The following is a 62,330-nucleotide window of genomic DNA, read 5'->3' on the forward strand; positions in this document are numbered from 1 at the left end:
ATTAAAGGGGTTTCAAAAGTTGTGAAATTATTCATTCTGACTGAGTATCTAATCCAATAATGCAACATTGTTTTCTACGATATCTTTTAGAATCTCAGATTTTTTTTTAATTTATAAAAAAGCAAAATCTTAGCGTAACATATTTCGCGATTATTGATAATAGAATTCAATTACAAGTGTTATCGATTCTCGGCAAGAGATTCCTATTGATAAGAAAGGTCTTTCCATTTAATAATTTCATTAAATAAAAAGTATGTTTTATATATATATATATAGACCTATAACAGCATCCAGTAGAAATGAGAATGTGTGTATCGGCTTATCTCGAAACTCCAATCGACGTTGTCTATAGCCTATATCGAGGTCACGCTTAAGGAACTATTTTAAACAAAGATCTCGAAGATAGTTTTTTGATCCCGTCAAAAAATTTTTTAGAAACGTCTTTTTGATTTATAATTCTTTTTATTCTTTCTTTATAGAAATTTATAAGGAAATATTGTTAGGCAAGCGCCAATAGAAAAATATAAACAAATGACAATAAGACGGTAGAACCCATAGGATTTATTGGTAATTGTATTGCCTGCACTTTTATGATCTTTCCTATCTTTCAATGTTGTTGTGATAACGAATACTTTATTTTCTTATCAGATATTCACTGATAGACGTTGTTGGTCTCTAAATCATTTAAACTGGCGATTGATTTTGAACGTGTATTATCGATTTGTTTAAGAATAACCGATAATCGAAAGCGATAATGCGAACATTTGTTACTTTTTAAGTAAAGAATAAAATGCATTTTTTTTTTCTTAGAATATTTTAAATCGAAATCAATCTAAATCCAACTAACGTCGGTGTTATAATTTTATCCCGAATATTCAATTTACAATGCATGTACAGTACTGTACGTCCAATTCCGAAAAGAATTTTAGTTTAGTACTTGAGGAGTAAAACAAGTAAAATTGTAAAGATAAAACGTGATAAAATATAGAAAACATTGGCAAATAAAAAGAAGTAAAACATAAAAAAAAACTTTAAAATAATTGATTGTTTTATTTTAAAGTTTAGATACCAACCGTAAAAGATCAGCCTTAGAAAATCAGTTTATTTTTCCAAAAGGCTGATCTTGTGCCCAGTGTAATATAAGTCTAGGAGTAAAGAGGCCAACATAGTGCTCACAAGTATATACCAAGGCTAGACAAGAAGCGTATTATGAGATTAAATGGTTTGGAATTTCTTTCTGTTGAAAATTCAGAAACTAGGAAAGAGAAATATTCTTTTGCAATGGATGTATTCGCTACAATTAGGCTCGAAATAAGATTTATGTGGCCTTTTTTTTTAAATGAACGAATTACTTATCACTTTATAACTTTATGTGTATTAAGCCGTGTGGCGAAAAATTATAGAAAGCCAGTTGTCCACTTTTATGTAGTTACGCCACTGTTTACGAAAACCGTATCTATGTAATGCTGTGTCTGCTAGTTCTTTATATTGTACATCTAGTATATTCTTTATGTTAAATTTAAAAATTGGGAAACCGATTTTTCCTCGCCGTCCTTAATCTATGATCATTCGCTTAATTGTTTTTTTTTTTTTTGGACGGTATAAAAAAAAAAACAGGTAAACATTGTAGGCTTATTTGAAGTAATATTTCGCGACAGTGAACGAAAGGAATTGCATTTCTTTCAATGAGAAGCTTTACAGTGATTAAACTGTATTACATTCGCGTACTGTACATCTCGAATTTCCAGTTATCTACGGATAATGTTCGAAAATTTTCGCTCCACTGCGTAAGTATTTCTGTTTAGTTTTCACACGAAAATAAAAACACGGTGACACGCTTCTAACGTTCTGTCTAAAGCAGTTTAAAACACGCAAGTATGCGGCCGCAGACCGTGAGTGTTAAAAGCCCGTCGTAAAGATAAAAATAAACGATTGTCGTAGAGATCAATATAAATTTTCAGTAATCGGACACTCGATTGACATAGGGCCTATAGCGGGCGACCAGCATACAACTATTAATCGACCCGTAGACTTTACGTGCCGAATTTTAATCTCGAATATCTCAGCTCGTAGATAGATCGAACATCAAAAAATTTCGACTTCGTCACGACATCGGCCTTGTCAAGTGTACATATTTTCAAAAAAATCACGTTCAATGGTCGAGCGGTAGCTTTAAACTTCGATCACAGACAAAGCACTTTCTGACTTATGAAGAGCTTCTCTCAATAAAATCCATAAATTATTAATTAATGCTTTTAGTCTTTTATCAATATTAGTCTATTATGACTATTGTCTGATTTAACTTTCGGATAAAATCAGATAGATTGAATCACTCTCTTGATTAAAAGAATAAACTTTTATTTGCGCCTGTATTTTCTTGTGTTTCGGACCTTCTCGTCCCTCGTCGCAGGTGTTTTATCTGTTATATTTCTAAAATACAAAGATATAAAAAACATAAATGATAAAACACCTATCAATGAGTGACGAAGAGGTCCGAAACATAAGAAAATATATACAGGTGCAAATAAAAGTTTATTCTTTAATTCGTTCTGAATGATTTCATCCACGAGTTAAATCAGTATAAGTCCTTTTAATTGATTTTGGTCACAATACATTAATATTGATAAAATATCTATAATATTTATTTACACGACAGGTGTGAGAGAAAAGTCTTATTAACTACCAATTAGTATTATTTACGTTTTTTTTTCGGAAAATTCCGTTTCGTCTGTCTTTGCTAGGAATTTTGCCTTGTTATTTCTACGTAATTCGTAAAAAAAGGTTACATTTCTGTTTAAAAAAATACGAAAATTTTTGGTATTTTTCTAGGAGTTATAAAGAATTATTTGCAATTCGAATTTTCGTATTAGTTACATTTTATGTCGTTTCGAGTTTTAGTTTAGTCTTTGTGTAGTGCGATTGAGGTGTTACTCGATTCTGATTATAAGTTCGGAGGAAAGAAAAACATAGAGTTAAGTGTTCGAATTGTCGCTGAGATAAAACTGCCCATTACATCCACGGGATGAGGTCTGTGTCTTTTTATTATTATTACTTTACAACTTAACGTAGTGCGCGTAGACGTGTATTTTGATAAATTTAGAAAAATGTGATAAAATTGTATTTGACTTTTATGGCGAATGGTCACATGTAGAGGTATGGTCCCTTTCACTCTTATTGGTATGTTCTACAACTCTGATAAAGTCCCAATTTAGAGCTTAAATTTTGCCTACTGATGTGTGTGTTTGTGGAGTGATACGAGTTTATCCACTTTAAACACTAATAACTCCTGTCCTTTTTGTCGAAAATTTCTGAAATTTTACAGACAAGTTTATGTATTAGGGAGATTGATACTAGAAAATTTTGTTGGTTAAAGGTCGAGGGGTTAGGGAGATAGGCGGGGAAATTGTGTCGTATCTCGAGTGGTGGTGGACTTAATGAAGATCAATTTTTTAAAAATAAAATTTATCTCTATTTCTTAAAATTAAGCTTTTCGCCGTTTTATAATTAGTAATATAAAAAGTTTTTAAATAAAATCTCTTCATAGATGGCGCAATCACAATTTTTAACCATTACCGGAAAAGTTACTCAACTCGTTGCGGATTTCTTTTTATCGTGCTCTAAGTTCCTATTTATTATTTTTATTCGTTTTATTTAATGAAAATTGCTTTGTTCTTGACAATATTCGTCCATCAATTGATGCGTTATTAATCGACTATTATTTTATGTAAGAACAAACCTAGACAATAGCAAAATTATTGGTAGTGTGTGTCGCTGGATGTGTCTAAAGCTTGCGATTCGATAGACCATGTCATTTTACTTTCAAAACTGCGTTGTTCGGGTATACCTGATTTTCTTTTACAATGGTTCAATACTTGAATGTAATAAAAACAAGGTGTTCCAGGAGAATTTATAATGGATCCAATATTATACATTATTGCAAATAATGTGTAATATTTATTCCTGATGTAGCCCAAATTTGTCTCTGCTGTTTGCACTGACAAGGTTTGTCGACCTCTTCTTCCATTTTCTTCCTTTCCTCCAGGGATGTAGAAATGCTTGATATATATAGTTATTTCATGTAAATATTCTAACTTCTGTTTGGACTGATGAGGGACTATGAGTCCGAAATGTATTTCCAATACTAATAAAGTGTATATTTTTGAACTTGATCTCTCATTCCGTTTCATCACTTAACCTCCAAGTCTGTGCAATCAGCCAAATTTGGGTACACCAGGAAGAATTAATCCAGTGTAATATTGGATTTTGTTCGGATTTTTTTTAATCAAATTTTTGTTCGACAAAATATTAATATAATGTTCGAACTCTGAATTAGAGTTGGGAAAATCCAGTCTCTCCTCTGGAAATGGAATCACGGTTACACCGAATCATTATGTTCTATTGGAATTGCTGTATATATAAATGAAGGTGTTTGTTTGTTCGCTATACACTCTTAGACCGTTCGATCAATTGTTACGAAACTCGGCGATTACGTTCAAATACGTCTAACTTTGATCATGTCGTATTTACCACCCCAAAATATATGTTGCATTTCAATAAGTCAATTAATTATTATTTATATTCGATTTTCTGAGTTACACGTAGCGCCATCTATTGGCAAATAAGTTAACAAAATAAACTAAATATAATTTTACAAAAAAAGATATAATTTTAAAAAATTTATATTATATTCACTTAATTATGACAATGATATAGCGCGAAACATACGCTCTATACTGAGACAGCCCACCAGTGGCCAAGCGGTCTTCGTACCTTGAACACTGGGAGTTTGGTAGTGGGTTCACGCCTCGCCCGGACGGGCTGGCCACGTGCAATTTCTTAGGTTTTCTTCGCGTTAGTAACACCTAAATAGGGTCCAGTTTTCCATAAAAGTCTTCCCGGAATGCACCCTCCCTCGGCAGATCGCTTGCATGTTGCGTTTCCGTAACCAAATAAACCAAACTAATTCTAACGAGATATTATTTATTGTGACATCGTCACAAAGTCGGGCTGCCACTTTTTGTCACAATGTTTTCAATTCTTATAGCAGTTTCTTGCCCCTGTACATTATATTTTTCCTGTTAGCAATAGAGTCGTGTCGGTCATTTATCTAACCCCATTCGGGGGGAAATTTTGAGTCGAAGTAACGTTACTTCCGTTCTAAACCGGAAGTTCGTATGTACTTAATCCGGGCCTCCTGTCCTTGGCTTTTCACATTTGGTCTCGACTTTTATCTGTCTAACTCCTTTTTCTATATTAAGGAAGGACAGAAAGACAGGCGGATACAATGAGAATTTATTGGTCTACAATTTTTAAAAAACTCTTTAAATTGTGTACAGCAGAGGAATAAAGAATTTTTAAAATACAGTATGTTAGATACTTGGTGTGATAAACCCTTACGTAAGATATCTTTTGTAATTATGAATCAAATACAATAATGTAATATAATAGAAGTGGTAGAAGTACGAAATAATCTAATAGTGTTAATCATTGGTGTGGTAGTTTATTGCCAGGGCAACGCCGGGCTCATCTGCTGGTAAATCCATATATAAATGAGGATGTTTGTTTGTTTGTTTCCTATTCACGCCTAGGCCGTTCGACTAATTGCTACGAAACTCGGCAGTTACGTTCAAATATTTCTAACTGAGATCCTGTCGCACATCTCATCCGAAATTATCGATTTCGTTTCTATATATCGATTAATTTCTGTCTACATTCGATCGCTGGCTTTGCATTTAGCGCCATCTATTGAAAAAAAATTTAACAAAATAATTAACTAAATATAATTCTTACAAAAAAGTTATAATTTTCAAAATATATATTATTTTTATTTAATTACTGCAATAAGGATATAATGCAAAATAGACACGCTATCACGCGCCATTAAGCCATTAGCATTTTAAATTTACTTTAGTTTTTTTTATTTAAATGAAAGAAAATTTATTTATTAATTTTTTAAAATGTTTTTATATTTTATTATAATTCATTTATTTTATATACAAAATGCATCAATTTAATTTATTTTAAATATTTAGTGTTCTTTGTAGTATTTGTGCTTAGTAGTTAAATTATTTTGACCCAATTGAATTTAAATATTTTAAAATCATTCCTTTATTATCCCTGCTCTAAATAAGTACTCTATTTTTCTGAATGAGCCAGACTAATTGATCAGAGTACATATATTTCTTTTCTGAACAAGGGGCTGAAGTAGCCAGATTGCACAGTTGTTAGTTGGACTAACTCTTCTGAAAGGGTGAAATTGGAGTGAAAATGCTGTCGAATATATATGTAGATGTACAATTTTATCGCCCTTTCTCCTCGTATTAAATATTTGTTAAAAATTAATTTTTTATACAAATAAATATTAATGTAACCTAACTATTAAAAATACTAACTACGAGAGCGGTATTTTTTCAAGTTCCGATGGTCCATAAGACAAAGACAAGTGTAAATAACAAAATGAATTTATTACCAAAAGTTAGGTACAAATATGTTTACTTTTCGACATAATCACCGTGAAGATTGAGGTATTTGTCATATCTGTGAACGAGCTTTTCCATCCCCTTGTCGTAGAATGTTGCTGCCAGTGAATTGAGATGGCCTTAATAACGTTGTTTTGAAGATCGTCATTTGTTCATTAGTCTCAAACTTCTGCCCTGCTAGCCACATTTTCAGTTCAGGAAAAAGGTGGAAGTTTTCACACGTTAAAAAGTTATAAGCTGCTGAGTGGAAGTCTTCACCACCTTTAAACACCCAGCGTATAGCCCTGATTTAGCGCCGAGCGACTTCCATCTCTTTCCTGAACGGGAAAAATTGCTAAGAGGATAGAAGTTCGAGACTAATGAGATGGGCCCTAACGTTTTTTTGAAGAGCGTCAAGTCATTGCGGCAACATTCTATGACAAGGGGATGGAAAATCTCGTTCACAGATATGACAAATGCGTCAATCTTCACGGTGATTATGTCGAAAAGTAAACATGTTTGTACCCAACTTTTGGTAATAAATTCATTTTTATTATTTACACTTGTCTTTTTTTTTAACCGATTCCGCATCACTGTTAGAAATAGAGTCGCGCCGGTTATGTACAGTACAGTACCTAACTCAGGAAGAAAATTTTTGAGTTGAAGTAACGTCATGTGAGGTACAAATCGGAAGTTCGTATATAGTTAATCTGGTCCTCTTTCTCTTACGATTTCCATATCTGGTCTGCACTTTCATCTAACTGTGTTCTCGAGATTCAGGAAGCACAGAGACGGACGGACTGCAGTGGAAATTTATAGGTATACAATTCTTTCAAATTGCAGTCCAATAAGTACCCTCCAGTAACCGATTGGATAAAAACACCGAACACCGGTAGTCGGTCGTGAGTTCGTGCATGGCCAACAGACTGGCCACGTGGAGTTTCCTGGGTTTTCTTCGCGTTGGTAACACCTAAATAGGTTCTAGCTTCCCACAAGTCTTCCCGGAATGAACCCCCTTCGGCAGATCGCTCACAAGTCGAATTACCATAACCAAATAAACCAAACTAATTCTAACCAGCGATTATTTATTGTGACATCGTCACAATGCTGGGCTACAATTTTTCCTCATAATGTTCTCAATTCTTTTAGTGGTGGTCTTACTCCTGTAGAGGAGNTTGTTTATTTATAGAAATGAGTATATAAATATTAATGTAACCTAACTATTAAAAATACTAACTACGAGAGCGGTATTTTTTCAAGTTCCGATGGTCCATAAGACAAAGACAAGTGTAAATAACAAAATGAATTTATTACCAAAAGTTAGGTACAAATATGTTTACTTTTCGACATAATCACCGTGAAGATTGAGGTATTTGTCATATCTGTGAACGAGCTTTTCCATCCCCTTGTCGTAGAATGTTGCTGCCAGTGAATTGAGATGGCCTTAATAACGTTGTTTTGAAGATCGTCATTTGTTCATTAGTCTCAAACTTCTGCCCTGCTAGCCACATTTTCAGTTCAGGAAAAAGGTGGAAGTTTTCACATGTTAAAAAGTTATAAGCTGCTGAGTGGAAGTCTTCACCACCTTTAAACACCCAGCGTATAGCCCTGATTTAGCGCCGAGCGACTTCCATCTCTTTCCTGAACGGGAAAAATTGCTAAGAGGATAGAAGTTCGAGACTAATGAGATGGGCCCTAACGTTTTTTTGAAGAGCGTCAAGTCATTGCGGCAACATTCTATGACAAGGGGATGGAAAATCTCGTTCACAGATATGACAAATGCGTCAATCTTCACGGTGATTATGTCGAAAAGTAAACATGTTTGTACCCAACTTTTGGTAATAAATTCATTTTTATTATTTACACTTGTCTTTTTTTTTAACCGATTCCGCATCACTGTTAGAAATAGAGTCGCGCCGGTTATGTACAGTACAGTACCTAACTCAGGAAGAAAATTTTTGAGTTGAAGTAACGTCATGTGAGGTACAAATCGGAAGTTCGTATATAGTTAATCTGGTCCTCTTTCTCTTACGATTTCCATATCTGGTCTGCACTTTCATCTAACTGTGTTCTCGAGATTCAGGAAGCACAGAGACGGACGGACTGCAGTGGAAATTTATAGGTATACAATTCTTTCAAATTGCAGTCCAATAAGTACCCTCCAGTAACCGATTGGATAAAAACACCGAACACCGGTAGTCGGTCGTGAGTTCGTGCATGGCCAACAGACTGGCCACGTGGAGTTTCCTGGGTTTTCTTCGCGTTGGTAACACCTAAATAGGTTCTAGCTTCCCACAAGTCTTCCCGGAATGAACCCCCTTCGGCAGATCGCTCACAAGTCGAATTACCATAACCAAATAAACCAAACTAATTCTAACCAGCGATTATTTATTGTGACATCGTCACAATGCTGGGCTACAATTTTTCCTCATAATGTTCTCAATTCTTTTAGTGGTGGTCTTACTCCTGTAGAGGAGAAGGTGGTATTATGGAACCCCAATTACATTTTAGTGAATTGTAAACAAGGTATCATAACTACACCCACATTTTTTGTGCAAAAAGTACTNATATATATATATAGACCTATAACAGCATCCAGTAGAAATGAGAATGTGTGTATCGGCTTATCTCGAAACTCCAATCGACGTTGTCTATAGCCTATATCGAGGTCACGCTTAAGGAACTATTTTAAATAAAGATCTCGAAGATAGTTTTTTGATCCCGTCAAAAAATTTTTTAGAAACGTCTTTTTGATTTATAATTCTTTTTATTCTTTCTTTATAGAAATTTATAAGGAAATATTGTTAGGCAAGCGCCAATAGAAAAATATAAACAAATGACAATAAGACGGTAGAACCCATAGGATTTATTGGTAATTGTATTGCCTGCACTTTTATGATCTTTCCTATCTTTCAATGTTGTTGTGATAACGAATACTTTATTTTCTTATCAGATATTCACTGATAGACGTTGTTGGTCTCTAAATCATTTAAACTGGCGATTGATTTTGAACGTGTATTATCGATTTGTTTAAGAATAACCGATAATCGAAAGCGATAATGCGAACATTTGTTACTTTTTAAGTAAAGAATAAAATGCATTTTTTTTTTCTTAGAATATTTTAAATCGAAATCAATCTAAATCCAACTAACGTCGGTGTTATAATTTTATCCCGAATATTCAATTTACAATGCATGTACAGTACTGTACGTCCAATTCCGAAAAGAATTTTAGTTTAGTACTTGAGGAGTAAAACAAGTAAAATTGTAAAGATAAAACGTGATAAAATATAGAAAACATTGGCAAATAAAAAGAAGTAAAACATAAAAAAAAACTTTAAAATAATTGATTGTTTTATTTTAAAGTTTAGATACCAACCGTAAAAGATCAGCCTTAGAAAATCAGTTTATTTTTCCAAAAGGCTGATCTTGTGCCCAGTGTAATATAAGTCTAGGAGTAAAGAGGCCAACATAGTGCTCACAAGTATATACCAAGGCTAGACAAGAAGCGTATTATGAGATTAAATGGTTTGGAATTTCTTTCTGTTGAAAATTCAGAAACTAGGAAAGAGAAATATTCTTTTGCAATGGATGTATTCGCTACAATTAGGCTCGAAATAAGATTTATGTGGCCTTTTTTTTTAAATGAACGAATTACTTATCACTTTATAACTTTATGTGTATTAAGCCGTGTGGCGAAAAATTATAGAAAGCCAGTTGTCCACTTTTATGTAGTTACGCCACTGTTTACGAAAACCGTATCTATGTAATGCTGTGTCTGCTAGTTCTTTATATTGTACATCTAGTATATTCTTTATGTTAAATTTAAAAATTGGGAAACCGATTTTTCCTCGCCGTCCTTAATCTATGATCATTCGCTTAATTGTTTTTTTTTTTTTTGGACGGTATAAAAAAAAAAACAGGTAAACATTGTAGGCTTATTTGAAGTAATATTTCGCGACAGTGAACGAAAGGAATTGCATTTCTTTCAATGAGAAGCTTTACAGTGATTAAACTGTATTACATTCGCGTACTGTACATCTCGAATTTCCAGTTATCTACGGATAATGTTCGAAAATTTTCGCTCCACTGCGTAAGTATTTCTGTTTAGTTTTCACACGAAAATAAAAACACGGTGACACGCTTCTAACGTTCTGTCTAAAGCAGTTTAAAACACGCAAGTATGCGGCCGCAGACCGTGAGTGTTAAAAGCCCGTCGTAAAGATAAAAATAAACGATTGTCGTAGAGATCAATATAAATTTTCAGTAATCGGACACTCGATTGACATAGGGCCTATAGCGGGCGACCAGCATACAACTATTAATCGACCCGTAGACTTTACGTGCCGAATTTTAATCTCGAATATCTCAGCTCGTAGATAGATCGAACATCAAAAAATTTCGACTTCGTCACGACATCGGCCTTGTCAAGTGTACATATTTTCAAAAAAATCACGTTCAATGGTCGAGCGGTAGCTTTAAACTTCGATCACAGACAAAGCACTTTCTGACTTATGAAGAGCTTCTCTCAATAAAATCCATAAATTATTAATTAATGCTTTTAGTCTTTTATCAATATTAGTCTATTATGACTATTGTCTGATTTAACTTTCGGATAAAATCAGATAGATTGAATCACTCTCTTGATTAAAAGAATAAACTTTTATTTGCGCCTGTATTTTCTTGTGTTTCGGACCTTCTCGTCCCTCGTCGCAGGTGTTTTATCTGTTATATTTCTAAAATACAAAGATATAAAAAAACATAAATGATAAAACACCTATCAATGAGTGACGAAGAGGTCCGAAACATAAGAAAATATATACAGGTGCAAATAAAAGTTTATTCTTTAATTCGTTCTGAATGATTTCATCCACGAGTTAAATCAGTATAAGTCCTTTTAATTGATTTTGGTCACAATACATTAATATTGATAAAATATCTATAATATTTATTTACACGACAGGTGTGAGAGAAAAGTCTTATTAACTACCAATTAGTATTATTTACGTTTTTTTTTTCGGAAAATTCCGTTTCGTCTGTCTTTGCTAGGAATTTTGCCTTGTTATTTCTACGTAATTCGTAAAAAAAGGTTACATTTCTGTTTAAAAAAATACGAAAATTTTTGGTATTTTTCTAGGAGTTATAAAGAATTATTTGCAATTCGAATTTTCGTATTAGTTACATTTTATGTCGTTTCGAGTTTTAGTTTAGTCTTTGTGTAGTGCGATTGAGGTGTTACTCGATTCTGATTATAAGTTCGGAGGAAAGAAAAACATAGAGTTAAGTGTTCGAATTGTCGCTGAGATAAAACTGCCCATTACATCCACGGGATGAGGTCTGTGTCTTTTTATTATTATTACTTTACAACTTAACGTAGTGCGCGTAGACGTGTATTTTGATAAATTTAGAAAAATGTGATAAAATTGTATTTGACTTTTATGGCGAATGGTCACATGTAGAGGTATGGTCCCTTTCACTCTTATTGGTATGTTCTACAACTCTGATAAAGTCCCAATTTAGAGCTTAAATTTTGCCTACTGATGTGTGTGTTTGTGGAGTGATACGAGTTTATCCACTTTAAACACTAATAACTCCTGTCCTTTTTGTCGAAAATTTCTGAAATTTTACAGACAAGTTTATGTATTAGGGAGATTGATACTAGAAAATTTTGTTGGTTAAAGGTCGAGGGGTTAGGGAGATAGGCGGGGAAATTGTGTCGTATCTCGAGTGGTGGTGGACTTAATGAAGATCAATTTTTTAAAAATAAAATTTATCTCTATTTCTTAAAATTAAGCTTTTCGCCGTTTTATAATTAGTAATATAAAAAGTTTTTAAATAAAATCTCTTCATAGATGGCGCAATCACAATTTTTAACCATTACCGGAAAAGTTACTCAACTCGTTGCGGATTTCTTTTTATCGTGCTCTAAGTTCCTATTTATTATTTTTATTCGTTTTATTTAATGAAAATTGCTTTGTTCTTGACAATATTCGTCCATCAATTGATGCGTTATTAATCGACTATTATTTTATGTAAGAACAAACCTAGACAATAGCAAAATTATTGGTAGTGTGTGTCGCTGGATGTGTCTAAAGCTTGCGATTCGATAGACCATGTCATTTTACTTTCAAAACTGCGTTGTTCGGGTATACCTGATTTTCTTTTACAATGGTTCAATACTTGAATGTAATAAAAACAAGGTGTTCCAGGAGAATTTATAATGGATCCAATATTATACATTATTGCAAATAATGTGTAATATTTATTCCTGATGTAGCCCAAATTTGTCTCTGCTGTTTGCACTGACAAGGTTTGTCGACCTCTTCTTCCATTTTCTTCCTTTCCTCCAGGGATGTAGAAATGCTTGATATATATAGTTATTTCATGTAAATATTCTAACTTCTGTTTGGACTGATGAGGGACTATGAGTCCGAAATGTATTTCCAATACTAATAAAGTGTATATTTTTGAACTTGATCTCTCATTCCGTTTCATCACTTAACCTCCAAGTCTGTGCAATCAGCCAAATTTGGGTACACCAGGAAGAATTAATCCAGTGTAATATTGGATTTTGTTCGGATTTTTTTTAATCAAATTTTTGTTCGACAAAATATTAATATAATGTTCGAACTCTGAATTAGAGTTGGGAAAATCCAGTCTCTCCTCTGGAAATGGAATCACGGTTACACCGAATCATTATGTTCTATTGGAATTGCTGTATATATAAATGAAGGTGTTTGTTTGTTCGCTATACACTCTTAGACCGTTCGATCAATTGTTACGAAACTCGGCGATTACGTTCAAATACGTCTAACTTTGATCATGTCGTATTTACCACCCCAAAATATATGTTGCATTTCAATAAGTCAATTAATTATTATTTATATTCGATTTTCTGAGTTACACGTAGCGCCATCTATTGGCAAATAAGTTAACAAAATAAACTAAATATAATTTTACAAAAAAAGATATAATTTTAAAAAATTTATATTATATTCACTTAATTATGACAATGATATAGCGCGAAACATACGCTCTATATCATTACTGAGACAGCCCACCAGTGGCCAAGCGGTCTTCGTACCTTGAACACTGGGAGTTTGGTAGTGGGTTCACGCCTCGCCCGGACGGGCTGGCCACGTGCAATTTCTTAGGTTTTCTTCGCGTTAGTAACACCTAAATAGGGTCCAGTTTTCCATAAAAGTCTTCCCGGAATGCACCCTCCCTCGGCAGATCGCTTGCATGTTGCGTTTCCGTAACCAAATAAACCAAACTAATTCTAACGAGATATTATTTATTGTGACATCGTCACAAAGTCGGGCTGCCACTTTTTGTCACAATGTTTTCAATTCTTATAGCAGTTTCTTGCCCCTGTACATTATATTTTTCCTGTTAGCAATAGAGTCGTGTCGGTCATTTATCTAACCCCATTCGGGGGGAAATTTTGAGTCGAAGTAACGTTACTTCCGTTCTAAACCGGAAGTTCGTATGTACTTAATCCGGGCCTCCTGTCCTTGGCTTTTCACATTTGGTCTCGACTTTTATCTGTCTAACTCCTTTTTCTATATTAAGGAAGGACAGAAAGACAGGCGGATACAATGAGAATTTATTGGTCTACAATTTTTAAAAAACTCTTTAAATTGTGTACAGCAGAGGAATAAAGAATTTTTAAAATACAGTATGTTAGATACTTGGTGTGATAAACCCTTACGTAAGATATCTTTTGTAATTATGAATCAAATACAATAATGTAATATAATAGAAGTGGTAGAAGTACGAAATAATCTAATAGTGTTAATCATTGGTGTGGTAGTTTATTGCCAGGGCAACGCCGGGCTCATCTGCTGGTAAATCCATATATAAATGAGGATGTTTGTTTGTTTGTTTCCTATTCACGCCTAGGCCGTTCGACTAATTGCTACGAAACTCGGCAGTTACGTTCAAATATTTCTAACTGAGATCCTGTCGCACATCTCATCCGAAATTATCGATTTCGTTTCTATATATCGATTAATTTCTGTCTACATTCGATCGCTGGCTTTGCATTTAGCGCCATCTATTGAAAAAAATTTAACAAAATAATTAACTAAATATAATTCTTACAAAAAAGTTATAATTTTCAAAATATATATTATTTTTATTTAATTACTGCAATAAGGATATAATGCAAAATAGACACGCTATCACGCGCCATTAAGCCATTAGCATTTTAAATTTACTTTAGTTTTTTTTATTTAAATGAAAGAAAATTTATTTATTAATTTTTTAAAATGTTTTTATATTTTATTATAATTCATTTATTTTATATACAAAATGCATCAATTTAATTTATTTTAAATATTTAGTGTTCTTTGTAGTATTTGTGCTTAGTAGTTAAATTATTTTGACCCAATTGAATTTAAATATTTTAAAATCATTCCTTTATTATCCCTGCTCTAAATAAGTACTCTATTTTTCTGAATGAGCCAGACTAATTGATCAGAGTACATATATTTCTTTTCTGAACAAGGGGCTGAAGTAGCCAGATTGCACAGTTGTTAGTTGGACTAACTCTTCTGAAAGGGTGAAATTGGAGTGAAAATGCTGTCGAATATATATGTAGATGTACAATTTTATCGCCCTTTCTCCTCGTATTAAATATTTGTTAAAAATTAATTTTTTATACAAATAAATATTAATGTAACCTAACTATTAAAAATACTAACTACGAGAGCGGTATTTTTTCAAGTTCCGATGGTCCATAAGACAAAGACAAGTGTAAATAACAAAATGAATTTATTACCAAAAGTTAGGTACAAATATGTTTACTTTTCGACATAATCACCGTGAAGATTGAGGTATTTGTCATATCTGTGAACGAGCTTTTCCATCCCCTTGTCGTAGAATGTTGCTGCCAGTGAATTGAGATGGCCTTAATAACGTTGTTTTGAAGATCGTCATTTGTTCATTAGTCTCAAACTTCTGCCCTGCTAGCCACATTTTCAGTTCAGGAAAAAGGTGGAAGTTTTCACACGTTAAAAAGTTATAAGCTGCTGAGTGGAAGTCTTCACCACCTTTAAACACCCAGCGTATAGCCCTGATTTAGCGCCGAGCGACTTCCATCTCTTTCCTGAACGGGAAAAATTGCTAAGAGGATAGAAGTTCGAGACTAATGAGATGGGCCCTAACGTTTTTTTGAAGAGCGTCAAGTCATTGCGGCAACATTCTATGACAAGGGGATGGAAAATCTCGTTCACAGATATGACAAATGCGTCAATCTTCACGGTGATTATGTCGAAAAGTAAACATGTTTGTACCCAACTTTTGGTAATAAATTCATTTTTATTATTTACACTTGTCTTTTTTTTTAACCGATTCCGCATCACTGTTAGAAATAGAGTCGCGCCGGTTATGTACAGTACAGTACCTAACTCAGGAAGAAAATTTTTGAGTTGAAGTAACGTCATGTGAGGTACAAATCGGAAGTTCGTATATAGTTAATCTGGTCCTCTTTCTCTTACGATTTCCATATCTGGTCTGCACTTTCATCTAACTGTGTTCTCGAGATTCAGGAAGCACAGAGACGGACGGACTGCAGTGGAAATTTATAGGTATACAATTCTTTCAAATTGCAGTCCAATAAGTACCCTCCAGTAACCGATTGGATAAAAACACCGAACACCGGTAGTCGGTCGTGAGTTCGTGCATGGCCAACAGACTGGCCACGTGGAGTTTCCTGGGTTTTCTTCGCGTTGGTAACACCTAAATAGGTTCTAGCTTCCCACAAGTCTTCCCGGAATGAACCCCCTTCGGCAGATCGCTCACAAGTCGAATTACCATAACCAAATAAACCAAACTAATTCTAACCAGCGATTATTTATTGTGACATCGTCACAATGCTGGGCTACAATTTTTCCTCATAATGTTCTCAATTCTTTTAGTGGTGGTCTTACTCCTGTAGAGGAGAAGGTGGTATTATGGAACCCCAATTACATTTTAGTGAATTGTAAACAAGGTATCATAACTACACCCACATTTTTTGTGCGAAAAGTACTGGTAACTAGTAAACTAAATGTTCCTAATTGGATTTTTCGCTAGTGTAATTATAAGTATGGTTTTTGAAGGCTTTTGTACAAAAAGTCCGAAAGTAGGCTTAGAGAAAATCGGGTGGTAATATGGAACCTTACTGTATATTTTCAAAAAAATGCTTTAATGTAGCCAAAAACAAATAGGAAAGGACAAAAAATGTTAAATAATTACAAAATTATTTACTCCAATGTATTTTATCGCAAAAATGCTTTTATAATAGAAAAATATGACCTCCATCAACAATATATATTCCAGCAGCTCTTTTTCGATATTTTCAGACTTTCTACCTAGTGTCTTTTTCCCAAATTGCTCCGGACGAATGTCTGATTGCAAAGAGAGAGTTCGGAGGAGTTGAGTTCCATATTACTGTAAAAGCACCAAAGGGGTCCGTATTTCACGCATCGCCATCTCGAATTAACTTATGTCTGTCGAGACCAAAATTTAAAAAACGTGAACATCACACAGATTAATATGTACCCCTAAGTCTCTGGAACGGAATACATGCACCAGTGAACCTACAACTACACGATTTATATTTTAAAAATAATTAAATTCACTTAGCATTCAAAACTTGTGAATTTTGAAAAAAACAAATTTGCTGATTAAATACGGACAACCGTTTAACTGAAGTAAAACGGGTTTTCCCCTGCTATGGATGTCTGCCTAGTTCAGTTCAGCCACATTCCGCTACAGTTCGCCTTTATTACCAGTTCGAAATGGGGTGGTTCCATAATACCCGCAGTGTTCCATAATACCACCTTTTCCTCTACGTCATACTTTTCTTATTAGCAATAGAGTCGTGTCGGTCATCTATCTAACTCTGTTCGGGGGGGGGGGAATTTGAATCGAAGTAACGTTACTCCCGTTCTAAACCGGAAGTTCGCGTATAGTTAATCTGGGCCTCCTGCCCTATGCTTTCCACATCTGGTCTCGATTTTCGTCTATCTAATTTCTTTCTCGAGATTAAACACCCAGGTACCATACTACAAACATACTCCACAGGCAGTATTAGAAAATGACACTATGCAGAGCCATAATCACAGTTGAAACAATTTGTCACACTAGACCTGACATCATCACTTTCTTTGATAAATGCAGTAAGGTTACTTATATAATAAATATTTCTGTTCCAAGCATTAAAAATGCACACGCTGAAAAAATCAACAAATACACTCCACTCGCCCAATAAATAAGGCAGCGGGATAGATTATTTATTGTGCCTGTTGTCCTCTCTTCTACTGGTGTTACGCCACGTACACTATAGAAGGCTAGAAACATTAAACCTTAATAAAAGTAGACACATGGCACTACAGAAAGTTGCAATACTGAACACACGTTACATTGTTAGGAAGTTTCTAGATGTTGACACATATACCAATAACACAGAAGCTTAGTGTAACACTTATTTGAGTAATTAAGCTACCCTAAAAATTAAGCTTTTTGCCATTTTTAGAGTAATTAAAAATATAATAATTTTTTATAACAAAATCTGATAACAGATGGCGCCACACACACTTTCGCTTAACAATATGTTTTTTTTTTTAATAACAAAAACTCATAACAGCCGGGAAAGTTACGCAACTCTCGTTGTTACATTTTATTTCATTTACATTTTCATTATAATTGATGTTTCGGTTTTCAAATAGGATATAATGGCCAATTTCTAATTATAACGAAATTTAAGCGGCTTCGTATACAGCGTTCAAGCGGCTTCGTCAACAGATCGGCTAATTGATTCTTTCCATCGATGCGCTCCAATTTGAGTTCACCATTTAAAAATCTTTCACGTACATAAAAGTGTCGAATCTCGACATGTTTGGACCGTTGATGAAATTCCGGATACTTTGCTAGCTTTATGGCACTTGCGTTATCAATATATAGCGTTGGAGGATCCTCTGGCATTTCAATCAATTCAGATAATAAATAATAAACGTTGTAGCCAAATTAATTCTTTTGCTCCTTCACTTGCTGAGATAATCTCTGCTTCAGTTGTGGAAGTTGCCACTACTTTTTGTAATTGGCTAATCAATGATATAGCTCCATCCGAGAATTTCGCGATAATTCCAGTTGTTGAACGTCTTGTCTTCTTGTCACCAGCGAAATCTGAATCACTGTAGACTTTCAGTTCTTCTTCTTTATTATAAATAATGCCCCAGTTCATAGTACCTTTCAAGTACCGAAATATACGCTTTACCTGATTCCAGTTTTGAATAGTTGGTTTCTCTGAAGCTCGAACAGCTTTATTCATTGCAAAGGAGATATCTGGACGAGACGCAGTTGCAAGATACACGAGACAGTCCACTGCCTCGCGATAGGGTATATCAGATGACACTGCCTCGTCGAGATCACTTTCTTCACAGCCAACAGGGGTTGAGACTGCATTTGATTCAGGAAATTTGGAATCTTTCTAATATTCTTTTTGTGTAATTTTCTTGACTTACTGTAATTGATCCATCTTCATATTGTTTTATTTTCATCCCAAGAAAATTGTCGCGAGACCCTGTCGTCATATTAAATTCGTGTTGTAGAGATCTCAAAAAATCAGCGATTTTTTTTGTCACTGCTGACAATAAGACCATCATCTACATAAATTGCGATATAGAGTTGCCTTTTATTCTAGCTTCGATAAAAAAAAAAAAAACAAGGATCTGCAGTACTGTTTTGAAAACTTGCTTTCTTCATAAATTCGATGAATCGTTTATTCCGGCAACGTGGTGCCTGCTTCAGCCCATACAGACTTTTTTCAGGAGACATACTGGACCGGTACCATCATCAAAACCCTCTGGTTGTTTCAAATACACTTTCTCTTCAAGTATGCCATTGAGGAAAGCTGTCTTTACGTCAAACTTCCAATTGCATATTATTGCAGCTGCAACCACTAACAAGATCCGAATGGTGTCATAGCGTGCAACAGGACTAAATATTTCTTCGTAGTAAATTCCTGGTTTTTGAGCATGACCTTTTGCAACTAACCGAGCTTTGAAGCGAGTGCTTCCATCACTTTTAGTTTTCTTGCGCAGAACCCAACGATTTTTCACAACTTGTGCATCCTTCGGACGTTCGACTAACCTCCATGTATCGTTTCGTTTTAGAGATTCCATTTCCTCATGAATGGCATGCATCCATAGCTCTCTCTCGTTCGATTGCAATACAGTACTTCAAAAAATGAGTCTTTGTATTCCCCAGCAATAACTGATGTCATCATTAAAAATTCATTGCTTTCCATCCAGCATGGTTTATCTCGCTGTCTCTTGCTTCTTCAGTTTTCTTTGTCAGAAATTTCCATCCTTATCGTTAACATACCAATAGCTTTATTGTCAAACTTCGATCGAAAATTCTTGTTTACACGTACGTAGCATCCAGTGCCGAAGATTCTCAGATGATCAAGTCTTCCTACTGGTCTACCATACATAATTTATAAGGAGCTCTGTTCTGAACTGAAGATTTTCCAGTACGATTCAAAAGATATACGGTGTTGCATGCTTCTGCCCACAATCCTTTTGGTAATTTGCTTGGATTCAACATAGAACGTACTGTTTCCACAATGGTACGATTTTCGCGTTCAGCTGCACCATTTTGCTCAGGGTATAAGGTGAAGGAATCCATTGTTCTATTCCTTTGTTTGCGAGCAATTCAGCGACTCTTTTGTTGACAAACTCCGTATCTCCATCACATCTGTTTGACAACATGTCCATTTGTTCTAGCTTCATTTAAAAATTGCTCAAGCACATCACATACTTCGCTTTTCTGTTTTAAAAAGAAAATTCGTCGAAACTTGCTGAAGTCATCCTTGAAACATACGTAGTGACGTGCTCCTCCTAAAGATTCGGTGGACATTGGTCCATTCACATCTGCATGGATCAATTCACCAGCAACTGTTGGACGATTCATTCTTTACTTAAATGGTAGTCTATGCATTTTTCCCAAAGCACATCATCCATCACAGAATTCTTCTTTGCAACCTTCCACGTTGATGTTCATTTGCTTTACGTGTTATTTATTTTGATGACCAAACCTTTCATGGTACACTTGTAGAGTATCAGACGTTGTCACCAAATTCACCTGAATGTTTTTATGTGGTTTTACAAAGCATATATCGAGCATGTACAGACCATTTTTCATGTAACCAATCATGACAGTGTTCTCACCGATTTTGTCTCGAATTTTAACACTTCTGTCATCGATTACTATCCTGTAGCCGTTCGATGCTGCTGCTCTGACGGAAAACAAGTGGACACTCGCATCAGGGACATACAAAACATTTTTCATTTCAGCATTATATCAGATATTGTTTCGTCGAACTTGAATCCTTATTGTTCCTTATCCGTGTGCATACTCACATTTTGCTTTCCAAGTGAGATTACTTCAGGAACAACAAATTCTCTATATGAGGCGAAGTATTATTTGTTTGGGGTAATATGCTTAGTCGCACCACTATCACAATACCATTTATTTGCATCAATGTAGTTTCCAATCGACGCGCCCATGACATGTGAAATGAATACGACATTGGCACTTCGTTGCTTATTAGTCCCGACACCTGTCTCTTTCTGCGGACAATCTGCTGCCCAATGACCCAATTGTTTGCGTTTGTTACAAGGAAATTTTTGTTTTGCACGTTCCACTGACATTTTTGTTTTTGCAGAATTCTGCTTCTTTTTATACTCGCCAGAAGCGACAAACGCATTTGTTTCGGCTGTGCCTCGATCACGCAGTTCAATCGTGCACAGTTTTTCAATGAGTAAGTTCAAACCTTGATTTTTTTGACGGAATCGTGTCCCAAAGGTATTTGAAATTATCATAGTCTTTTCCCAATGTAGATAAAATTCGGCCGTTTAATATTCTTTCAGACAAAGTATTTTCTTCGTCTTTCGTTAATTCGTCGTTTAAATCAACAAATAACTTTTGTAATTTGGCAACGCGTGTGCTAACGTCCTCCTCCTCATCCCATTTAACCCGAAAGAAGGCTTCAGTTAACATGTTTAAACGTTGCGTACTGCTGCTCTCAAATCGCGCACGTAATTTATCCCAAATTTCTTTAGCATCGTTGCACGTCGACACGAGCTCAGCAACTGGTTTACTTAGGTACTTGCTATTAAACTTGCCTCCCTCGCGTCGTCTTTCTGCCCCTCAGCGTATGTTACCTTTTGTTCCCTCGTCGGTTCTGTTGGTACTCAATACGCACACGTTTTTCGTTAATAATAAGTTATCTTCTAATCCGTATGAACGCAACACCATAGAAGCGCGCCATTACCATTTTACCCAGTCTTCAGGCCCTTCGAGCTTATCTACATTTACCTTGTAATCCCCGCCGACAGCCATTTTCCTTCTATTCGTTCTCGTTCGCACGTATTCAACCGAGTATAACTTCAGAGGCGCACCACAATGATCTCTTTCATTTAAGACTATACTTTTCTTATTTTCACGTGGACTGGGTCCATAACCTATTACTTTTTATTGAAATAAATTACTTTACACGTAGACTTCACGAGAAAACGACATGGCTGACTTTCATGCGGTTTCTTTACATTATATATATATAAAAAAAAAAACGTTAACTCTGCTGCTACGCCACAGAGGGAGACTTGTCATATTTTTTCTTTTTATTACAACAGTTTTCATTAACAATTTTGACAATCATTGTTTTTAAATTAAAACTAAATCCTACGACCCAATTGTAGAAATATATTTAGCATTTTATTACCAAATCACATCTTTATTAGCAATAAATAAAAACAAGGAATAATGTAGGCTATATCATAACTCACAACTTCATATGTATTGTTCTTTTATCATTGTTTTCAGCGTTAAATAATTATTGGTTATCGAGGTATGTTTCTTTCCTCTTATGTAAGAAATAATTTTCTTTTCAACTTTTACTTCTTCATAAAGTGACAAATTAATTTCTGAATAAAAAAAAAAACAAAAAAGAAATGGCATCTTTAATGTAAAAACCTTGGGCTATTTATTCGATCGAAAAACGATTTATTTTTATCGTATCTAATTTATCTGTTAAGTAAATATATCGTGCCAAGGTCGGCCAATCAAACAGCTATTATTAATAATTTTTTTATAAGATTTTTTGGCAAATTTCCTTCGTTTTTATCGCCGACGAATACAATACTTTTGTAAAGAAAAATTTTACGCCCATCACAAATTGGTTTTATGATATTATGTAAAATTGAGACGGACTTAATTAAAAAAACAGTTTTCTGATCTACGTCATAAGTTAAGAAAGATAATCAATTCTTATTAAATATTTATATTATTAATCTAAAAAGAATTCGCAAAAGAATTTTTAAAATGATTCTCTATTGTAATTTTTAAAAAAAATTAAATAATACAGAACTCTTTTTACAATAGAAGGAATGAACGTTTAAAGTAGTATTAATAATAATAATAATAATAATAATAGCTTAAAGGTAAATATTAAACTATATTTTTTCAAGGTTGTTCGTGTAACTAGATTTTCGAACTCGTAATGAATAATTCAATAATTAATTTTACATTCGAAATTAATTTGTATTAAGAATTTCAATCATTAAAGCGATAATAATTTCAATCTATTTTGGGAAAGAGGTGCATAAAATCACCTGCTAATTAAATAAATATTTATTATAAGCAACCCCCTCCCCGCATTTAGTTAGAGGTACGCGCATTGGAGGATTATCGTATATTTACGAAAGACATTTAAACAATTCCCATTGTTATTAAATAATTGTTATTAAATTTTTTTCCTTTTGAAAACCGGAATTTCTCTTCAAATGAATTTAAAATATGTTCTGTATCTTCGTTATCTTTTATTTTCGTATACATAAATAAATAAGGAATATCGTATAATTCGATTTATTACCGTATTTTACGTATTTAAGTGTTTAGATATTCAATTTCTGTCGTTAATTTCCCTTAAAATTCAAAACGAAAAAAACGTTAATAGCTGTGGATTTTAATATAAGCGGAAATAATTATGTTAATAAACAAGAAATAGGTAAAATTCAAACTCTGGTAATGTATAAATTTCGTATCTATTATTATACACTCAGACAAGGAAAACGTAGTTTAGCTGCGGGCGGAATCGAACTCTTGTCCTTGACAACGTGCGTAGTGAACAATTACACACGTGTTTGAATACCGAAATTTCTTCTGATTGCATGTTTATTTTATTTAAATGGTCACTGATTTTCTACTTTAGACGACGAAGGAAAGAAAATAACTATCACTTTTACTATCGACGACAACTATTAACATCGATCTAAAACCGACAACGTATTCGATCGTTTATATGTAATTAACGCGAAATCTCTTTATAAACGACGTGTTCCGTGCATTTTTCTAAATACCCGGAAGAGAGAAAACCGGATACGTAAGAAATTCTTATGACTGTGAGCAATTCAATGCGTGTTTTACCTCCCCCTCCCCTAAAATCCGATTGGATGCCCGGACACGCACGCCACTGTCAGTCCTCCGGCTTCGTAACATCATAAACACAGAAGTCGCCAACTACAAAAGTAGAACGTTGGTAAAGTGGAACGGCGACTTCTCATGGCTTCTTTGGATAAATTAACCCCGATTGAACTACAGACTTTGCACGAGGTAAATTTTTAATATAATAATTTTTAACTTATAATGTTACGAACAATTATACCTCGATACGAATGATGTGTCTTAGGTAACTCGATCCATGAAAATAATATTTAAATATATATATTATATACCTGGAAATATATTAGAGAATGATTATTAAACTAATTTATTTCGAACGATGACCCGTAAATGTGTGAAACATATAAAAAAAAAAGGAAATTAATTATGACGGATTTGGCCTATTATATTTAAATTTGAAAGATTGTTATGTGTTTTTATTATTTGGTCGTACGTATAAACCGGTATCGAGTTATATTTACATATGTACAGGTATTTTATTAACGAAACCATTAAAGTTATTTCGCTGTCCAAACAATAAGAAGAAAAAAACCCCCCCTTTTGTTAGCCGAATCGCCATTTTCCCCATTGTAAACTGTCCAGAATACCAGAATGTTATTCGAGACGAAGAATTTATAGGATAATTTATTTCGAAACAGATTTTTAATAATAATAATTTTGTAAAATTCGAATGTTTTCGACAATTTGATATTGTTAAAACATTAATTAAACGACTCGAGTATTCACTCTCACATTTATAATATAACAATATCACGAGTTTTATATTCTATATTATTTGAATGTAAATATTCAATCTTCTCTTTACTAATTTTGGATTATCCAAAGGGGGAATGTCACACAAAACTGAAATTTTCATACCAAAAATGTTGTTAGTTCAATTTTCACGTCACACGCGCTCGCAATATACAGTACACAGTACATTAACTTTATTTCGTAATTATTCGTTTCGTCAAAATATTCGTGTCTAATTGAAAATGTCACAAACATTATATTCTTGCGGAAAAGACCAGTTTATAGATGAGAAAATTAAATTTTTAATACAATTTACGTATGTTTAAGCTATTTCGGATATTGTATTATTGCATTTTGAATGTCTGAGTGGATAGATAATACCACTAAATGTTAGTAGGGGTCGGCCACGTGGAGTTTTTCTGGTTTTCTTCACGCATCAAACATTCAAATGGGTGTCAATTCTCCGTAGAAAGTCTTTCTGGGTGGCAGATCGCCCGGTGTTGCGTTGCCGTATAGCACCGAACCCACCCATGTTACCTCGAAATTTTATTGTTGACAGCTTATATATATATATAAGCTGTCGAGGAAACAATATAATGTTTAATAAATTGTAGAATACGTAAGTAGAACAAGGAAAGTGTAGTAGCCTGTACGAGTACAATATAATTGACTGTTAATGAACTACATTTAGTACTAAACGTGATTTTTATTGCATTATTTCAAAATGCAGAATATCTTAAAAAATATAATAAAAAAATGATAAAAATAATTTTTTTTTTAATTTCCTATTACGTTTAATTTACTTCCAATAGAAAAGTAAATTTTAGGCTTATTAATTTATTACTTTCCTCAAATCGTTTTCTTTAGATATAATCCGTTGTTAATTCGTATAATTTCCTTAAACATTGGAATCCTATAACACGAGCGATAAAAGTATATTATTAGATTTTAATGACTTTTCAAATACTAATAATAAAATAAATGAAAATTAAAATGAAATTTCATTGTTATTTTACAGTTTCGTAAATCTGTCGGAGACGTTCTACAAAGCAAACACGACGACGCATTTTTGCTTCGATGGCTTCGAGGTTTGTATTGTTTTATTCGTTGTTAAATTATTTTAACTGGCGAAATAAATTCTAATTGGTTCAAAAGACTGCTATACAGTCGACCCCCTATAACACTGTTGATTATTCCGTTTTATATGAATTCCATGTTGTACGAGTCACTTAGATTTTACAAATACGTGAGACGTTTACAGCCAGGTACACGTATTTGTAAAATCTAAGTGACTCGTGCAACATGGAATTCATATAAAACGGAATTATCAACAGTGTTATAGGGGGATCAACTGGTAATCGAAATTATATCTCCTGGGAATAATTTTTTCCCATTCTTCAATGGGACACGAAGTTTTAAGGTTTGAACAGATGTCTTTTTCTTCATTTATTTTACTTCGTAATTCTATATATTAATAAAAGTTTGTGTGTGTTTTTTTTAATACTTGTCATTAAAAAAATATTTATTTTCCGGTCGAAATTCTAAATTACGAACTTTTGTCGTTAATTTTTATTGTTCGGTGTTTGACGACGGAAGAATCAACATTTGCATCCGTCGGTAACTGACGAAAGAAATAACAATAGAATAATAAAAATGGGAAGAGCAGGCTTCGTTTACATAAACGGAGAACAGCCTTTACTTCCGGTTTTATTATACGAGAGAGTTTCGTTTAAATAATTATTTTAGAAATTGTAAAAAGGGCTTAAATTGTAAGACAAAAGTTGATCACACAGCGACGGGCTTTGTTAAGGGAGGACACACGGGGTTAACATTTAATCACTCGCGTAATATTTTAATGGCAAAATACTCAATTATTGGCTCAAACTGAAAGTTCTTTCCAGAAACACTCGATCACTATTATGTCTAAATACTCATTTTTATCGATTATCGCTATCTCATAGATCTTTCTTTTTGTTATCGTTCCATCGATTACATGTCTCCAAGGTCTATAAACATAAGGTCGGGACACCAATGTTCCCTATGGAGCCGCCATTTTGGATCCTCAGTTCCAAGGTCGCGGTATAGATTTCATGCTATCTAAGTGCTGTAAACTGCACGTTCCTTCGAGTTCGAACCAAAGAATTCCTTTTATAATTTCAAATAAAGTATTTTTTCATTTAGGGGTTACTCTGACCCATAATTAAAGGCTTTAACAAAGTAGGATTCAAAATAAAAAGCTATGTCAATGGTTCGTATAATAAAGTACGAGGATAAATTTATTTAGTTTTGAAATGCAAAATTAGAGAAGTTTAGTTGAGGGGTATATCGTCTTAATGTCCAATACCGTCATATATCTTCCTCTTTTGATTTTTCATATTCGTTTTCTGGAGCAATTCTAGAGGTTTTATGCTGTATTCGTGTAGTGGCATGTGTGCATTAATAAAGCCTTCGAGTAAACGTTCTAGGATTATCGTACGTGAATAGCATTTATCAACCACTGGTCTTGTACTTCTTTCTGGTTTATGTGTCTTGACGAACTCGAACAGTCGGAGTTCGCCAAGACACATAAACCGACCACTACTTTCTTCATTCCGAATTCTTTTGCAAGGATTGTGCTAGAAACACGCTGTATGTAAACGTTCCAAAGCACGTGGGTGGGCTGTCTTGTATTGCTTTTCTTTTATGTACTGTATCTTATTAAGACCGCGTTATATGTGGATCTTTTTATTAACACCATGTCCTTCGATTGTTGGCTCTTGTAAGCACTATATTATTTTCATTCATCCATTTTCTGCTTTTTCTTATATCTTTCCATATTGGGTTGCGCCTTGTTCTTGTGTAGTCGTTATTTTAAATGCTGTTTTCCATCTAAATCGTCAAAAAATCCGCCGACTCCGACCCCCTTTTACTTACCAACTTGTTATGTATATGAAACGGAGTCGGAGTCGGATGGTAAGGAAGAGTCGGAGTTGCAGTCGGTAGATTTTTACGCGACTCCACAGCCGTGATATTAACTTAATACAGTAAAACCTGTCTATGGCGACCACCCCCGGTTCCTTCAAAAAGTGGTCTTTTAGACAGGTTGTGCTGTAATACCGTATTTCCGTGCGCACTTTTTAGCCATTTCTACTAAGCAAAACTCCAGGCGAGCAAAAATAAGCGAATTTTTTCAACGATAGGGCTATAGTGGTATTGTATTTTATTCTTATCGGATAACCCGATTTACAGGAGTCGTCAAGATATTATAAGACAGATTTAATACCAATATCTTAAAGATTAATACAATACTCTCATTTTCTCGATTATAATGCACACTTTCTTTTTTCCGATTTAATTAATTCGACTCGGTTCTTTTCGTTCGCTTCTCAGTTACGTGTATTTACGTCATCAATATAAAACCGCGTCCTATCTCTCCATCACTTTGCTTTTCGTTAGTTCAATCTTATTTTAACTTTAAAAACACAGTATTTTTTAAATATTTAATATTTTCTTAATTAAGTACAATAAGAAAAATTATTAATTAATAATAAATATTATTTTTTCTCATGATACGATTTCATTACAATCGCGGAATCGAAAAAGGAAGTAAAACTGATTTTTGCATTAATGCATTTATAGTTTTTTGAATATTTTGCCTGCGAAAATTACTTGGAAATTATTTTTCTAAAAATATCGCGGAAATAAGGTAGGTTGATACAGAAACTATTTATCGCGCGTGTACTGTATATGAGCTTCAAAATAAATAAATAAAAATCTACCTGCCTTCTCAGCAATGCTATCTATTTATAATAATAAATCACACACACCTGATTTTTATTTGCCGAGTTATTTTGTTTATTCTAACGTTTTCTTACGTTGGAATAAACAAAATAACTCGGCAAATACAAATCAGGTGTGTGTGATTTATTATTATAAATAAATAAAAATGGATTTTATCAAACGTTGAGATCGGCCGATTAATTAATTGTATCGTGTACAATATTTTACACCCCCCAAGGAAAATACTGTAGGTCTAGGGTAAAATAAATTTTGTTTTCCCACAGTTAAACTTCGCCGCTAATTGCTGTTGTGATAACTAATACGATCTTCTAACGACAGCACTTTGCATTTCGGACATTTTCCAACAAACTGAAATGAATTTCCTTTGTTGCTAGATTAATTTATTAACACCTGCACCTAATTTCGAGGGTGGGAGAAGTGCCCGGGATGGGTTCGAACGAGAGTTTAGACTAATTCATTATTGGTGCGTTTACTTTTTGCTAGCTTCCAAGCTTGTCGAGCTGATACCTAGCTCAGCCTGACGTCATACACGCTCGTAAAAGTATACACAGTAATGGACGCCGCCATCTGTGAACAAACTCCAAGCTCGTTGTAAATTCTCCGAGCACGCCAGGAATGCTAGCAATGACGTCACGAGTGCGAAAAGTAAATGCCGTGCTCATTGGTAGCTAACAAAAAGTACACAGGCTGAGCGCGCTAGGGGCGAGATCGGAGCTAAGTAAACGCACCCTATATTAGGAGATGGAAACGTTGTTGAGATGGGTTCTTACAATAGTTTAGACCAGATACATTCGCAAAAGTGGTCGCTTATTACAGGTGTTGTATGTTGTTTCGGACCAAAAATCGATGCCCGCGGTCGAGTTACACGGATGGTCGTTTAATACAGGTAACTTATACGAAGACTCTATGAATAAACTACTCCGTGCCAGAAATTTTTGCCCATTTTGACAAGTGCCCGTCGAATGCGGGTGGTCGCCTAAGCAGTTTTCACTGTATTTCATTTTCTCCAGAGAAGCCGGGTATTTCAGCTAGTTACATAAACTACTAGGCTATATTATAATTGTATAAAAAAAAGTATACAATATGACAATAAATTCATAAAAATTACAAACTCTTGTTATAATTTTAATAAAATCATTAAAAGGAAAAGCAAAATGTAATTATTTCTAAAATTTATTTTCAGCTAGAGATTTTAGACTGAAAGATGCAGAAGACATGTTAAGAAAGGTTTGTTATATTTTATATTTTTGTTTAATCGTTATTAACATTTACAATTTTTATTTTTTTAACTCATCATTACCCTCAAAATTAAGCTTCTTGTCATTCGATAATAATTAAAAATATAAAAAGTTATAAGTAAAGGTTTCTTCTTCCAATAGACTAGTGGTATTTATCATGTCTTTCTTCATTATTCTCAATTAACAGAGACAAGATTAAAACAGTTCACTTTATTTCGCCTATTTAACAGTGCATTTCGGATTGGTAATTTTCCAATCCCTCTTCGAGCTTCACTGTCTACAAACTACATTTAGACGAAAAAAAAAAAAGATTCTAAAGTGATAATTCCGCCTAACACGTGATACAGACTTCGATGTTTTGACTTAAAATAAAATGGCGGTCAATAGTACCGGTCGTGCCACCAAGAACGCTGTATCTAAGATCATAGCCACTCTATGTAGTATATTATAGCTCGTTGAACGTAACACAGGAAAGTATTGCAATCATCAAATTTTTACTTATTTTAGCGATCGGGAAGTAACCCATGGTACATTCCCGACCGCTAAAATATAATATATACAGTAGAACCTCGATTATCCGCCCTAATTGGGGACTGGGGTTGGTCGGATAATTGAAAAGTCGGATAACCGAAAAGTATGAAAAAATCCATTATTAGTGTAGTATATTATTATATCCCATGTAATTAGTATATTAGTATATCGCTATTAACCTATTTTGCGTTGAATTTTCATCGATGTTAAGCCTAACAAAAATTTTTTAAAATAATAATCGTCGCTATTGTATCGTTAAAAATTAGAAAATTAAGCTTCGTTTAAATACTGGCTCCCTTTCATGGTCGAATGAGTGTTGCCAGCTAAAACACGTAAAAATAATATTAAAGTAGCCAAGACATAGCCAAATATTGTAGCACCACATCACTAGCGGACATTTGAAATTTGCCGACTAGGACGGTCGGTTAACCGAGGGGGTCGGATAATCGAGGTTCTACTATATTATCATCACATTTACCCTCCGAATTCTTGGAATCGTGATGTTTTAATCGAAAAAACTGTTACCAGAAATATTTTTTGTGGTAATCGTGGAATTTGTATATAAGTAGCATAGATAAAACGAGCAATTATTTATTGTGACATTATCACGATGCCGAGCTGCATTTTTAATCATATTTTTAATTTATTTAATTTAAAATATATGCTCTCCAAACGAAATTGTGTATGATACGAAATCATTTATTATTAATATAAAAGGTATATTTTTAATGAATTTCATAACAGCTGGGAATGTTACACAATTCGTTGCTAAATTCTTTCCTTGTCAAACAAATAAATTATTTATATACAGTACTGTGTTCAAAACGAGAATTATATTTTTAGTCAATTTGAGTGTGTTGCTACTAACCTCGTGGATTTTATGAAATTAGTTTTGCGAAAAATCTCATTATTGACTAACATTTCATTTCTTTCATTTGTGAAATTAAGAATAAAATTAAAACAAATGAGAAAGAATATTATATATACATGAATATATAATGGCAACATGTCAAAAAGATGTTTAAGTGCACACAATTGATATCAGTATTTTGAAGACATTAAACCATTTAATATATTTTGCTTATTTGGAGATTCTTCAAAGTTTGAAGTAATTGGAATAATGAAAACTAATTCAAGCATCAAACGTTAAATAACTAAGCCGAATATTTAAAAATACAAATATTTTGCACCTCCCACCAAAAGTACTTCAAATGAAATAACAAATAGTCCAATGGTTTTGAAATAAGAATTGAAATACTTTTATTTAGAATACAAAACCCAACACTGATTATAAATTATTATATTTAAATTCTAAAAATTAATTTTATACTGAAATTAAGTATTTTTCATTTAGCATCTTACTTGGAGAGTAAAAAATAAAATTGACAACATACTGAAAGAATATACCCCACCAGAGGTAAGTCTGTTTTATTTTTATTAGAAAAATAAATATTAATATTTTAATATCTTGATGCACAGTACTGACTGATCTTAATTAAAGCATTCCTATTCAATGCCGTCTAGAAAGACATTAGAAAGTTTTTAATGCGGCCAAATCTGGTACGGTGACGTTTTCGGACGTGCTAGACATTTTTGTAAAACTAGCACATGGCTGGAGCAGCAGCAAGCAACAAAAAAGTAGTTTTATTTGTAGGGACACTTAAAAATTATGGTTTACGACAGTGTTGCAAATTTGGACCCTCGAAAACAGTATGATATTGCAAGTGAGAAGCATCGAGTGGATCGATTAAGGGATGCTGTCAAATGTGCTATTTCTTGCTGTTTTGTTTTACGCTTTTGTTCAACGAGAGTGACCGAAAAGTTGTAAATTTTGGAAATTTCTGAGGACACTTGGTCCTAAAACGAATTAGTTAGAAAACAAATGACTATTAATTTTAACATATTTAGATTTTTACAGCTATGGTGAGAAACGTTTAAAATCTACAATGGCCCTGTCGCGTCCTTTGAGATATACTAGTGATGAGACAAAACAGGTATTCTACATTGACGGTATTGGCACCCTGGGGATTTGGCAATCCGCGTGTATGCACACTCCGCAACCGTCTTCGATTCCATCCATTAGCCACTCGTAGAGAGCTATTTGATTAAGTGCGTTGTTTTAAGATTTAAAAAGTAAAGAATATTTTATATTTTTATGTACGTTTCTTTACAAAGCTATATTTAATTATAATTTTCTTTAAAAGTATATTCGTACGATTGAAGAATATTTTGTGGTGGATGTACCGGTACACACCTGGTACATTTTATTTCATCGACTAAATTTTTATTTTATTTTATTTTTAATTGTAGCCCTTATACCGTGGTTAGCGATTCGGAACGTAATTGTGATATTAAAAATGCATTTAGAGAAGTCTACGGTTTTTACTGGCTTATCGAATAAACGATACGAATGGACCCTAGACCATCACTGACGCGCGATTGACCGATTGCCCCTGGATGTCAGCTTCTTACAGAAACACAGCTTCCCATCATCAAATGTCACGGTACGCCACTGGTATGAATGTGCCAATGCAGATTTGGGATGTGAAGTGTAATTGTTCTAGTATCCAATCGAGCCCTCTTATGACGTTCTATATAAAGTTATAAATAACTCTAGCATGTGTAAACAGTGGGGACTGATTTTTTGGGTAGCGAAATCATGATATAATGTTTGACAAGATAATGAAAACCATAAAAATGGTATAAGTTAAAGCTAGAAAATCATTTAAAAAAGAACCTTAAAAATATCCAATATATAAATAATAACACACTTGTTAAATACAGTATGATTTTAATTCGAGAATATCTGCTGCTGAAGCCTATTGAATTTAATGACGGAAGACCAATCAGAGGAGGGACAGGAGGGGCAACTTCCCCGGGCCTCAACTTGCCAACTCAATGTGTTAGAGAAAAATATAGGAGAAGGCAAAGCGATGTCATGGCTCGTAGAACGGCCTTAATTTTACAGTTAAATTTTCCCCAAAAAATATTCGAGAAAAACTTTTTCCAATTTTTAATATAGAAAACACTTTTTGCCTCAACTGTCCATAGCTAAAGCAGGTATAGAATTTATAATCAAACTAAAAGACCCCTAGCTGGACGATAAAGCCTTTTCAGCATCTGGCACCAGTAATACAATAACAGTATAGGCCTTTCTGAAATCCTTCTAAATGTAAAAAAATTGCATTTGCTCTTCACAATTTTATTTTAAATTTTGAAGGGCCTGTAAAATATTAGTTTCTCCAGGCCTCGCATTTTCTCTGAAAGGCCCTGGAGGCAAATCAGACACCCGATGGTACCCGTACAGTACATACGATACTAGGATAAATTATCTCAACAGGAGGTACCTGCAAAACTGTTTAACTCCATTAGTTACATCAAAAGTTTTGCTGAAAGGCATTATACAGGCTGTTTATAACAAAAAATCATCAAGTTATAGACGTTTTACTTTATATGAAATCTCATCCAGCTCAGTAACAGTGTTCATGGACTACAGTTTGATTAGATGTCGATAAATCTGTATTACTTCAGTTTAAAATTAGCAATAATAAGCAATTTATTGTATTTATTATTGTATCTCCCTTTCTGATATTAATGAGCCGTTTTATATGAATTTACGCCACACAATATATTAAATGCGAAACTTTTAAATGTCTAGCCAAATACAATGTAAATGGAAATAAAAGTAGGCATCTTTTAAAGTTTGTTTTGTTAACATAAATGTATATATTTAATATGATTATATACTGTACATTTCTAGTATGAGATTTTTTTTTGAATTTGTGTATGACTTTCAATAATAATTTTGTCTGAAAAACTATGTCCAAATTAATAATTTAGACTAAAGAAAAAGACAAAACATTTGCATGGATAAATGTCTTAAACACAATTATGCCAATAATTGTGTTTAAGACATTTAAAATGTCTTAAACACAATTATTGGCATAATTGTTAATAAATGCATAATAAACGCAAGTTTTTGGCATAATAAATGGAATGTCAAATATTTTGAATAAAACTTGATCAAAATATATTAGTATATCAGGCAAAAAAAAGGAAAAACCATCTTTAGTAAGATGAATACCATTAATAAATCAGAAAATGCTGTTGTGAAGTTGAGTTAAAGTTGAAATAATCAAATTTAAAAAAAATTTAAAATATTTTTTTTTTAGGTTTTAAGAAAATATTGGTCCCTGGGATTTTTAGGGTATGATCAAGAAAATTGCCCTCTTTGGTTATGTAGATATGGTTTAATTGACTTCAAAGGTAAATCTACCATATATTAATCATATTGATTTTGTTATATTTTTGTTAAAAAAACAACTTAATATTTCTTCAGTTTCAAAATAATATTAAATTCAATAATTATGTTAAATATAAAAAATATTTCCATAAGAACCAATTATAAACATGAAGTGTCATATGGCACAAAACCCCAATATAAGTAGACTGATCTAAGTTGAAACATTAGAAATGAATAATAACTTGCATATAAATAAATTATAAAGTATGTAGATGAAATACTATTTTATTTATATCAGGGGAAATGATTTTTTTTAACACAAAGAAATGTAGCAGAATGTCCTTATGAAGTTTATCTTTTGGATTGGCACCTAATTATTGAATTTAATTTGAAATATTTTTTAATATATAATAGTTTATAATCTGCAAATTTTTATTTTCTAAGAAACAGGTTTACAAAAACATATTTTTAATTGTTTTTGTTATAAAAAAAACTCCACTAACTCAGTGATAAGTATTGTAATGTAGTAGTTTACCTTTCTAATATTTAAAATTAGATTGTGATTTTGGTTTATTGATAGTTCTCTAAGTTCTGATATAAAAAACTTAATGTTTAACCAAAAAAATTATATTTTTTATACTGATTTGTGTAATTTATAATGAGATGCCCAAGTGTTACCAGTTTTTTTAATAATAATTTTGAGGAAATTAAATTACGTAAAAAACATTACCTTTTAGAATTATTTTGTTCTGAGATAAATAAATTTGTGAATATTTTAAAGGTATTATTTATTCTGCTAAAAAATCTGATGTAATTATGTTTTATGCATATTTGTTGGAATTGAGTGAATCTAAAATGAGAGAACAAACAAAAAAAGTAAGTATTATTTATTAATCATTACAAGATTCAATTACATATTTTGTTATATTACTCTGAAAGAAAACAGTCTATAAATACAGATTATCAGAAAACAGTCCTGTCAGAAAATATCTGCATATTTGTATTAATAACTCCACTGATTGATTTAAAAATAAATTGTGATAATCTGTTCTTTAACAATCACATCTATGGTAATTTTAGTGAATAATTTGTAGGCAACCTGCATCAACTTTTAAACTGATTATTTCTCAATTTAATGAATTTTTTAAACTGCAATTTAAAACAGCTTTTCCTTTGTCTAAACTTACCAAGGATATTAGTGGATACTGCAGAATGTATGCACAAGTTTTCAGCTTTTTTAAAAATGCTAACAAAATCCTTTCCTTGTCCTACACATTCATGTGCCAGTGCAATTTTTTGCCAGAAACCATCCAATGGTGCTTCACCTCTGTTTTTGTTTTATTTGACTAATCCACATTTTAATTGATATCATTAGATACAAATTTAATTAAATAGAAGTATCTTGAAAGCTGATAAATTTCCAGTAATTCCTCCTCTAAATAGTTCTCTGACTACTTATATACACTAAACTAGAAGTTAACTTCTCTATATATTTTTTATATTAGTTCTCCATGGTGAATAGATGCTAAGCAATCAATTCTTGAATCTGTTATTGGATATTGTAGAATGTATATGCAACTTTTTTAATACATGTCAAATAATTTCCATTATTATTAATGATTTTGTATATACTCAGACAGAATAAATAAACTATGAAAAATATTTCATAGTCAAATACTGCTAGCATCCTTAGTGTGTAAAATTATTTGAATTGTCGGAATTCACTTTATAGAAATAAAAAAAAAGCAATGCAATATATAAGATAAATTCAACAGTCAGTTTCTAAATAGTTCTCTGAAATGAATGCACTATATACAGAGGGGATAGAATTAACTGAAAATTTATTAGCTTTCAAGATATAAATTTAAGTAGATATGTCTAATAATAAAAAATTGAAGCATGGATTGACACGTGGAAAATGAACATTAGTGATCTTAAGATAAGGTTTGCATACAGTACATCTTTGGTAATTTTGGGGAAAAACCACGATGACAGAAATATTTATGCAATACACAAAGGATTTTTCATATTTTCTAAAGATGCTTTTTGCACCATTTTTACTTTGGTCAAAGTCACTAAGTTTTATATTGCCTTTAACAGATAACCTATGGGTTATCTACGTTAGATAGGATCATAATTTATATTGCCTTTAATTAAGTGTGAAAAAAGAATTATCATCTTATGTATTGATGGAGATGTAATAAATTTATCTGTAGTTATGAAATGAAAAACAAATAATATACATTCACTATTGCAAAAAACTGATTGTTTAGAATAAAACTACACAAAATATCGCAAAAAGAAATATAAAAATTATTTCTTTTTGCTGGTTTTTGTGGTATTTTGTGTAGTTTCATAATATACATTTGTAAATAGATTGCTTTCTTTTAGATTATTGTAAACATTAGAGTTCTTTGATAAAAATTCTTTTTAAACAATCATTTATCATCACAAAAAAAGAAAATTGCATAATTTAAAATTTAAATGTAATACATTTTATAATTTATATATAGAGCTGTGTTTAATGTTACCAGGCATTCAAAACACATTGATAAGATAAAAATTTATTACCCTCTTTGGATATTTAAAAGAAATACTGATATGTTCAGATAACATTCTGCATTCTGATCTATGTTGATGGACTCTTAAGTTTCAGTTTTATTTACAACAGAGAGAACTCGCTCTGAAAAATATCTTGCATAAAAAAAATGTATTAACACATTAATTGTTATTAAGAAAATTTGATAAAAAAATATTTTAAAATTATTTCTTTAATTCAGTCCATTATCATTTATGGCCATATTCACAACAAAGGATCAAGAGTTAGAGTTAAAAGTTACTAAAAGTAATTGGTAATTGAATGCTTATTGGTTAACTTCTAACTCTAACTTTTGATCCTTGATCACAAATATGGATGTGAATGCTATGATATAAAATTCTGTTTAAACAACATTATCAAAAAGCAGGATTTCTTTTCATTAATATGAATGAAACTTCACAGCATTTATATATAGGCCTATTATAGTTCAGAATTCAATTACAATAAATAAATTATGAAGTTATGTGTATAAATATTGTCTTTATACATGATTAATTTATTATTGAATGTTTTACAGACTGGAAAATTGGTTGATAAACATTCATATATATTTGATATGGAAAACTTTGTTCTGCAACAAGTTACTTGGAAACCTTGTAAGTGTAATTGCATTTGAAAACATTTAATGTCAGAATATTACCATTTCTGTTAAATTTTAATATCTAGAATATGATTATACCAAATTCTCTGGATTTATTTTTAATTTATGAAAAGTTGGCAACATTGCATATTCTATGGTATGTATGAAGGCAGTTTTTTTTCAACCTCCGATGGTCCGTAAAACAAGACAAGTGTAAATAGCAAAATGAATTTATTACCAAAAGTTAGGTACAAACATGGTTACTTTATGACATAATCACCATGAAGATTGAGGCGTTTGCAATTCCCTCTTCATAGAATGTTGCCACCAGTGACTTGAGATGCCCTTAATGATGATCTTCAAAACAACATTAATTAAAGGCTATCTCAAGTCACTGGTGGCAACATTCTATGAAGAGGGAATTGCAAATGCTTCAATCTTCATAGTGATTATGTCATAAAGTAACCATGTTTGTACCTAACTTTTGGTAATAAATTCATTTTGCTATTTACACTTGTCTTGTTTTACGGATCATCGGAGGTTGAAAAAAACTGCCGTCATATATATATAATTTTGGATAAGTGTCTAAATTATAGCAGAATTATAAAATATTGCTTTTAATGGAATAATAAATACAAAACAGTCGGAAAGCATTTGAACATTTTTTAATTTAACAACCCTTCTTCAGGAAGAAAAAGAATGTTCTGTTACTACAGTAATATCTCTCTGTTATATTAGTTAAAATCAACCAATTCTTGTTGATTTCTGAGTTTATCATAGAAGATTACATAAATAAATTAAATATTTCAACCTCCAACTAAGCAGTTGAACTTGGAATTTTAAACAAAAACATATAATATCACAAGACAGTTAAAACATTTGTAATTTGTGTTTTTTTTTTAATGAAAAGTACATGTGCTTATCGTCATCAGACAATACAACAGAATATGGATTCAAAATTAAACTGATAGAGTATTTCAAATTAAACCAACAGGGGAAAGGGAAAGGAGAAGTAATATTTATGTTTAACTAGGAAAATCCAATGCTCTGACAGGTTTAAGTTAAAGGCAAGGTTAATTTAAAATAGGTTGGTTGTGGGGACCAGAAGTTATATATTGGTTTGTTCGGAAAGTTCATAGATTTTTAAGAGAAATAAAAGAAACTGTTTTAAAACTAAAAATATACTTTTATTCTATTACATATGCACCGTTGTTTTTAATGATGTGTTGCCATCTATGGGGGAATTTCATGATACCTTCTTTGTAGAACTTTCCAGTTTTTCATGAAAGAAACTGTACCATGTGGTTTTTGCAAGCTTCCAAAGTATCAAAGTTTTATCACAAAGGGAATTCTGCAGAGAATGGAACAAATGGTAGTTCGATAGGGCAAGGTTGGGTGAGTATGAGGAGTAGGATAAACATCCCAGCGTAGTCCCAATAATTTTCAATGTGTTCATAAGGACAAATGCAATCTGGCATTATCTAGATGAAACACAATGCCTTTTCTTTGGCCAGTTCCAGACATTTTTCTTTAATTGCCATTCAGTTTATCCAGTTAGAAACTATACTTATCAGAATAAATTGTTTGATTCTGTGGAAGCAGCTCACACTACAGGATTCCTTTCCAATCCCACCAGACATTGAGCAAGACCTTCTTTGGAGTTTTTAATGGTGGTTCATTTTTCTTACACCATAATCATTTTCAGCTGATGTTATAAACAATCCACTTTTCATCAGCTGTCACTAAACACTTCAGAAAAGGATAATTTTCCTTTTGTTTTTCAAGAGAATCACAAATGGAGATGCAATCCAGTAAGTTCTTTTCTGTTAAGTTTTAAGTCATGAGACATTCAAATGTAACAATTCAAGTATCCAAGCTTCTTTAGATAGTGAAGTTACCAAACAGTACTGTATTTCAACATATCTGCAATCTCTTGAGTTGTGTAACAATGCTTTTCATCCAACAATGTTTTGATCTTATCCTCCTGAATAATGGGAGGCCTACCTGAGCAGAGAGCATCTTCAAGTTGAAATTACCCGCTTTAAATTTAGCAAAACACTCCCACCATAAACATCACATATTTCTTTCACTGTTCGTACAGCATTTTTGCTTTTACAATAGAAGAAAATAAACAAGTGACAAGTGTCAAAAATGCATGTTGCTTGCATCTATTTTCATGACAAGATAAGATTATTCAAATATCGTATAATTTAATGGATGCATCTCAAGGGTCTTTTTTTTTGTAATATTTGTTGGTTTATACAATTCTAATAATTTTCACATCAATCAGTGTCTCAACTGTCAGCTATCAAAAATCACTAAACTTTCTGAACAACCTCAATACAGTCGACCCCCTATAAGATCGTTGATTTTTCCGTTTTATCTAATTACATGTTGTATGAGTCACTTAGATTTTACAAATACGTGTGCCAGGCTGTGAACGGCTCACATATTTGTAAAATCTAAGTGACTCGTACAACATGTAATTCAGATAAAATGGAAAAATCAACGATCTTATAGGGGGGTCGACTGTATATCATATAGACTAAAGTAGGGTCAGAACTTGTTTGGGTAGATGTCCAATTATTACATCCATGATCAAAAGTATTATCTAATACTGAGTTAGCTAATTTTATTGTATGGTACATTTATAGTTAGAGCTCATTGTTATAGAACTTTTTATATTGATAACACATTTTAGATTTAGTTGATACTGTTCTGGACCTTGGCATAGTCTTTGATTCAAAGCTTTCTTTTAATTAAATATCATATTGAACAATAACTAAAAAATTTTAAATCTGTAGGGGTATGTTGAGGAGAAATTTCAAGTAAAAGTACACTTCAAGCTTTATTTTTTTACTAATGTACAATTGAACCCCATATAACACAGGTTCATATAGTTTGGATTCCTATATGATGGTGAAAAATTGCGACAGTATTCGTATAATTCGGTAAAACGTCATCACCGACTCGTGTCGCAACAGGATTGGCCGAATCTAGACCAATAGCGGATATTGTACAAACCATTGAGTTTAAACAAGCAGTGGACCTACTAAAAACTATTTATTATTTAACGTCCATAAAAATTATATTTATATTAATGATGTCTCCAAAGTTCAGCGAATTTTTCGCAAAAAAAAATAATTTATCAGGAAGCATGCGAGCGCCATTCGATGCGCCACTCCACGATGAAAACAAGCTTAAGCAATGGCATCATCGAACGGTGCAAACTCGGTAAGTAATCCTACAATTTTTTGTTTATAGCATAGTTTATATGGATTATTCCCAAAAAATTATACGTATTTTGGAAATGTTTAGTCGAATTAGTCCAGAATCGATTAATTTTATGGAAGAGAACCTTTCAAACAGCAGTAGTCCGTAAACTGCTGTAGTCCGTAAACTGCATACGTGCTGGGCTGTGATTGGCTCATGTATTTAAGGACTCTTAGAACATCAATTTCATAAAGAACAGAACGTATCTACCGTGTTATGGGGGGGGTCAACTGTACAAACTTTGCATAAATTTCATCCAGAGTTGGCTAAAATCTATTAGAGTAGAAGCAGGGGTGATGACCATTTGGGTAAAGCATAATCTATTTCCTTTTAAATAAAATTGCAAACCTCCCCTCTCCTAATTCTCCTGAGGTTGCCCTTGTGCTCTATTGTGGGTTTTTCTTATTTTTTAAATAAATTGATTATTTTGACAGAATATATTCTTATAAATATTTTAATGGTCTCCTCTCTTCTAAATTTTTTCTTTTATGCGTTCCTTCTTTTAATTTTAGAATTTTTACTTGTTTGTATTTTTTATTTGCCTGCTGTAACATTACACTTAAATTATTTTTCTACATATATCAAAAGACTGCTGTAATCATTAAATATTTATTCTTTCTTGATTTTTTAAAATCTAAATCCAGTTGTAAAAAACTTCTTTATGGTCATTTTCCACATTAAAAATTTTTANACAGAGTATATTCTTATAAATATTTTAATGGTCTCCTCTCTTCTAAATTTTTTCTTTTATGGGTTCCTTTTTTTAATTCTAGAGATTCTACCAGTTTATATTTTTCATTTGCCTGCTGTAACATTACACTTAAATTATTTTTCTACATATATCAAAAGACTGCTGTAATCATTAAATATTTATTCTTTCTTGATTTTTTAAAATCTAAATCCAGTTGTAAAAAACTTCTTTATGGTCATTTTCCACATTAAAAATTTTTATTAATTGTATTTTTAGTCCCATTTTTAACTTTATGGATTTGTTCTTTGTTTGTTATTGGGGTGTCACAAATAAATAAATTTTGCATATAAGATGTTCTTTTGATGCTATGATATATGCATGGTCTTGTTGTATTGAAATGTTGACATTAGTTGTATATATTAAAAAAAAAAACTATTGCCAACTAAAGCAGGGCCATAACATTATTATTACTTATTACATATTATTTACTGCTCTGTGCAACAACCTATTCTAAGCCTGCCAGAGCATTGGATTTCTCTGGTTAAAATGCTAAAGTAGATGTTGCTTTGCCTCCTTTTTCCCCCATTGGTTTAATTTCAAACCCATTTTCTGTTTTATTGCCTGACCACGATAGTTAAAACAGCACAGTGAAATAACTTATTATTAAATAACACCACAAGATAGTTGGATGTTTTGTTTGATATTAACTGCTGAGTATAATATCATCTTCACTATAATCTATGATTTTTTTAATATTGGAAATCAGTCATAAAAACGATTTTATATATATATATATAATCGTTTTTAAGATCAATAAGATTAAATTTTATTCCATAAATAGCATACATAATCTAATGATTTTATTTCAATTTTACAGGCTTTGATTTGTTATCCAAAATTTTAACATTTTATGAAGATAATTATCCAGAAAGACTTAAAGCTGCTTATTTTATCAATGGTTAGTTTCTCAAATATAAATTAATTATTTATATAACAAAAATTAATTTTCAATCAATTTGATTAAGTATGTTACTTAATCAAAATAAAATATTAGATATAATTATTGTAATCAAATAGATGAAAACATACATAAAATGTAAAAATAATTTTTGTAGAAAAGTGTCTTATTATCTATGTTAAAAATAGAGAATCTTATTAAGGAGTTGTATACATTTATAATTCTAATTAACTTCATTTTATTGAAAGCAAAAAATATATTTACATATATAACTTTGTTATTTAATGTAAGAGCTGGCATCTTGAAAATGATACTTATAGTCAAAAATTCACACATCTAAACTCCAGTAACAAGTTTAATAGAAAAACAACATTTTTGGCCAAATTAACTAGTCATCTTCAGTAACAATCTATCTAATACAAAGTTTGAATGTAAAAGAACAAAATATAATTAAATTTAACAAGAGATGGTGCCTACTACCGAATAACTTAGTAGTAATATAGCATCATATGATTTCAGCAAGCATTTGGCTTTAATAAACAACTATAGGATATAGTTGTTTGTATTTCTAAAAGAATAAAAATTTAAACAAACTTCATGTTCCATTATATTTAAAATGAAAGTGATATAGAATTTAAAACACAAAGGTAAATAAAATGACACTATAATATATATTTCATAGTTATTAATGTTTTTGTTTTTATTTTAATCTGCATCATGGTAATTGACACAAGTTTCCAACTTTTCTAAATACTTAAGAGAATTGTCAACATCAGTATATCTGATGATTTTTGTCTCACCTGGATTTCATGGTGGCAGGCATAAGCTGAAAAGACAATAATGTTTTTGACCAAATAGCTATTCTATTAAACTTGTTACTGGAGTTTGAAGGTGAGAATGTTTGATAATATGTTACTATTAAGAAATAGCACATAACTAAACTTAATTTCAAAATAGATCCAAAAAATTGTTTCTTATAATTTAGAACAATGGAAGCTAACATGTTATATTAATAACAATAACCTGCATTGTTTTGCATTAACCAACTTAAGATTGACTTATATTTTGTTATTTATATGAAAAATAAAATATTCTGATTAAAAATAATTTTTATGACTTCAGAATCTAAAATTCTTAATTATACAGATTATTCTAAACAGTAAGTTTAATAAACTTATAATTCTTTATTTCTTTTCTTTACAGCACCATTTGTTTTTCAAATTGCACTGGCATTACTAAAACCATTTATTAGTGACACGAGCTATAGCAAAATTCAAGTATTTGGAAAAGGTATGTCATTTTATAAATTAAAATTTCTTGTATAAAACTGTTGGAAAAAATTATATTAAAATATAATGATTTTAATGTGATATCACATTGAATTCATAACAATAAGCATCTTTTTCACTACCATTAAAATATCTTGTTTGCACTTGTATGCTAGAGCAGATTAGAAAGTTGTAGAAGTTCAAAAAATAGACAGCATATTACCAGTAAAAATGATTCTGTACTCAACCAGCATGAAATTGATCAACTGGTTGATCACCCCAAGTCTTTGCACATCTCAGGGCTGTTGTGCAAGGAGCACAAAGGCAAGGGATGAGTGATTTCTTCATGTGTCAATTCTGCAGGATTGCTTTCAGACAAGCACTCAGTTCACAGATGCACTTCAAAGGAAAGGATTTCAGCTTGAACAGTGAAAAGATTAAATGAAGCTAACATGATTGCAAGACAGCCTGCAAGTGGCCAATTTTTCATCAGGCAAACAGAATAGACAGGCTATAGTTTGCCAATGAGCATAGTGACTGAATGTGACTCCATTGCTCTACTGTTGTGTTCACTAATGAATCCTGATTTACTCTGTACACTCTAGATGCGAGTATGGAGACACCCAGGAAAGTAATACTGCATTTTGAATATTACTCCCAGCATAGCCTTTGGTAGTGGTTCAATAATGATGTGGACAGGCATAACTTTAGAGAGACACATACTGACCTGTGGTGCATCATATGTAGGGAGAGTCACTAACTTCAGCATTACATATGAAACATACTTGAGAAGTATATAATGACTTTTGCACTGTATGTCAGTGTTGAATTTCTGCTTCTGCACTAACTTATAATGCTAACCCTATGCTGCATGTATTGTTAATGAATACATGAACAAAGTTGTTATAAATTTTCTATCCTTGCCAGCATGAAGTCTGGACCTTAATCTCGCTGAGCATGTTGGGGAGACAGCTTTAAAACTATCCTATGACATGAAAAGAGCTTGAGTGTATGCTTTAAGAGGAGTGAAAGAACACCTCACAGTAAGATATTGCAAATGTGATTAGATCAATACCCACATGTCTCAATGAGGTGCTAAGGGTAACAAGGAGTTAAAAAAAAAAATTTTGTCTTCATGCATTTCCTTTACATTAGTTGTAATTTTTTAAAATTTCTTTCCCTTGCTTGTCTGTAATAATTTTTACAAAAACTCATAACATTATTGAAAATTTCAAGTGATGCAATAATTCTGTTCAGCAGTTTATATTACTTCCTGGAAAAATCTGGATCTGTTGTATTAAAGGAAGACCCAATGGCAGCTGTCCTAAGAAAGACTCAGAAGATACTTGCACTTCCAGTGGTGGTAACCACATTACATACTATATTTGATGGAGAATTAAGTGGACCATGTCCTAGGTTTTTTCTTTTTTTTTGAGGCCAAGATACACAAACAAGCATGGCTATTGCACCCACTAGTCAATAAGTGTTCCCACCCTACATATAGCATGCTTTGTGAATGCCTTCTCCAAACAATAACTTTAATGCCCATATTTAACTTTGTAGCTAGGTCTGCACTTGATGCTAAGGCATACATTACCGGTGAGCTTGCTTCCACTCCCACAACCTTGTACAGATTTTACAAAATTGATGTGGTAATGCTCACAAATGCTTTACTCCTTAAGGCTGGTTACTCCATTTTGCAGGTATTAGACTTGAGGGAAGTACTTTTTCTTATAACAAACTAATTACTTTCAATTTAACAGTACCTTTTACAAGCAGAAACATGGAGTGCCTATGGGCTCTCCCCTCTTTGCCACTCTTGTGGAATTCATTATAAGGAATGTTGAGTTATTGAGAATTGTCCTATACCATATGTAAATGATTATGCAATTATATATATGGGGAGTTCCAATGCAGTACAATCATACGATGTTACCTATATTACAAATCTGTACATGAGATTTCAGCCATGTTCCACATTCCCTGTTCAACTCTGGGTGAAGTTATAGTCAAGTGGAAGTCTCAAAGAACAACTGCAATACAACACAGAACTGGTAGATCCAAGAAATTGATGAAGAGAGATCATCATGTGATACAGAATAATTGGAAGTTCTCTGCTGAAACAATTGCTATAGAGTTCCAGAAGTGATTCTAGCACTATTACCATTCACAGAAAAATGAGGGTCTTGGTTACCATGATTGTGCTGCTGTTCATAAGCCAAATGTTGCCAGTATTAATGTTAAGCTCCATTTGGAATAGTGTAAAGCTCCAAACACTGGACCCTCAAACAATGGAAACATATCATATGGAGTGACAAATCTTGGTACTCACTCTGTCAATCAGATGGTTGAGTGTGGGTTTGGTGGATGCCAGAACTTCTGCTGACTGATTATATGGTGCCCACTGTGAAGTTTGGAGAAGGCTGTATCAAGATGTGGAGCTTGTTTTCCTGGTACAGACATAATACACTTCATTGGTACAAGCTGTCCTGAACTTCTGCAACATATGTTGACATTTTGATATAATTCTGCTCTACCAACATTGTGAGAACAGTTTGTCATGTTGGTAAAGGAAAGGACCTACCCCAATGTCACTTGCCACAAAGCAAAGTGTGTGAAGGAATGGTTTAGGAATGGTTTTAGCAGATAGAGGTTGTTGAAACAGACTGGCCTGCCTAGAGCCCAGATATCAATCCCATTAAACACTTGCATGCTGATTGCTCAACATCTGTGAGTGACCTCACCATTGCTCTCATGGAAGAATGGATGAACATCCTCCAGCTATCTATCAAAATCTGGTGGAGAATGGATACTGAACAGTTTCTTTTTGTTCTCATACACTATTAGTGTGTTTGTAATAAAGACATTTGTTGAAAAGCATAGGTGTCCAGATATTTTTGATCACATTGTGTGTGTGTATGTGTAGTGTTGTTTTATGATGAATATTTATGAGTATGCAAGAAAAACCACATTGACTGTATATATATATATATATATACATACATACATAAACCTCAGGATTTGAATGCCTTGCTTTTCAAACAAAATTTTGAAATCACTTTTGTTCCCTGTTGCATTATGATAACTTGGTTTCCAAACAAGCCATTTGGCAGAGTGGCTTGTTTGGCACTGTAGTATCCTCCTCTGAGAAATTATGAGGAGGATACTAATTGTAAATTAAAATTTAATATCAAATACAATTTTGAAAAGACAAGAATACATGAGATATAACCAACTGATGAAGGGCAATAAATCAGTCCAAAATGTACATATTGGTTTTTAATAAAATCCCGATCCAGAATAATTGGAATAATTCAAATTTCAAATGGATTTATCAGACCAGTTTTCAAATGGTTGATAAATTTACAGCAAATTTAAAATAGCTATTAAGATTTTAATTTAAATTAAAACAAAGTAATTAATCAAATCAATTGAAACATAATATTTTGGAAAGTGTGGATAAAGTACTTCTTGTCAGTCTTGACTGATTTGGTTATGTTTCGTCCAGGCAGTTGAGTCTCTATTTATAGCACTTCTTTGTAAAATGTTAGTTTTAGTTTAGATTTGGCAGTGATTGAACATTTTCATTTTGCTTTTAATATATTAATATATATTATTATATTGCTTTTATAGGCATTTTTATGCATGAATGCAGCTAAAAAGGTTTTGTTATATATATATATATATACACACACACAGGGCGCATAGGAAAGTCCCTTTAACTGGAAAATTCTTGCAAACGAAGAGAGCTACAGCTATGCAAGTGAGTAACGGTCTAGTGAAGTGACTACACCTGACCTAATGCAAACGACAGCAGCGCACCTAGTGGCAAAATTTGGAAGATAGGTAGTGCAAATCAAAAACAAAAACAGATAGAGCATCAATTAATTAGTACACACGGATAAGATAAATTGTCACCTGTATACCCAAAAATGTCCAAAAGTGATGCACGCCATTGTGTGTAAACATTTGAAAGGAATAGTCATAAGTATGAAGAAATACACACAATTTATTGCATAAAATATGTACTTACCAGTGGCGTGGCATCATTGGAAGAGGTGAATGCGCTGCTTCCCTTGTATTTTCTAAAAAAAATAAATACATATTAATTTTAATTATATGAAAATAATCGCACAATATTTTATTATAACCGCATTATGTATCTTATTACAAATTTCTATACTACACGTGAAAAAAAAGATAAGATTTCTATTGTATATTTGAATATTAGTGGCTGAGTGGAAGCACTGTATGTCAGCATCCAAAAAGCCTGATTCGTGCATGCGCTTTACAGAGCACCAACCTCACCCGGTTTAGCCGGTGGAAGCCTAGGACCTCGGGTGGATGCTATTTGTATACCGCATCCAATTCTATCCAGGACAGGTTCTGGGCTGTTGGCCGCCGTCGCCCGATTATGTGAATCACAAGTAGATTTATAACTTAACCCAAGCAATAAGAATTTACTGGTATGTTTTTACGATAGTTCTGTATAGTTGGCAGGAGTTTAAAAAAAAGCCATTAAAATATTTGATATTTTTATTCTGCTCTCCAATTTTATATTACTCATGGATTTCAACATTAAACCATTGATATTACGATTTCGTATATCCCATCTTTAAGGGTATGTAGAAAAAAAAACGTGTACAATTCTTGTACAATGTTAAAAAATTAACTATTACTCTGACAGCGTCATTTATAACTAAATTTAATGGATGAGAGAGATGCACGAGGTGCAGAAAAAGCTCTAGAATTTATTTTCCTTACATTTACAATTTATGTATCCATTTGTCATAAAAATTTGTCTTTCCCCTTTTTTCCCGAGACTACAAATATTTGAGTACAAAGTAACAACTTATTTTGACTTATTTCTACTTAAGAAGTAGTTAGGGAATTGGGGACATAAACAAAACCCTGATGAAAGAGCCAAAATTTTACTTAAACAAAAGTTTAACCAAACCATCTCTAGCCGAGTACAGTAGAGACTGATTTCTTCATAATATTAGATGTAATAAAGACAGAAATTTTTCCAGTTCAATGAGAGTGACCGAAAAGTTGTAAATTTTGGAAATTTCTGAGGACACTTGGTCCTAAAACGAATTAGTTAGAAAACAAATGACTATTAATTTTAACATATTTAGGTTTTTACAGCTATGATAAGAAACGTTTAAAATCTACAACGGCCCTGTCGTGTCCTTTGAGATATACTAGTGATGAGACAAAACAGGTATTCTACATTGACCGGTATTGGCACCCTGGGGATTTGGTAGTCCGTGAGTATGCACACTCTGCAACCGTCTTCGATTCCATCCATTAGCCACTCGTAGAGAGCTATTTGATTAAGTGCGTTGTTTTAAGATTTAAAAAGTAAAGAATATTTTATATTTTTATGTACATTTCTTTACAAAGCTATATTTAATTATAATTTTCTTTAAAAGTATATTCGTACAATTGAAGAATATTTTGTACCAGGTATGTACCGGTATATCCACCACATTTTATTTCACTAAGTTGTTATTATTTTATTTTTAATTGTAGTCCTTATACCGTGGTTAGCGATTCGGAATGTAATTGTGATATTAAAAATGCATTTAGAGAAGTCTACGGTTTTTACTGGCTTATCGAATAAACGATACGAATGGGCCCTAGACCATCACTGACGTGCAATTGACTGATTGTCCCTGGATGTCGGCTTCTTACAGAAACACAGCTTCCTTATCATCAAATGTTACCGCACGCCACTGGTACTTACGTCAAAAACTATTAATGGATTCAAGAAATAATTTGGATTTCACAATGTTGTAGAAACGTGATAGTTTCTTTTTATATTTGGAACCTGATGATGGATTGAATTGGTCAAAAACATTTCATTTAAAAAATCCTGTGAAACAAAACATGTCATTTAGAGCATATTTGATTATGTTCAGTTATTGTTTACCTTAGTTTATCATAAAAATACATATGGTAGGTAACATTAAAAATTTAGAAAAGTTTTTACATAAAATCAATTTTTCAAAATATGAATTTTAGATGATTGGAAAGATGTTCTTTTAACTGAAATTGATGCCAGTGACCTGCCAGTTCGTTGGGGTGGAACAAAAGTTGGAGTTAATGGAGAACCTGATTGTAGTGACATAGTAAGTAATGTTTTATCTCATTCTTGATATGCAATGGGCACAATAAATATAAATGATTTTTATCTTTAATTGCTATAAAGTTAATATATCTTATTACTATAGATTAGTCCAGGTGGGATTGTTCCTAAATCATATTACTTGCAAGAGAGTCAGAGTTTTACAAATGAAAATGATGTTGAAACATTAGAAATAGGATTAAAATCTTCTGCTACAGTTGATATTTACATTTCTGAAAGTGATGCTATTCTTCAGTGGGAATTCAAAACTGAAAATCATGATATTGGCTTTGGTCTCTTTTATAAGTCAAACGAACACATGCATCAAGAAGAACTTATACCAATAGATAGAGTTAACTGTCATCTTGTACCTGAGACTGGATCGTGGTTTTGCGAAAATGAAGGCATTTGTAAGTATATATTATTATAAAATTGTTTATAAGTAAATTTAATTTAGTATTTTAAAAAGTGAGATATCATTAGCTATTAACAGGATTTTAAAATGTGTTCTCTATATGATGAATCACAATTTCTTAAAAATTCAAAAATCTATAAACAATAATGATGAAAATGTAATATTAAATATCTTGACACAATTTGAAGTATTTCACCATTAGGACTTGGTATGTTAGAAACTAACATAACATGCTCTATATTTTTACTACAAATGAATCTTGATTGTAGATATTCATTCTTAATTAATCACAGGTAAATGTGACTACTACAAATTATATATAAATAAATTTATAGTTATAGTTAATTGTTTATATATATTGCTAGAATGTTCTATTTTTCTCTTGTCTTGATATGTTGCCTAGAGGAGCAATAAAGCTGGCAGGGGAGGGTGAACAAGAGAATATGGGACATATTTTCTTTGTNTTTTTAAATTATAAAATCACTTTTTATTAATATAATGCATAACCCAAACCTCAGAGTCTAGATAAACCAGTGCTTGTGCAACATCAGTTCTAGTGATATTGCATTTGTAGGCATTTTTATGCAAGAAATACAGCTAAACAGGTAAAAAAAAAGTTTTGTTCTGGGGCTGGGAACAGATTAACCCATTTTATGTTGTTTCTTATGGGAAGATTTGTTTTGGTTTTGGAACAAATTAAGTTTGAAACCTGAGGTTTTACTGTATTCCCAAAATTTGTAAGTGACCTTTAAATTTTCTTAGTGCTGTATTTTAAGCAAAATACAAGGTAATAAAGTATTTAAGATTTAAAGATGGTAATTCCCATGATACAAGATGTGGTCCTATGCTTAGCCTTGAGACATTGCAGTTTTTCAGAGCATGGTAGTGACCCCTAAATATTATTCAAAACTAACCAAATTTTACCAAAATTAATTTTTTCATAATGGAACAGATTCAAAACATGCCCATCCAACTTTTCAAAACTTAAAAATAAGGATCACCCTAGTGTGCATGCTTCTTGGAGACTTAACATCTCTAATGTGAACAGTTTGGAGTGGTCGTGTGTTCATTGTAATAAACAAAATACATTTATCACTTAGCATATAATTGTTAAATTTTGTAATTAATTTTATGCTTTTAATTACGCTTATTTTCATTGTTATTACGTGGGAAGTTTATTTTGCCCACTGTATATCACCTTATGTCTTTTATATAAAGAATGAAGTATACTCATTAAGATTACCATTGTGACTTACTTGCCAGTATATGATGAATTTAATTTTGTGGGTTCTTCCTTTCTCAAAATTAAAATTTGCTCTTTTTGATACTGCCCATTTTTTATACACCTATTAATAAAAATCTTGTGTTAAAAGCAAATGACAAACAAATTTTTGCTAAAAAAATGTCTAGACTGTAATTTAGAAAATGTACACAAATTATTTCAAAGAAATTTAAAGATTTTTTGGAAATGCATTGATAAGTATATCATATTATAGTTACTGTATTCAATAGTAGTACATTCTGCCAGCCATTTTTTCAAATTATTAACAATATGAAATTATTAATCATTTAATTCACAGTTTCCATATGTTTATACCATTTTTGTTTACTAAAGATAAATTCCTTGTCACGGACTTTGACAGTGTCCTGTATTGTTATTTACAGTATTTGCTGTGATGGAGACAGGCTGTCCAGAGAGTAACAGGAGCTTGGGGCAGATACATATTGGTCTCAAAAATCACAGACCTTAATAACAAATCTTTATTATTTATGAATTATTAAATATAATTATCACAAAGCTCATTGCACCATTACGCAGTCACCACATTCCTATTGGTGGCCACATTGAAAAAAAAACAATTTAGTTACTTGTATTTCATTTAAAGTGGCAGAATTATGTAACATCAGTTAAAGAAAGTAAACATTTTAAATTTTTTGAAAGTAAAAGTACAAAAAGTATTCACTTACCTGATTTTTTTTTTAATTTTAAGAAAAAGTTGTAAATTTTTGCTGAAAAAGTACCTCAATTTTTAAATCTTTGAACTATAGTCTGTTTGAAAAATTGAAAGATGCTAGTTGTTGATTTTAATGTCAGTTGAAAGACATTTTCCCCCCTTGTTTGAATATTAAAATAAAAGCATTTTGTCCCCATTAACTTGCTGCAATGTGCTCAGGCTTCAAAGTTTCAACACAAATCACTGTCAAATATATACATAAAAAGCAACATAAATATTTAAATATTACATTCTGGAAGCAAACTCAAATTTCTTTCTGCAAGAAAAAAAAAAATTCTCTTTTCTTGAATCAAGTAGTTCTTGATATTCACAATTCATATAATATTCAAAATTAAGACTTCAATCATCTAAGTTATTGAAGTCTTAATTTTGGATATTAAATGAAACTAATGGATGCATTGCAACTAGTTTACAGGAAAACTAATTACTAGTTCCAATGCTTCCATGACTATGGTCACTCTCAAAGAAATAAATTCACAAACAACAGTATATAAACAATGAATAAATTGTTAAAACAATCACATACCAATCAAATAGCACAAAATGACTGAAAAGATCATTGCAAGAATATACAGTTCCTAACTTTTCATACAATAAAAACAACTTTGCAAGCAAGGCAGATCTAATACTACAATGTGTATCAAAATCAACAATCTGATATAAAATTAAAACAGCTGCTACATGTGACAAGTCTTTAGAAACTTGTTTGTGCACACCATTTTATGTCCTGCACCTTGGTGGTTCCAAGCAGTCCAAGCAAGCATGGTCATAAAATCAATGCTCATAAAATTAAACTAGGACATTCTGCGACTTGTGTTGAATTGCAATAGAATTGAGGCAGAGCCAGAAATAAGTAAGGCAGCTTTTCACTTAATAGGCACAGAAGGGCAATCCTTATACCTGATGGTCGCAGACAAGCAAACTTCATGCTTACTGCCACAAAAGAGGCTATCCTTGTACCTATATTGTGGCTAGAGATTTGGCACCAGGGACAAACTGAAATATGGTGCCTTTTGGATAAGTCTTTCATTAGTCCATTACAAATTTTTAAATTATAAAATCACTTTTTATTAATATAATGCATAACCCAAACCTCAGAGTCTAGATAAACCAGTGCTTGTGCAACATCAGTTCTAGTGCCTTATGCATTTGTAGGCAGAGCCTTTCTAGCACTGCGAACCTCATGGAAATGAATCTGCAGACACATGAAATACAAGTTTAATAAAACAACCACTGCTGAAATACTCATACATGAAACTCATACTTCAAATGCTTCAGAGTTTGAAGTGTTAAGAAGTTTGCATTGAAAAAATGTGCATTTATGCTTCTAGCAATCTGTTTTGAGCCCAAGTCATCTCTTGCTCTCTCATGGTATGCTTATATGTTTTCAATGCTTTTTTCCCTTTATTTTTGGTGTCTGGTTATACAGTAGAGCGTCGATTTCCCGAATCAATTGGGGACTGGGGTTGTCCGGATAACTGATGTTTCGGATAACCGATTTACGTACGAAAAAATAGTTTAACATATCCCATGTCGAAATTTTTCTCCGTTGCGTGTCGCTTCACGTTGAATTTTTGTCGATGTTAAACCTAACAAACACTATTGTATCGTTAAAAATTATTTTTTTATTTTGTACAAACAAAATAAATATATTAAAAAATATAAAAATAATAAAAAATTATACTTCAGATGTTAATTTAGTATCAAAAACGTAAAATATTTGAGTAGCCCAAGACATAGCCAAAGATTGAAGCGCCACAGCACTGGCGAAAATTTAAATTTGCCGACTGAAATTCTTTCGGATGACTGACTTTCGGAAAATCGACGCTCTACTGTATATATAATTTCTATCTATTAACCATGGTATCCATGGAGCAACAAAGTCTAAAAGGTAGGCTATAATATCAATGATTGAGATGAAAAAGGAAGATGTGAAGTACAAATGCGTTACATGTGGCAAATTTGGCAGCCGACCATGTTCAAGATGCTGAAGTTGATGGTGTGCAACCAGTATATGCAATTTTCATTTTATTACATAATATTTAGTACTTTATTTAATGCTTTCATGTTTTTATTTATTATTTAGGGCATTTAACTGTGCTATTTTTATCTTAAATTATGTATATTTGCTGTTTAAGTTTTCAAAAAGAATATTGTTTAGTGTCTGGGAATGAATTACTTCACTTTCTGTTATTTCTAATGGAAAAAATTCACTTATACTTTAAATGACATCCTGGAATGAATTAAGTTTGTAGGGCACCACTGTATGTACAAAAATAATATTCATACTAAATCAGTCATTTTATGTGGGTTGGTTCTAGTTTGACACAGAACACAGAATTCTAACAGCACATCAAATCCAATCTGGCAATACTAGTGTAAAATTAAAATAGCTACAGCAAATAGCAAGTTAATTCAAAACGATTCATGCATTTTTGGCACCAGTGCCTATATGATAAATATGAATTCATACTTATTGGGCTGCAGTTTGAAAAAATTGTGCACCTATAAATTCCCACTTTTGTCTGTCTGTCTTTCCTTAATCTCAAGAACAGAGTTAGACAGATGAAATCCGAGACCAGATATGAAACCTTAGGAGCAGGCAGCTCCAATTAACTATATACAAACTTCCAACACAAACTGGAAGTCACATTATTTAAATTCAAAATTTCCCTCCTGAAAGCAGTTAATAGATGTCTAGCACAACTCTATTGTTAAAGGAAAAGTATGATGTACAGGAGCAAGTTGCTACTACTAATTTGAGGCGAAGAACATATATTTTAAATTAAATAAATTAAAATGATGATTAAAAATTGCAGCCCAGCATTACGACAATCTCACATAAAATAATTGCTCATTTTCATATAGATTCTGGCCAACTGAGTGCATGAATTGCATGAGTCAAGATACAAAAACAATCATTCAGTCACCTCGTACTTGCTTCCATGGAGAACAAAGCAATTGGCATTATCATTTATAATTTAATTTCTCAAGTCATACATACATGTAAATTATTAAATACTGCAAATTTTTGGACAATCTTTTCTGTATGTATTTATATAGTTAATTGTTGCACAAGAAAAAAAAAACATTTTTAAATTTGTTTTTTGCTAATTAAGCTGTTATAACTACATATATCAAACACTAGTCTTGCCATAAACACCAGACAAAAGTAATCACATTGTCTGCCTTCATTTCTGTAAGCCTAACAAACCAATTAACACTTACTCCAATGTATAATACAGTTAATGATTCAGTATTAAATTAATAATAAAACTGTCTTTCTAATGTAAAATAAGCAATAAATAAAGGATATTTTACTACTAATCCTTTTAAAAATATATAATTTTTAAAGTTTAATCTCATTTGATAGATTTTAAGTTAAAATCCATTATTGTTAATTATTATTTATTTACTTTTTGTATTTTTTTTATGTTAGAAGAACAATTTCATTAATAATTTAATACTAAACAGAGATTGACATAAGTTCAGACCAAGTGTCTAAAACATCTAGTGCCATTCCTGTTTATGATTTACTTTTCTGGTTTGTCTATCTTGTATAATGTGTAGCTCACCCATAGTCATGTGTCTTTGACTAGTTTTCAGAAAAATCACAATAGAAGATGAACATGTGCAGTACTTAAAAAAATGTTTCACAATTTTTAAAGACACATGTAGTAAATTTAGACTAACGAAAAGCTGTTGCAATTTAAAACTGACTTAAAATTGTTTGAAAGTGGGTATGGATTATCAAACACACCAATTACCATAATTTTCCACAAGTTTTGTACTAAACATACACTGCTATGTGCAATAACTCATCCACATTTCAAACAATTCTTTTCTCATTTGATTATGAAATATTCTATTAAGTCAATTTTTGTGTTACAAATGAAATTAATGAACTTCATCTCTCAAATTTAATGATGTAATTGTTGTAAAGGATAATATTTCTTTTTTAAAAAACAATATATAATATATTGGGTTTCCTTTAAACATTATTATTTTGCTTTAAAATATACAGAATTTCCTCACTAGTAAATCATGAATTTTTTAAAAATGTTGATATGAACTGAAGAAAAATATTACCCTTCTAGTAACTATTATGTGAAAATAAATACAACAACCTTAAATTGGCCTTGCAAATATGTGAGATTTCCATTATGAACATTTCCAGTCTACTTCTAAAACCTTCCTCAGGTATATCCCTTCAAAAATTAAATCTTTCTGATGATAATGTTCTAGAATAGAATGCCTAGAAAATTCTCCAATTAGTTCAAGTTCAAAATTTTTTAAATGTTCAATGGGCTGTGTTTATTTATAATCTACACTTCCTATAATAATGGGTTAAATACGGCCTGCCGAGTGAAGATCTATTTTTATTCATGAAAGCAAACCACATAGGGCTATCCATCAACTTTAAAGAAGAAAAACAGATCTATACATGGCAGGCCACATTTGATCCATTGTTATAGGAGGTAGCACAGACTATAAATAAACATATCCCATTGGATTTTTTAAAAATTGAACTTGAACTAGAGAATTTTCTTCACTTTCTTTTCTAGAATATTATCATAAAAAAGATTTGATTTTTGAAGGGATATACCCGAGGAAGTCTTAGGCACAGACTAAAAATATCTGTAATGGAAATCTTGCTTATTTGCAAAGCCAATTTAAGATTGGTGTATTCATGTTCACTTTCTCCCTTGTTATTAGAAGATATGTTTGATATATTGAGAAATATAAAAATGTATGCATGCTGAGTAATCAATCTTTGTGGTATATTTACTAAACAATATTTCTGTAAGATGTGTTTTTACTTTGTTTGTTAGGAAGAGTTTCATCTCATTTAAATTATAATCTACAATTTTGGATTTTGTATTACACTTGCTACAGTTTGACATTATCTATATCTATGATTCTCCAGTGTTATACTGTATCTTATCTTGTAATAAGTTTTTTTTATATCAATTCATTGTTATAAATCTATAAATATTTAAAATAAAATATTTAAAAATATAATATAAATATATAAATAAANATATAAATAAAAATGTAAATAAATATTTTTTAAAATAAAAAAAAAAATGTTTTAAATTCATATTAAATTAAATGTGTTATTTCTATTTCATTTGAATACAAACTGAAAATATAGTTTAATCCTATTGAAGAAAAAAAATTGACTTATTCCAAAGAAGTAAATCAAAGACGCTTGTTTACTTACTATGTTGAACTGAGTGCTCATGGAAATCTATATCTTGATTGTATTCATTTCTATAGAAACAAAATAATTATCATCATATTTTATGGCATGTGGATGCATTGTCATTTCAGAACAAAATATTTAAGAATATTTAAGCCATCCTGTGCTTTTTGGCACTAATATTTTTTTGATGTTTTTATTTTTACTATATTCTGGTTAATAGAAAACAGTAATCAGAATGAACACTTATTTATCAAGGAAAAACAGTAGTTTAAAAATAGTCATTTACCATTAAAATATTCTTAGATATAAATAAAAAGGCCATTTGGGAAATTTATTAGACTAAGAGGAAATTGTCCTGTGTCTTTTATTCAAAAAAATTTAAACTTCACATATAAGTTGTGTGTATTATAAGCTATAAAATGTGATACTTATTACATAAAAAATATGGCTTAATTGCCATTTTGTTCTTCAAAAAAATTGATAAATTTATAATTCATGTATTCAAGTTTTTGCAATTATTATGGAGGTCATCATTGAAAGTAAATTAATGTCACACCTAACTTTTAAAAATTCAGTATTTGCAAAATTTTATTTTTATCTGTGTGAATAGTGCATGCTATGTGTGCTGTGCAAAATCAACAAATTGATATTCTAGATTTTACATTGTTTACAAAAACAGCAAAGTAAAATAAAATTGTGCATATTTAAAATCATTTTATACTTACTGCAAAATATAACATAACATAAATGCAGTACATAATTTAAGACGTTCCTTTATGGATATTTCATTGTTTGAAAATTTTCAAAAAATTGTGCTACTACTGAATTTTGATTTATTTTACACAATATTCTAAATTTTCAATTAAGGAAAGATGTTAAGAAATTTTTAAATAATTTGAAAACATTTAGTAAATAATAAATGTATAGATAAGCTTCTTAAGATTTTATTTTAAAGACTTGCTAAAGCATCTATTGAAGCATAGATTCTTATTACATAGCTTTTTGTAACAATTTTATAACTTCAAAAATATCAATTTGGATGCAATCACATTTTTATATAGAAATGTTTCATCACTTTTGTTAGCCAAATATTTAGATGTTTCTATTAACACAATTTAGAATGTATATCAATTAATGTGAATAAAAGTTAAAGCTAAATCTGAAATAATCATCAAAATTACATTTGATCATTACACAATTTCTTTCATTTATTAAAAAATCCTAATTAAAATAAGATTATTATGCAAATAGAAATTTTAAATAGTTAAAAATTACCAAAAAATATAAAATACAATTTAAGATAATATATATTAAATAATTTTATAGTGTAAACAAACGATTTTTACTATTGAATGTATATTTAAAAGATTTATATGATTCACATATTTAATACAATGTAAACAATACACAATTTTACACATAAAATAAGAATTTTTCACAATAAAAAAGTTACCAATAAAAGGCACTGATCTCCTACATATCAAATATTTACAGTGCAAATAATTTTTATAATAAAATATCATCATCATCATACATTCCTTACATGCACTTTTTAATTTGATATTGAAACAATAAACACAACATTTATTGTCTTACAAATAAGAAAACATTGATAAAACATGAAATTGTTATATGATAATGTCAAAATGAATGAACATATAAAATAAAAAAAATGCAAATACTAGTTATTTTAAAACAAATTTATAATAAACAATTAATATATTTATTCACAATGTCACTTTGATTATGAAATGCTTTACTATAAAACTTGAAATATTAATTCAGTAATTCACCCTTATTTCAACCATTAGAAATTTCAATATACGTACATAAGTGAAATACATTTTGGAATATTGTGTTTATATTAAAATGATTTTTTCTGCATAATTTATATAATCTTACATTTACTATGGATTTTAACCTCTAAATGAAATGTATGTAATTATCTATAAATGGTTGGTTTAAAGGTAAATTACTATATTTTCATTCATTATATATGCTTCTGTGGAAACATTATATATGCTTCTGTGGAAACAAATCTTTGTTTCTCTTATATTATAAAAATCACATTAAATTTAGGAGAGAGAACTTAATTCACTCTCTGACAAAAATAAACATGACATTATTTTGACTTACATATTTCAAATACTATATTTTATGATGGCAATTTTTTTTAATATAGATTTGCATAGATTAACATACCAATATATAGTTTGAAAATACCAAACTTTATTCATTTATGAACTATTCATAAAATAAGAACTTTCAATTTTATTCTACATTTTATTCTCATTAATAACTTCGTATCATTTAATTTTGTATACAATTGTTATAAATTCATTAACTAGAAAGTCACTACAATCACAAAATCTATAGTTAGATACAGGCTGCCCTGTAAATTCTTTAACTTTTTCACATATATCTTCATATACTAGTAAAATTTTGAGCTAATTCAAGTTTTTCTAAATAATGATTTATACTTAGCAAAGGATAAAAGCTAATTGGTGAAAAGTAAGTATTCTGTATGGCAACGTAAAATTCAGAAGCCCAGATATTTAACGTTTAGTGTTTTCAGAACTGTAATAATCCAACACACATCAAAGACATTAAATATTTGGATTTCTGAAACAGTATAATTTACATTTAATATTCATCTTAAGGAATTGATATTCACTCTGGTTAAGAAAGTCTCCTTCAATATTTCAAGAATGTTGATATAATAAATTTGCTTATAATTGAATTTATGTAACTAATTGTTCACCAGTTAAAATTAAATGAATTTATAGGACATCCTGTTGTAAACAATACATTATTTGTAACTTAAATTTGTTGTGTGTGTATCTGTGTGTGTGAAATAAAATATGAAATTTTAAAAAAATCATCATCATTAATATAATTAATAATAGATTTAAGTGAGAACGCAATTAAACATGCAAAATAAATGCTACATATAATTTGATTTAAAAAGTTTGCAATATAACAAATCTATATAGAAGATTACATTTTGGAAAAAAACAAAATTTAGTTTATGTAAAATTATTATTTTAGATTAAAATAGAACAAGTCAAAAAACTTGAAGCAATGCTAGAATCAATTTAAACATGTTTTTGGTAGACATTTATCATTGATTATCATTACACACTTAGATATCTAATAGCTTAGCTTTTTTCCTTTGAGAAATATAAAATAAGATTTGATGAAAGCAATGAGAGATAACTCAGAAAAGTCAGTCAGTAGTAATTTTTATCAATTAAATTTTCATCTGATAAGTTTTATTTTAATTAAATTCAATTTGAAACAAAATAAATAGTTTTAAATAACTTCTAAAAATAATAGTACTACAGTTTACTTTTTTTAACCATATGTTGAGTATAGTGCTGATGGTTTAATAATGTGAAATAAGTAATGAGACTTTAATTAATAACTTATGGACATCATCTTTAATTAAGAGAACTATAAAAGAAATTTAAAATTTACAAAAGTGTTAAGGCACAAAGCATATTACAGTAGAACACTGATTATCCAAAATTATTTGCAAACAATTCTGATATATATCAATTTGTAATACATTTTCTTCCAATGAATATTAAAAATATACAACTCTTCATGAATTCTTATCTAAAGTTTCCTCTCAAATTACTATATTTTGAATTATAATCATATTATTTCTCAATTCATAAATTCCTCTTTGGATAATCAACATCCTATTGTATACACAAATTATAAAATGCAGTATTCCCTATTATACTATAAAAATTTTGGCAGGAATATAAAAATTTGAATTGAGCTGAAATTTTTTCATATTAATTTTTTTGATATAAAGTTTGATGAAATTATGAATCATAATTATATATCTTTTGTAAAAATTGATTGTCAATATTTAGAAAAATCACCTTTAAAAATGTTTTAGTTAAATTATCTTATGTAACAGAATGAATATTTTCTTATCTTTGATAAATATAAATTTACAAAACCAAAACATTTGACAATTCATTTGGAAAATCAGGTTTAATTTAAAAATCAAATTAAACATTTGTTTGTTTTGATTTTAGATTAAACTTGAATGCATTTTTAACTCTAAGTATTTAAAATATTTTATTTTTTATCAGTTTAGGAGAACTATACCACTAAAACAATAAGTGTTTACTTAAAAAAAATATTATATTTATACGAATTGTTTGAAATTATTTGGTAGATTATGCATAGTAATACATTTCAGATATGCTAATTCCCAAAATAAATGCATTTGTTAAAAATCATTCTGTGTCATTTCATCAAATTAAGTAATAACTGATTTTTCATTTTCTATTATCAATATATAACATGATTGACAAACTGTATCTTTCTGAATCTTTATATTATATTATATAATGCCTTATAATTATTGTATAGTATATTATCACAAGAATGAACCATAGTTTTTTAAAGTTACATATATAATTAATATCTTTTAACTAAAAGTTAAGCTAATAATATTTAGAACTAAACATCCCCATAAAACATTACTATCATGTTCTGTAATTTATAATATTTACACCTGATGTTAAATGGCAATAATCAAAACTTCAGTTATTTCACTTATTGCACAAAAATTATTTGTTTATAAAAAATTATACAGTGGAACCTCGGTATACGTCCAATTCGGAATACGTCCTGTTTGGACGAAACAAATTTTGCTCGGTATATGACTTTTGTTTGGTATA

General features: G+C 31.3%; 1 protein-coding gene across 3 annotated transcripts; it reads left to right on the forward strand.

Moving 5' to 3' along the window:
* Positions 1-11,690: 11,690 nt before the first annotated feature.
* Positions 11,691-50,728, forward strand: LOC111636827 (SEC14-like protein 2). 3 transcript variants are annotated; one of them, XM_023382171.1, is made up of 11 exons: positions 11,691-11,792; positions 25,719-25,788; positions 29,664-29,707; positions 31,604-31,666; positions 34,422-34,515; positions 35,274-35,368; positions 37,609-37,687; positions 42,513-42,593; positions 43,797-43,883; positions 49,889-49,995; positions 50,098-50,728. In XM_023382171.1, the coding sequence occupies exons 3-11, from the start codon at positions 29,696-29,698 to the stop codon at positions 50,419-50,421; spliced, it is 942 nt and encodes a 313-aa protein (XP_023237939.1). In that variant the 5' UTR covers positions 11,691-11,792; positions 25,719-25,788; positions 29,664-29,695; the 3' UTR covers positions 50,422-50,728. The 3 variants fall into 3 exon arrangements, with proteins under 3 accessions (XP_023237939.1, XP_023237940.1, XP_023237938.1); XM_023382172.1 differs by lacking the exon at positions 11,691-11,792 and adding an exon at positions 22,287-22,355; XM_023382170.1 differs by lacking the exon at positions 11,691-11,792 and adding an exon at positions 23,716-24,118.
* Positions 50,729-62,330: the final 11,602 nt, after the last annotated feature.

Source organism: Centruroides sculpturatus, unplaced genomic scaffold, assembly GCF_000671375.1.
Source record: "Centruroides sculpturatus isolate CEXI.00-Female unplaced genomic scaffold, Cexi_2.0 scaffold1008, whole genome shotgun sequence".
Lineage (NCBI taxonomy): Eukaryota > Metazoa > Arthropoda > Arachnida > Scorpiones > Buthidae > Centruroides > Centruroides sculpturatus.

Coding starts and splice junctions, on each gene's coding strand:
- LOC111636827 (XM_023382170.1), top strand. CDS start 24,068: ATGGCTTCTTTGGATAAATTAACCCCGATTGAACTACAGACTTTGCAC. Junction 31,667..34,421: donor AAGAATATACCCCACCAGAG/GTAAGTCTGTTT, acceptor TTTTTTTTTTAG/GTTTTAAGAAAATATTGGTC. Junction 37,688..42,512: donor ACAAGTTACTTGGAAACCTT/GTAAGTGTAATT, acceptor TCAATTTTACAG/GCTTTGATTTGTTATCCAAA.